The sequence below is a fragment of the Schistocerca americana genome, chromosome X (genome assembly GCF_021461395.2).
Source record: "Schistocerca americana isolate TAMUIC-IGC-003095 chromosome X, iqSchAmer2.1, whole genome shotgun sequence".
In the NCBI taxonomy this organism is placed as follows: Eukaryota; Metazoa; Arthropoda; class Insecta; order Orthoptera; family Acrididae; genus Schistocerca; species Schistocerca americana.
The window spans coordinates 753,819,177-753,882,613 of NC_060130.1; the positions used below are offsets into that span (position 1 = coordinate 753,819,177).

Consider the following 63,437-nt stretch of genomic DNA (forward strand, 5'->3'; position numbering starts at 1 on the left):
AAGGAACTCAGCTATTTTAAACTTGATACGTGCGTGAACGAGAACCTAACCCCATATTTTACACATAAAATGACTCTCGATGTACGCGAATTCGGTATGCGCGGCAATTCGACGGAACATAAATATCGCGTATGAGGAGATTTGTCTGTATCTTACCATCTCCTTCGCCGCAGGCGTACTTGCGTTTACTTACAAGGGAACCTCCCCATCGCACCCCCGTCAGATTTAGTTATAAGTTGGCACAGTGGATAGGCCTTGAAAAACTGAACACAGATCAATCGAGAAAACAGGAAGAAGTTGTGTGGAACTATGAAAAAAATAAGCAAAATATACAAACTGAGTAGTTCATGCGCAAGATAGGCAACATCAAGAAGGGTGTGAGTTTAGGAGCGCCGTGGTCCCGTGGTTAGCGTGAGCAACTGTTCAAGTCTTCCCTCGAGTGAAAAGTTTAATCTTTTATTTTCAGACAATTATCAAAGTTCAGGCACTCACACATAATCAACTTCGCTCTCCAAAATTCCACGACATGTTCAGATTTGCTTGGACATATGCAGGATTTCACGGTCTACATACGGAAAAATTTGAAAACGGTAAAAACATATGTTTTGACAGAGCACAGGGAAAACTGCGCGACTGTGAAACTGTTGCATTCATTTGTTGCAGTTTATGTGACAAACTCTTATGTTTTCATCACTTTTTTGGGAGTGATTATCACACCCACAAGAAAACCTAAATCGGGCAAGGTAGAATAATATTTTTACCCATTCGCCAAGTGTACAAGTTAGGTGGGTCGACAACATATTCCTGTCATGAGACGCACATGCCGTCACCAGTGTCGTATAGAATATAACAGACGTGTGCCGGCCGGAGTGGCCGTGCGGTTCTAGGCGCTACAGTCTGGAGCCGAGCGACCGCTACGGTCGCAGGTTCGAATCCTGCCTCGGGCATGGATGTGTGTGATGTTCTTAGGTTAGTTAAGTTTCATTAGTTCTAAGTTCTAGGCGACTGATGACCTCAGAAGTTAAGTCGCATAGTGCTCAGAGCCATTTGAACCATTTTTGAACAGATGTGTTTTCCTGTGAAGGAATCGGTTGACCTATGACCTTGCGATCAAATGTTTTCGGTTCTCACAGGAGAGACACGTCCTTTCGTCTACTAATCGCACGGTTTTGCGGTGCGGTCGCAAAACACAGACACTAAACATATTACAGTGAACAGAAACGTTAATGAACGAACGGACAGATTATAACTTTGCGAAAATAAAGAAAGTAAACTTTTCACTCGAGGGAAGACTTGAACCAAGGACCTCTCGTTTTGTAGCTGCTCACGCTAACCACGGGACCACGGCGCTCCTGAACTAGCGCTATCCTTGATGTTGCCTATCTTGCACATGGACTACTCAGTTTGTATATTTTGCTTATTTTTTTCATAGTTCCACACAACTTCTTCCTGTTTTCTTGATTGATCTGTGTCCAGTTTTTCAAGGCCTATCCACTGTGCCAACTTATAACTAAATCTGAGGGGGGTGCGATGGGGAGGTCCCCTTGTTAGTGCTCACTCAACATGCGCTTCCGGCATCCGGTTGTTTAAAACAAAACAAAAATTGTTGATAGTTCCGTCGTAATATCCGTCAGTTTGGGCACCGAATTTTTAAGCACCCAACATATGTCAATTGCAATTAGAGGGTTAAACTGACGAAGAGTCTAACAGATGTGAAATCAGTGAAATACAGCGTAGTGACACGTCAGAGAGTCACGGAAGAACTGCAGTGCTAAGTGTCTGTTGGAAGACTCGACGTTCGACAAGTCACGGACGGACATGTGGCTGTCACTGACACGTGAAAGCTACAATGAAGTGCAGGGCGGTGTATTCTTTGGCAGAAACGAGCGTCGCGGGGCGACGACCGGCGCGCACTGGCAGGTGGAACATGCGCCGCGGCACGAAGCGCAGAAATAGGCGCAAAGTTTCCTCGAGCCACCGCGAGCCAGCTGCTCTGACGCCGCGGAAATGAAAAATATAGGCCGGCCGACGCTCAAGGGAACTCACAGTCCTCCAGTATTATTTTGGCTCGCGCTTTCGTATTTTAGGAAACGGTGTTCGACGGTCAAGTTGCGTGGTCGCAGTATTTTGTCTGCCATCAGTGACCTCGAGCTGCGTCCACCACTTCCTACTGCTTGTGAATCGCTCGTCCTCTCTCAATGTTGACCGTACTACATTATTTCTATGGGTCTTAAAAATAATAATGTTCCACTTTTTACCCTCTACCGGGTCTGCGACGCAGTTTTCAGTTCGTTTTTGACAACACAACGTACGACGTCACGTCATAACCGCAAGGTATCTACAGAATTTTATTAGAAAATTCCTTGATGGTGGAGGTCTCACTTGAGCTTAATATAGTTTTTCAAGACTTTCTTCCCTTCAATATCGCTCTGAGGACGGATTCGAGAATCGGGCAACGCCAATATTTAATTAATTAACTGACTAAAATCTTCATTAATACCAGTTCATACCATGCAGCTAGACGGAAACAGTTCTTTAATTTCATTAGTATCGACAACAGACGATTTTGTCTACCTTTTTACTATCTGCGCTTTTTCTGACAGGAAACAGTTTTCATGTAAGGTAGCAAAAAGGCCTGCTTTCACAGACTACTCTGGGATTTTTTCGTGTGAATATTGATATGTTTCCGCGCAAAAGCAATAAACTTTGTCATTGAGAGTAAGAATACATTTGCCTCAGACAGAAATTTAATGCCGGCCACAGCAGTTCTAGGCGCTTCAGTCTGGAACCGCGCTGTTGTTACGGTCGCAGGTTCGAATCCTGCCTCGGGCATGGATGTCTGTGACGTCCTTAGGTTAGTTAGGTTTAAGTAGTTCTAAGTCTAGGGGGCTGATGACCTCAGATGTTAAGTCCCATAGTGCTTAGAGCCATTTGAACCTTTTTATTTAATTAAATAGTCTTCAATTTCATTTTAACGCGATCGATTTCCAAGCTTCTAGTCTCACCTGCAGATGTACCTGTTCACATTAAAAAATTACAATAAGCTAGTGTATACATAATACAATTACACTACTTACCGACCATGTGTTAACAACTTCCTTGATTTCTTCTGCTGGTGAAATTAACCAAAACCCTCATATCAAGTCACAACTGTGTATAAAATTACAGATCCATATAGTCATATGCAAGAGATATTTATACAAAGATTTTTTTTCCAACGAACGTATGTTAAATATCGTCTGATCGTGTTGGAAATTAGTTTATACCTTACTACAGTGAGAGTGTTTATGTCATAATGAAGTGTCGTAGCGCATTTCAACACCATAAATAAAGTCAGAATATTACGTTTAAACAGATTAACATCTTATTCTAAAATATAAAAGCTTTACCAACTCAATTTCTAAAATACCACGCTGAGTCCTACTGTTAAAGTGTTGCAGAAATCTGTCTAATAGCCCTGCGTTAACGCTGCGAGCATCTTATTTATAACATGATATTATTTCACATGGGAACACCAAATTCGTGAGATGTTCCACCACCGACATGGAAAATTTGATACTGTTCTGTTCTACATGAACTAGATGGTCTTAAGGTAAAATTAGGTGTGTTGTACACCCAGTGAGCACATAACAGGGTAAACAACAGTTACTGAAACCAATGTGGAACTCTGGAAATCGATCATGTTCAGATAAAATTGAAGATAATTTAACTGCAGTCTGAGGCTAATTAAGACTTACTCTTAATTTTTATCAAACGACTGCGTTCCCGCAGTTCCATCAACGATCGAAAGCTTAAACATTACACTTAATTTCTGGTACTTGAGACACGTCATACCCAGAAATGAAAAAAAGAGTTTCAGATTCATCAACGATCATTTTCGTGACAACTACGATGTGTTGTCAGACGTTGGCAGAGACCTCTCTTGCCAAAGATGGAAGCACCCCTGACAATTTTTTGATTGGTGCTACCGAAATTCTTGTGTTTGCAGACTGACTTGCACCCATCACCACTGGAGAACTTACAATGAAACAAGAATCGGAGAAAAGGAATTAGAAATTCAGCAGTTGGAAAACTATCGAACTACTCGCAGAGACTGATTCATAGATACTTTTGTGTTGATTATATTCTATAGTTTTCATAAAATTGTAGGAATTGCATTATGTAATACTTTAAGCTACTGTTCAATTTATTGTTTGTTGTGCGATCGATTTCGGCCAAAGACAATTTTCCAGTGCAGATTATTGTTAATAGCAAGAGTTCTGTGTGTGTGTGTGTGTGTGTGTGTGTGTGTGTGTGTGTGTGTATGTGTGTGTGTGTGTCAATACATAAACAGACTTCACTCACTGCACAGCAGACATGTTTTCAATGTCTCCTGGATATAAATATACACACCTCCGGGTAGCTGCGCGTGTTAACGCGACAGCTGCCGCGACGGGGAGGTATGTCGGTCGCGGGTCGAATCCGGCAGGCGTATTAACGACGATGGGCCATTGTGTCTGGATGTGGTTTTTAGGCGGTTTTCCACATGCCGCTACGTGAAAACCAGCCTAGTTCCCGTTTTCCGCTTCAGATGCTTCAGATACACGCTACGCAAACATTTGGAACTCTTTCTCACACAGGACTTACTATATACGCAGACAGATTTTGTACACTGCTCTGTCCTGGAGGGAGAATAGAACACTGACTTTATCTATCTAGTCTCCTTAAACACAAACTCAGCAGCAGCATCTATATATACGCTCAAAACAAGCTGGATTTTCGGTTAGGAAAGGTGATAGTTTTATATTGTTTCATCCATCATAAATAAAAAACTATATAAAATAAAATAAAAACGTACTGAACTTGTAGCTGGCTTTGTGTACGCTGGTAACTCGGTAACATGTCCGGTGATTCATATACTGTCGTGCAACATACTCAACGACGCATAATGCGACAAGCTAATACTTCAGTCCCACGTACCTCATACATAGAATAACACTGCGTAGCATTTATCCAAGCGATATCTTGACAGGTTACCAAATTCTGTGTATAAGAACTGGTTAGATATCCACTACAAACTATAGCGCTGGTACGAGCCAGGAGAAGCACTTAACCTCGCCTCACAACGCCACAATAATGTGACAAGCACCTTTTCTATTCCACAGGAAAGCCTGAAAACGAAAGTGATTCTAAAATATACATACATATGCGGCTTTTTCCGCGGCTGTCGTCGTCTTCCGCTGCTCGACTTCCACAGTTTCCTATCTATTTAATTTTCTTCTGAAGGTCTCCTGAGTTAATCTTGACCTTTAACATCTTCGCTCAGCTGGTGAAAAAAAATTGATAACAATACAAATTAAATTAAAGCTGCGGTATGATCATTCTAAATGGAGAAAAATACTAGCGGACTATTTAAACTTATTTAATGGGTCCTTGTTCCTCTATAGCCAGATAAACTCTGTGTCTCAGTGGGACGTATTAATAAATCTCATTTTTGGGATTTCATCTTGACAGCAAACAGATCGAATAACTGTGCAGTTATCTCACACAAAAGCATCTTTCATCGTATTTGCACCACATAGATTAATCCTATTGGTTACTAATTTCTTCTTGTGAAATAAATGTCATTGGTGCGAGAATGAAAAACGGCTGCATTGAGTGGCCGAAGATCAATGTTTCGTTCGCCCATGTAGCGCCTTGTTCGTTATCCGCGGTGACAAACTTTCTCGAGTTAATTATCTGTCTGCGCTGTAATTATCTTTTTCGTTTGTACCGATGCGCGGTAGGAGGAACTAACAACGCTGCAGCTTTGGGGAGAGTTTCTTCTTTCATGCTCTCAGATAACTCGGATGTTCCTGATTATCGGGAGGCGTGATTTATAAGTGATAATATTCAACGAAAAATCTTACCGTTCTCTCTAGAGAGGATCTGACTGATAGCAGCAGTAGGATCACGTTAACATAAAAATATAGAATTGAGGTCCTCAATTATTTTCAAGAAATTACTTCAAGAACGATTTCGGAGCTGTAAGATTAGACTCCACCAAACTCTCCATAAGCAATATATTATTCGTCACAGTTTAGTTGTTATCGTTTAGCTGATTATTTATTCGCGAATCATTGCATCGTGCAAATATATGGGTTGCTCGTACAAATATTAACAAGAAGAGCAACGAATATACGTGTCTCGCTAAATACACTGCGTTAAATAAAGTATTCCATATATTGAGAGGTGGTAGTATGGACCAAAACAAGAAAAAATATCAATTAAACAAGGCCTGTAAAATGCGTGCGTTAAGATCTACAAGCACTTGTTCATCTTCGCTACTGCGACAAACATCTCTTTTTCCTGCAACTTCTGCGCTATTACTAATGACCTAGAGAATGCAGTAAACAAATGACTAAACAAATGAGAACGCATTATTCTGCTACTGCGAAATAGTAGAGCTTGTAATGTAAACTGCTTCTTATTTTATACGAGCTGCACTTCTAAACCACCGCCAAAGGTAATGCCTGTCATTTTCCGTGTGGAACAATGTGCTTTCATTATGTTGGTAAACGCAAAGATAAAACCACAATCACAAACTTATCAAAACACATTCGGACTAATTTATGCACTATACTTACTCGCAACTGTGAATTCGGTTCACAGTAACAACACTAACAAATGTTTACCGCATAATATTTCCATGGACAATAGCATAGGAATGCGTTTTCATTTGTTTATTGAACTCTATAGGTCGTTCGTAAAGCGAAGAACTTGCAGTAGAAGAGCTGTTTCAGAGAAGTGAAGGTGAACAAATGCTCACAGCTCTTGATAACCCTGTGACGAAACGCGCCACTCTTCTTTGGATCTTCTCTATCTCCTCCGTCAACCCGATCTGGTACGGATTCCACACCGATGAGCAATACTCAAGTATAGGTCGAACGAGTGTTTTGTAAGCCACCTCCTTCGTTAATGGACTACATTTTCTAAGGACTCTTCCAATGAATCGCAACCTGGCACCCGCCTTACCAACAATTAATTTTATATGAACATTCCACTACATATCGTTCCGTACGCATACTCCCAGATATTTTACAGAAGTAATTGCTACCAGTGTTTGTTCCGCTATCATACAATCAAACAATAAAAGATCCTTCTTTCTATGTATTCGTAATACATTACATTTTTCTATGTTAATTGTCAGTGGCCACTTCCTGCACCAAGTACCTATCCGCTGCAGATGTTCCTGCATTTCGCTGCAATTTTCTAATGCTGCAACTTCTCTGTGTACTACAGCCGCATGGATGGCTCTGAGCACTATGCGACTTAACTTCTGAGGTCATCAGTCGCCTAGAACTTAGAACTAATTAAACCTAACCAACCTAAGGACATCACACACATCCATGCCCGAGGCAGGATTCGAACCTGCGACCGCAGCGGTCGCGCGGTTCCAGACTGTAGCGCCTAGAACCGCTCGGCCACTCCAGCCGGCCCTCCGTGAAACAGCTTTGGAAAAAAGTGTTTAGTATTTCAGCTTTACGCGTGTCATCCTCTGTTTCACTGCCATTATCATCCCAGAGTGTCTGGATATGCTGTTTTTATCCACTTGCTGATTTAACGTAAGAGCAGAACTTCCTAGGATTTTCTGTCAGGTCGGCATCACGATATCGTCGCAGAGGTAAAACATGACGACTCAGAACGACCGTGTCGTACAGTTGTGCCATCAGCGTTCTGTTAGTCAGTACTAGCCTTGACGTGAAGTCTTCCCCGGTGACTCCCCACAGGAGTAACATTGCTGTGCCTTTCGGGGAGGTTACGATGTGCATGGTCCACCATACGGCGATCTTCCCTTGTGGTGGTAAGGCGTGGTCGACTGGAAACTTGACAATTGTGCCTGCCCTCACGTTTCCACGCAGTCCAGCAGCGGGCCACTGTCCCATGCGGGTCTGCAGCTCGTGGTCGTGGGGTAGCGTTCTCGCTTCCCGCACCCTGGTTCCCGGGTTCGATTCCCGGCGGGGTCAGGGATTTTCTCTGCCTCGTGATGACTGGGTGTTGTGTGATGTCCTTAGGTTAGTTAGGTTTAAGTAGTTCTAAGTTCTAGGGGACTGATGACCATAGATGTTAAGTCCCATAGTGCTCAGAGCCATTTTTTTTTTTTGTCCCATTCGGAAGCCACACAAATCTGGATATTGCACGATTCGACCAGCCGACCAAATGGAGACCTAAAATGTGGCCACTTTCAGTCTCTGTCAGGTGTTGATAACTTTATCTCACACAAGTACGCAGCATCTCCGTGGCCTTCACCATGATCACTCAACATCTGTTGCCTCTTATATACGCTACCAAGCTTGGTAACTACACTAAACACGAACAACACTAAAACATTCTGGTGGTCATTCTACTTGCCACAGAGAATTGCAGCTCCAATCATTTAGATGCTCACCTACGTCGTGTATGTGTGTGAAGTTAACTGACATCCGACGATGTCTTCTGGGCGCTTCACTTTTTTCTCAGGCAGCGTAATTTAGGCACGAAAGATACAGCTTGCAAAACCCTCATCCAACCGATCCTTGAGTATTTCTAGTCACTCTCGTACTATTACCAAGAACAGTTAATGACGGGGATAGAGAAGAGCAGCACACATCGTCACGGGTTCGTTTTGTTACCGGGAGAGCGTCACGAAGATCCTTATTCAAGTCCAATGGTAGCCACTAAAGAGAGGCCTTTGGCACGTTACAAGAAGAGTCTCCTGCCACATGTGTCTGGCAGAATGACTTTGATTATTAAAATGGAGATATTTGAGATCATTATGACTGCTTGCTGGCAGTTGTTTCTTCCATCCACCATTTGCTGATGGAACAGAGAAGGGGAAAGTGATAAAGATCTCTCACACAAACTTGTGTCGAGGTACCTGCTAGCAGAGGTAGCCAAATGGAATACTGACAGAATAAGAAATTCTCGTCACTGGTATTTCACAGTAAAGAGAGGGAGGATAGTGGCGAACCGTTCCTCGAAGGCAGACTTTGCACCAAACTTCAAGTATTAACTTAAATTATCTCGTTAGTGTCCCACAGAGCGATGGTACCTTACAATCCTAATGGCAGTCCATCCGTCGGAGGGTGACGTTAAGCTTTGGTGGCCCCCCTGGTGCAAATCGAAAGACGTGCGATATGTGTGTATAAAGGGTTTCACCCTATACCTCCTCTCTCATCATTATCAACAACAACAAAAAATTTGACTCAACGCTCTACAAACGATTTTCATAGTCAGAGATTAAATACTATTCCACGTCGGACACTCAAATGGCGTCCAGTTTAGAGACGAGAACAAGGTAGTAAACCACACGAATAGCAAGAGTTTTGGATTTTATGATGAAGACGAATTTGCAATTTAATATCAAAGCAACACGTTTCGTAAGTTAGAAACACAGTTCAGAATTGTCTCAATAAGGTAAGAATCATGCTGCCTTCCTTTGTCTAAGCTGAGCGAAATAACCTGCTTAACAAATATTTCCAGTTCCAATATGGTTACGTATCGTCACTGATCTGCTGAGCGCGACGACTCCCCAACATTTCCAATATGATAGATCTCAGAAATGTCATATATCCGTTCATCTATCCGCGCGACAACACCATTAACGAAAATATGTCCAAAGGTAGTTACGTGGTTTCTCTATAAGAATGCGGGTGGATGTCGGAATCGTTTCCAACAGAACACTGTCGCTTCCATTTTCCAACTAAGCTGTTACTCGGTGCTTAATTAAGTCATCGTCGGCAAGTCGTTTCCTCCTGTTTTAAAAGAAGGCAGTCATTAGTTCGATTGTGCAGACATAAAATTCCTCTTATGAGCCAAATTGAAACGGAGAAAACCAGTGTATCGTCGAGCATTTGAGAAATTCAGCGATGGAATAGAATGGAAGTAAGCTATCGTGATTAACTGTAGGATAATTTGTAACGCAGTCGTTTGAGTCCATGGTGTCCATTTTCCAGGAAAATCAATGTCCAATCAAACTGTTTTTCTCATGTACAGGAACAGTAGAGCCACATTAAGTTCATTTGTGTATTACTGTGATGCACTTCCAACGGTAGAGCATTCTTGGGAAGAACGCAATCCCCGAAGTATGCTACTTGACTGTCATCGCTTCGCAGGTCAGAATAGACTGAACACCGAGCTGAGATGCTACATTGAGGCTGTCACTTCTAGCAATAACAGTAGTTTCTTAACTATTCTTATTTACCTCACGCGTTCATTTTCAATTTCTGTTAAATGAGAGAGTACAGGCAGAAGAGAGAAATTCAGCGTTCCGATAGAATGGAAGTAAGCTACCGTGATTAATTGTAGGATAATTTGTAATCAGTAAAACCCACTAAAGAATTCGTGAGAAATGTTTTGAAAAAAAGCTTGCAACTGGAGGAAGTAGGTACAGAAGTCTTATATGAACAAGTAAATTTTGTTCTGTTTCGAAATGAACAACATTACTATGGTTTTTGCAACTATGAGACTACATGGGCTCTTCAGAAGGCAGTCTATTGGTTGACAGCGACCAAAATAATAGCAGTTACGCGAAAATATTCTGAGCGTCTCACGTAATAAAAAACAATGGACCCATCTTGCCACATGGTTTTCTGAGAAGTCATTGTAGTGTCCCTTTCATTTTAAGTATTTAAAATTAACAGAGCTTTAATATTTTCTTCCATGTGTCAAAGATTCCACATGCTGCAGCACAAAGACACATTTTCATACTTTTCCACAACTGAATATATCCAGAATAACAGAATAACAGAAAATAATAACAGAAAATTTTATTCTTATTTACAAATATAAATGCTTTATACCTTTCCCTCAATCTTTACGTACTTGAATGTTCAAAAAGTGATATTTAGTGTTTAAATTCGAGATGGGATGTGGTGTTTGTAAAGTTTAAGTTTTCAGTTTACAATATTTATATATTAGAATATAAGAATTGTGATTAAGGACGTGTTTAGCTAGCGATACCAAGAACTGCAGGAAAAATACTAGTAGCACAAAACGTGTGTTTCTAATGTAAACAAAAATTTAATACAACGTCCTTATACGAAATGGCGATTTGCTTAGGTGTATAAAATGTAACAGAAAGAAGGTAGAAGTAGCCCAGTTCACCAGTTGAACTACACCTCACAAATGCTCATAACTCGTAATGCAGATTTCCAAGTATGTTACAGTCTATCACTGTTGCTGAGACGTGTGCCGGGAGATTTATAAAACTAACTTTAAGAACCTGCTAGCACAATAACCGGAGCAGTAACACGATGAAGACGTATGTGTGATAGTTCACCTTAAATCAATCTCACAGTTTTTGTGATTCCCATAAACCTCTTCACACGAATTTAGAATCCTTCTAATTTTGTCCCCAATCTCCATGCAAGAAATGTGCTAGGTTATTTAGCTGTAGTGACTTCACAGCGACTGAAAGTCAAGACCTAATGACAACGCAGTATTAGTGCTATGTGTTTGTAGAGAATTGAAACGATAAACGATTCTCTTGTACTTCTAGCGATAAAGAAATAATTGCTGCATTTGCGGTAAAAAGCTCACAGGACCATTTAACAGTATTCTTTTTGCTACTGTAACAAACCCCCCGGCCATAGATAATGCTCTTGAATTATATTGTGTCATGTTAGATGACTTAGTGGTCATGCATTGACATTTTATCTGTAGGAATTGGGGACTGATTAGAGCCATTCTGTAGGAATCATGATGTATCTGTCGGGGCATGGGCTGTGCACGGTTGTCGTTAAATCTTGTCAGATAAGGCCGAGAGCGAAGAGTGCCACGCTGCTTCACCTACGAGCTTTAACAGTTCTGTACAATTAAAGCTTTAATTTGTATTTAAAGGTCCCCTTTGGGTAGAGTGAAAATCAGAAGTGTTGCTCGTTGTACGGACGTATCTAACTGCGGAAAAATTTTACTCCTGTTCATTTACCTCAGCAATACCTTGTTCATATTCGTGAACATGGTGGAACTTTTTTGTTCGTATTATAGATACGCATCCACTAATATTCCGTATACTTAGTTCTCTCGTGTTGGATGTTGCAATCGTACCGAAATGTGTTTCCTTACAGCAGTTATTTATTCAGTATTTTAGGCCACAACGGCGAAGTCTCAAACATAAAACTGTTCCAACACTGTACAAGGAGTCACTATATTTATTCTTGCAGTTACTGTTCGCAGTTCTCTTTCCTAGATCCATAGTGTACTGAGAAGATCTTTGCAAGAAAAGAGGTATTCGCTTCTTATAGAATTCACGGACAGGACCATTAGCAGCAGCAAATATCGCTGTTACTGTTGTGCTGCTGTTCAGGATAGTCCTACGCTATTTTAACGCTACTTGTGCTATACCAAATTGTAAATATTTCTTGTACGCATTCTCAACTCTTGGAATTATTTTATGCTAATTGAGTCATTAGCCTAAGATGCTAATTGAGTCATTAGCCTAAGATTGACCACATTTCATACACACATTTTTTACATTATCATCATTTTACGAGTTTTTCTAAATCTCCAGAAACATGCGTATTTGTCTGAGAATACCTCTATCGTGTTGAAATGTAGCGTTTCTTAGATGCAAAATTTCGTTGAGTATCCTATTTATTTGCACCTACCATGATATTACGGAATCCTCTACCACTTTTATGAAAGCTTTTGTATGTTACTCTTCTAATACTGATGAAATTTTCATATTAAATACAGGCTGTAATGAAGGTACGAGGGTGTGTTGAAAAGTAGTGCCTCCGAATTTTTATGTGAAAGCTCTTAAGATTTTTAAAGTAAACAAACGTTATTAACATTCCGCATCTTTATTCTTCATGTCTACATGTTTGCAATCCTCTGCCGCTAGAGGGCTCCGAAATGTAGCGTGTAACATGGTGGTATGTAAGGTAACTATGTCGGTGCGTGAGCATGCTGTAATCGAATTTCTCCTTCAGCATGATAATGACGGACCACACACGAGTGCTATGACATCTAGAACAATCCGACGCCTTGGGTTCACTGTCTGTGATTATCCTCCATACAGTAACGACTTGGCCCCATATGATTTCCATCTGTTTCCAAAACATAAAGAACACCTTCGAGGACTAGGCTTTGAGAGTGATGAAGCGGTGCAAACAGAGGTGAGGTTGTGGCTCCATCAAAGATGTCAAACATTCTACGTGACGGTATCAGCAAACTGGACTCTCTTTAGAAGAAATATGTTCGTCGCCAGGGTGACTATGACGAGAAATAAATATGTAGACAAGAAATATAAAGACGTAGAATGTTAATAATGTTTGTTTTCATTAGGAAGCTTTGAACTTTTAACTAATAAATTCGGAGGCATTACTTTTCATGATGCCCTTGAACTGAACAAAGCAAGTCATTGGTACGATAAATGAAAGAAAAAAAAGAAAAAAAAACATTAAGCTACGCAGACGCTCTCTTGACGAAAGATCATTATGATCGCAGACTCGTTTAAGGAATTTATTTCCTTTATTAACAGAGAGTTTTCCTCTTATAGACAGTCAGTAAACCATCCGCAGTTGAAACTGTTTAGGATAATACACACTGACAGGTTTGGAAAGTGCTGCACCAACAAGCACCAGTCCGCTGTTTATCAAACGTTCTGGAGATGTTTATCACATAACAGGTATTAAAATATTACTCTTTCATTCGATTCGGAACTAATGTCCATCACCAACTTCAGAATTAGGTGTGAACCCACGGCACGAATACATTCTTGAATGCTGCTCTTATATACATGACAAACATAAACCTTGTACTTATTGTAGCATGGGAGCAGACAACCTCTGAATGTCATCTTGAGAAATTTCTCGCCATGCATGAAACGTATACAGTGTCCGTTCATGACGAGTGCTAGGTAAAGGCTGGTATGAAAGTATACTTCTTCTTACTGCATCCCACACATGTTCTACTAGTAACAAATCAGCGAACCAGGCAGGCCAGTCAGGTTTTTGCACATTCTTCAAGGCGTTTGTGACTCGGATTGCAGTGTGAGGTCTTGCGTTATCCTGCTGGAATATGCCATTTCGTACCATGTCATGAAGGGGATGACAACAGTGTACCATTCTTGCCACGTGATGGTGAGCATTCAGCAGCCCGTCATCAATTACTTAAACGGGTTCTATTATATCCGATAAGCCCCGTATCATAATTCCTGAAGCTGGAGAGGTATGCGTCTCGAGAATCTCTGTTTCCTATGGCCTTTGACCATGTCGTCTACGGATACGTTGACGTCGATCTGACCGTTACTCAGCGAGACTCATCGCTGAATGTCACAGACTGGTGTGCACTTTCCCAGTTGGCTCTGGCTTCATACCTTGCAAGTCTCTATTATCTGTGGTATGGTGTCAGCGGTAAACGGCGGATTACAACTGGAGATCTCAACCCGTGTTCCAGTAATCTGTCCCCGCTGGTTCATGGTGCCATCTTGCATCTAACATCTATTCGGACTCCAGCTGCTGTCATCTGTCTATTCCTCAAAGCCAGTCGAAAAATCCAATTATCTTCTCATGGTGTAATCCTTCTGTAACGACCTGTGCTTACTCTTCTTGCCACACAGTTGTCCATGTCGTCAGCATTCGTTCAAAAGTCAATGCACTAGAGCGATCTCTCAATAATGTATTTCCCTTGTCCCTCGTACTAGGTGGTTATAATTGAAGTGCAGCTACTCACAGATATCCACTGTGGGCTGTAATTATCGTATGGCAGCGAAACTTGGTAGATATTCTAACGCGTTAACGCGGAACCGATTTACGCAGAAAAAAATGGTTCCAATTTTGGCCACAACATGCAAATCTGGAGCTATAGATATAAAAAAGTCGTATCAAAATGTTTCCATATATGTAATGGATTAGGAGCGGGACGTGAGAAAGGCATAGTGTTGATTTCATTATTAACTGCTGCTTGCACAGTTTGTTCAATATGAGCACCGGAGACGCCAACGAAATTTAATACAGCGCCAGATTTGCACCTGGTGGCCAAAATTGGAACTAACTTCTTTACAATGTAAATCGGTTCCGCATTAACGATTAACATATCTATCAGTTTTCGCTGCCATACGATAATTACAGTCCATCCTGGACCTCCGCGTGTAGCTGCACTTTATTTATAGCCACCTGGTACAAATGATTTGACCTTTCTCAAATTCTGCATTATTTCGGTTAAGTTTCCCGTGCACGTCCTCTGGGCACGCTGCGTTGTAATCTGCACTTGAAAAGTTCTGTAGGAACAGCATTTTTCACTGCTGGAAATAAGTTCGCGTAAGGACGAAATAGCAGGAAACGTGTCCCACAGCCACGGAAATACTGGAGTATCAATTTGGTAGGGTTCAATCAGTATGTTCGTGATATATGTAATACTTCTGTGTACAAAACTTCTCATTCTGATGCTGCTTTCATCTTAAGTAAACGGTCTCATAATAACAATAGACGGAACATGGCTCTAGCGTGATGCAAAAAAAGTCTATTGTAGAAACTAAAACACCTTATATAAATCGTTAATTGACTGTTGACGGCCGGAGTGGCCGAGCGGTTCTAGGCACTTCAGTCTGGAACCGCGCGACCGCTACGGTCGCAGGTTCGAATCCTGCCTCGGGCATGGATGTGCGTGATGTCCTTAGGTTAGTTAGGTTTAAGTAGTTCTAAGTTCTAGGGGACTGATGACCCCAGAAGTTAAGTCCCATAGTGCTCAGAGCCATTTGAACCAATTGACTGTTCCATTGGTTCTCGGTAGAATATTTTACACATTGTGAATGAAAAAACATACGACACTGGTATAATATTCTACAGTACTTATTATTTTACGAACTAGTTTTCGGTTGTTACGTCATCGTCAGGTACAAAGATAAATATGTGTGGCTATGACATTTTTGTGGGAGCAAAGATTGTAAGTGCGGCGCATTTACAGAGCATCTCAGCTGATTTGCTTCTAGAGTAAAACGAGAAGAATTATTTCAGTAAAATGCGATGGAAAAATATTTAGCTTAAACAAAATCTGCCACATTAAATAATGAACTACATGAAAAATTACAACGTTTATTCTGAGAAGAAAAATAAATAGAGCAGTATACAGGTTGTTTCAAAACTCGACTGCAAAACTTCAGGAATAGATTCCTCATGTAACAAGAAGAAAAAACATCTAGTAAACATTGGCTCTAAAATGCTTATCTTAAGAGCTATGACCACTTCTTCGTTTTCGATACTGTGAAACAAAACTGTTTTACTGCAAGCTCTTCCCGTTCCATATTTTGATAGGTGGTAGTGTGGACCAAAACAAGGAAAAAATATTCAGTAAACGCGAGCTCTAAAGTGCATACCTTTAGAGCTATGGGCACTTGTTCATCTTCGCTATTGTGAAACACATCTCGTCTATAAGACAAGTGCTCATAGCACTTAAGGTCTGCATTTTCGAGCCTATGTTTACTACACGTTTTTTTCTTGTTTTGGTTCCTCCTGCCTCCTCCCACAATATGGAAAGCTAAGTGTCTCCAGTAGAAGAGATTTGTTTCACAGTATCGAAGATGAACGGGTTGTTGTATGAGGAATCCATACCTGCAATTATGTCGTCGAGTTTTGAAACCCCCTGTGTAGTAAACTATGGTGACATGTTCCAAGTGGGTGACTGAATAAGGTGGTCTAGTTCTTAACAGGTCCAATTCTACAAACAGGTAAAATATTACACTTATTTGTAATATTGGACTTATTAAGGACACGATTATTTTGTGCAGGTGCCTCCTCGGAACACGTCACCGATGTTTACTACACATTGTTAAACCTATTTCTCTATTAATAACAGCCGTAATTTGTCATGTAGGTCATTTTTAATGCGTTACGTATTTTATCAACGCTAAATAGTTTTACATCTCCTTTTACTGAAACAGTTCCTCTCGTTTTGTCCTAAATCAAACATTAACAACTGTTATCTTTGAAAAACAACTGAGATTCTCTACAGATGTATGAAGCATAAAAGCTTTGATTCCACAAAACTTTCACAGACACACATATTTATTTTTGTACCCGACGATGAGGCAACAGCCAAACACTGGTTTTTAAAATAATAGATATTGTAGAATATTACATCAGTGTCGGTTGTTTTTACATTCATAATATAAAACAGTTTCTGTAGACACTGCTGAACAGCTTCAAAGTGTTTAAACAACGGTATTATGAAAGCACGGAAATCTACTGTGATGTATACAGGGTGAGTTAGGAGAAAATGTGCATGCTCTCAGCGGTGATAGTGTTACTGATTCTGAACGAAAAACGTCATATGAACATATATCCTGTTCTTTAGTTTCCGTGGAAACTAATGAATACAAAGGGGGAAAGGACAAAAGCTGGGGCCGGCCGCGGTGGCCGAGCGGTTCTAGGCGCTTCAGTCCGGAACAGCGCGACTGCTACGGTCGCAGGTTCGAATCCCGCCTCGGGCACGGATGTGTGTGATGTTCTGTTCTGTTCTGTCTAAGTCCCATAGTGTTCAGAGCCATTTGAACCATTTGAACAAATGCGGGTGACAGTAAATGAAACGTTGTGGTCCAATGTTTTGTTTAACTGTATACATTTCATCACAAAATATGTTCAAAAAATCCACCATCAACTGCAAGGCATTCTGCAGCTCTTGTAGACAGCTGGTGTGTTGGGTGATCTTAGCTCATTCGTACGGTCCCCTACTTGGGCACGCGAGCCGCCCGGTGTTAAGTCCCATAGTACTCAGAGCCATTTGAACCAAACTTGGGCACGCGCATGTAAAATACGAGCGAGAAGTTCCTCCTTTGTGAAGTGTGGATTGAAATCGTCTGTAAAGACAACACAACTTAGCCTAACGTCGCTTTGGTTTTATTCATATGTGAGTGCCGATTAAGGATATGCGACTGACGCCTGTGATTCTGAAACTGTATGTCGGATGCGGTTAAGAAAAGGGCATAAGTTCATTCGCAGTTTTTGTTCAGAATTACCAATGCTATCACCCCTCACAGCAGGTACCTTTCCTGCTGATTCACCCTGTATTTGGGTCGAGCGATCATCATAAACTTGCTGTAGCGTTAATTCGTGGCTTGAAGATGGTAGCTTGATCGAAACTAGTTGTCTGTTTACATTACAACCGCCATTGGTGGTCTCATGATGCAGCTGTTTGAATGGTGTTGAAAACGTTGAGATTGATGTATTGTAAATGACTATAGACAGTTTGTCTCGGTTAAAGTATTGTCCCAGCCCATTTTGAACTTTTGTTCTATGTGTCTCATCCGGAAATCTTTGTTCCGCTTTGTTGTAGCGAGTGCGTGTCGAACGATCACTTCCACATGCCGAACCCCCTGAAACACAACGTCACCGGAATTGCACCTGAGTCTTGCAGTTTCAGCTTCCGAACTACGGTTTTACCCGTAGCTGTTACGGTTATAAGTAGAAGAACTGTCATTTCTGAAACGCCACTATTGTGAGTCCCCATTTCTGACCGAAGGGGAGTTGGCAATTCGGCTGTCGACATTCGGCCTAGACGAACCTCAAAGAGTAGTCGAGGGTTTCTTCCGCTTCTTGCACAATTGGTTTTTCCCGCTGGTCCGCGTATTTTGAGTTCGCGAAATGATGGTGGATGTGCGCGGCGCCGCGGCGCACGTGCGCCGCCTGCGGGGTGGGGGGCGTCCGTACTTAAGCGCGCCCGCGCGGCTGCCGCCGCAGATCCCTAGCAGCGAGCAACAGCAGCCGACGCGAACATGAGGCCCCCGCAGTTCGGAGCAGACATCACCAACCAGGCGGCAGTGATGCACTGCACCCGCATGGCCGGCAGGGCAATCATCCGCGTCGTGGGCAGATGCACCGAGGCGCAGGAGAACAACAATCTGGGTCAGTCTCTAGCCTTCTCTCTTTTGTTTACTATCGCTCGTTCCTGTCATACCGCTGTGCCTTTTGATGCCAGCCACTCTTTGCGTGGTCTACGGCGTAGTATCTAACCTGTGCAGCATGCTCTCCTTTGTTTAGCATCGGTTATTCATTTCACTCGTAATTCTGCTTCTTAATGCCACAGTCGCTCTCGCAGTTTAACTCGTTTACCAATGCACTCAGTAGTTAACACTAGCATGCATGGCAGAGGGCACTTCGTGACAATTTCATCGCCTACCATTGTTGCTGCAGTGCTGGTATCGATACTACTGCAAGTTTTCCTTCTTTCAATTAGCTGTTTCCGCATGTTTTCAAGCTGTTTGAAAGTTACCTACGTTCTTTTGTTTACCATCGCTCGTACCTGTCACTTTTACCGCTGTGCCTCTTGATGCCAGCCACTCTTTGCGTGATCTACTGCGTAGTATCTAACCTGTGGAGCATGCTCTCCTTTGTTTAGCATCGGTTATTCATTTCACTCGTAATTCTGCTTCATAATGCCACAGTCGCTCTCGCAGTTTAACTCGTTTACCAATGCACTCAGTAGTTAACACTAGCATGCATGGCAGAGGGCACTTCGTGACAATTTCATCGCCTACCATTGTTGCTGTAGTGCTGGTATCGATACTACTGCAAGTTTCCCTTCTTTCAATTAGCTGCTTCCGCATGTTTTCAAGCTGTTGGAAAGTTACCTACGTTTCAGTCTCTTGCCTTTTATTAATCATCATTTCAGAAACGGAAACATCGCATTTCCTTCTTGTCTTTCTTGTTTCCGAACAGATATGTCCCATTGCCTGGTAGATTTAGCAATTTCGTGTGCGATAGCAGCATCAGACAAGATTTCTGTCATTTTTGTAGCTGACAAATTAATACACCCAAAAAGAAAATAACGTTCGCTGTGTACCATTTGCAGTAACATATTTTGGTTCGATATGTTTAGTGGAACAACCAAATATATCCAATTACTAACCAGAAAATAAATATAAATTATTGATTTCTCGGTCTTAAGCTCACTGTAGTTAATTAAAGAGAATTTTACATCAGACGCGTTTCGCTTTTATTTACAAAGCATCTCCTGTGGTCATTAATGTTTCTGCGTCTTGTTCACATATTCTGTAAATTCTACATTGGAGCTATTTACACTTCACTTCACTTTTGGAAATAGAACTGCATTTGTATGCATACTCACTCAACACAGTATTAGTGTTTATGTTTGCTCATTTGTTTTTCGTATAGCTTCAGGAAAAAATGAAGAAACATAAACACTGTAATATTGTGCTGAGTCACAATGCATATTACTGCATTTCTATATTCACAAGTGAGGTGAAGTGTAAATAACGTCGATGCAGCGCAAGAGAAAGTGCAAAAGGGTAAATACTGGCAAGTTTATAATGTAACGAAGTTTCTTTCGACATCAGTCTCCGCTAACAAAGAGGGGAGAAGCAATGGTTCAAATGGCTCTGAGCACTATGGGACTTAACTTCTGAGGTCATCAGTCCCCTAGAACTTGGAACTACTTAAACCTAACTAACCTAAGGACATCACACACATCCATGCCCAAGGCAGGAATCGAACCTGCGACCGTAGCGGCCGCTCGGTTCGAGACTGTAGCGCCTAGATCCGCTCGGCCACCCCGGCCGGCGCAGAAGCAATGGTTTACAGGATATGTGAACAAAGGGCAGAAACTCCGACCACAGAAGATGCTTTGTAAATGAAAGCGAAACGCGTATGGTGTAAAATTCTCTTTAATTAATTGCAGTAAGCTTGAGACGGAGAAACCAATAAGATGACCATGCAAACAAACAGAAAAGAAATAGTTTGACATCTAACTAGTATAATTTTTAGTTGTTGTTTCTATAACGTCTATTTTTATTGTTCTTGTATTTATTTCGTTGGCATTGTAACAGCAACAAATTCCCTAGTTTTAGCTACGTGATTACAGAGTTTAAAAACTAACAGCATTACACTTCCTGTGCTAGTTTAACAGTGCGTAGTCATCATGCAAACGACTTCATCGTCTCTTTTTTTCTTTTAGATTAAAGACAGACATTTCTCTTTGTTGCCACTTTTACTCATCGGTAAGATTGTGCTATTACAAGAACGTCATGCACTATTTAATACAAGTTATAGTCTAATGCGCAACAATCTCAATGTCTATTCTACATGTAGGTCGGTTGCAGTAATTACGTCGAAAGTTCCGACCCAGCTTTGCGCAATATTAGTTCTCTCAAAATTCACTTTGAGAAGTGGGAGAAGAAAAGAAGGGTTAAGAGTTTAATGTCTCGTAGACTTGAACAGGAGGTGGGAGGAAACTGTTGCCAGATTCGGCCAAAGTGATTTAGGGAAACCAACGTCGGGATTGTCTACTGCGGAGTTGAGCCCAGTGTCTTCATCAACGAGGGAAATGCTCTGTTTGTTGTGAGCGTTCGATGTATTTTGTTTGGAGGAGCCCGTGCATTGTGTTCTCAGCTCACAGAGTTGCCAGTGGCTGCGAGGCCGCTTTGCCCTTCTCGCTGCAAATAGCAGTGCGGAACTTGACAGTTCGCCAAGCTCGCGGCCACGTGCGCACACAGCTGTTCCCGCACAAAGGGGCGACGCGACAGCTGTTTTCTGTCAAACCGGTGCTCCGCGCCAGATAACGCTCACCTTACGCTGCTGGCAATAGCGCCTTTGCTGGTGACGTACCGCCTCCGCGAACCGCTTCGCAAACAAAGCGACGCGAAGGTACAAGGTTGCGTCATGTTAGACCCGATACAAACAAACATACTCCAGCTTACATGTACACTATAATTCCAGATTCACAACAGTCAAGAGACAGTAGGTTGTACTAGTTCCGAATTTACATTTATGTTCCTTTAATAATTTCCCTGGTGGGATTTTTTGTTATTTCAAATAAAATGAACGGTATTACTATTTTCATACACTTCGCGGATTTGTTCACACAGAACTTCTCAAATCAATTTTCTTGCATTTAGATCTACATATGCGTACATACGCCACAAGCTACCGTATGGTGCATGGCGGAGGGTACTGTGTATCACTACTAGTTATTTACTTTCCAGTTCCACTCCCAAATAGAGAGAAATACAACTGTCTATGCCTCCGTACGAGACATGACTTGCCCTGTCTTATCTTCGCGGTCCTTACGCGAAATGTACGTTGGTAGCAGTAGAATCATTCTGTAGTCAGCCTCAAATGCCAGTTCTGTAAATTTTCTCAATGGTGTTTCGCGACGAGAACGTTGTCTTCCCGCAAGGGATTCTCACTTTCTTTCACGAAGCATCTCCGTGAAGCTCGCCTTGGTGATCGAACCTAACGGTAACAAGTCCAACAGCCTGCCTCTGAAATGCTTCGATGTCTTCGTTTAATCCCACCTGGTGGGGATCCCAAACAATCGAGCGGTACTCAAGAATGGGTCGCATCAGTGTTCTATATGCGATATACTTTACAAATGGACCACACTTCCCTAAAACTCTCCCAATAAACCGAAGTCGGCCAATCGCCTTCACCACTACAATCTTCCAATCGTTCAATTTCATGTCGCTTTGCAACGTTACGCCCAGATATGTAACTGACCTTATTGTGTCAAGTAACTCACTACTAATGCTGTATTCGAACATTACGGGATTGCTTTTCCTACTCATCTCCATTATCTTACATTTTTCTATATTTAGAGTTAGCTGCCATTCATCACACCAAGTAGAATTTTTGTATCAATGCCGACACTTTCCTATTCACCACGGCATCATCAGCAAACAGTCGCAAATTGCTGCCCACCCCATTCGTCCGGTCATTTATGTATACAGAGAACAAGAACGGTCGTATCACACTTCCCTGGGGCACTCCCTTGTCTCTGATGAACACTGACAGTCGAGGACAACGTCCTGGGTTCTATTATTTAAGAAATCTTCGAGTCACTTAATTCGTTAGTAGTCTGCAGCCTGCTTGTGTTCTTGTTCGACGAGTACCAGTATTCAGCGGTCCCAACAGAGACATGTCCTGCAGCAACTTATTCCCAAGGAATTGCAGTTTTCCTTCTCGTATTCGAACCAGCTACCACAGTGCGACAGCACTGGACCCCGGGATATCAGTTTAAAATCCTGGGACTGAAGGAATTTTTCTCAGAACCTGTCTGCAATGGGAGGACATGTGATGGCCTTCAGTTCTTGATCAACAAACCTAGCACCAGCGATCTGGGTTAAGCCCCAAGCTTTCTCGCGGTTCTCGTGGGGTGATGTAAATGACTGTTGATAGGGATCCGTTGGCTGGAACACTGAATTCGGCGGTCCCCTTGGTGTAGTTCAGAGGAAAATGCGCCTGGTTATAACCCTGTCCATTTTTTTAAATCGTCATCAGCAATACAAGCGTTTCTCTACAGTCTGCCACAGTCGTCGCATTCATCTACACCAGTTTCCTTTAACACAGTATGCTCACATTTTGTTTGTGTAATGCGCCAATCTGCGCGAAGTAAATATATATTTCCATTTGGCCGACTGCTTCCACCCACAGGTAGTTCTCAGAAGTTATAAAACTCTAATTATGGGAAATAGTGAGACTAAGCAGTAATTAAGACGCTGGAACCGTAACAGAGAATGCCGAAATTATCCTCTGAACAAGCCTGTGACCGAACCCATTCACAGTCTTTTTTCAAATGAGCTGGAATTCCGTTTCTATTAGACACGACGTCTGCGGAACATTGTACGCTAATCGTCCTCTTATCACTACGGTTCTTTATTTATATTCTTGCAGTAACAAGCGACTCTTTGTTTCTTACTTGTCCTTACGATTTCCTTTGTTCTGCACGTGTCTCAGCCCACATATCAGTGTATAGCCCACTCAAAACGACGTCTTAACTTCGTGGGCGAATTACGACGCAGCAGATTTGTTGTTGGAGATATCGTTCATAAACACGGTGAGTCTGATTCAGTAGCAAGCCTATCAGTCATTAACAACGCGCACTCAGACTCGTTCTCGCCTCCGGTCAGATGATGCGTGCCTTTCCACGTGCCGATGACGACGTTTTGGCACTTTCGCATATAATTAATAATGCTACGCAGTTTCTCCGCTAAGAACTGTACAGAAGCACGTGGAGTTGACAGACGCGCACAGCTCGTCAGAGACGGCGCGTATCTGCTCGCATATTGTCTGAGGTCTGGGACGCCAACGAGCACCTCTTTGTTGTCGAGCCGTCGCGACCAACACGCTTCGTAGCTTATATAAATCGCGGGAAGGCTAAATCTGGACGGTGCACTGGGATTCCTGCCAAGTATCTCCCGAGTACATGGGTGCTACGTCTGGGTCCTGTGTGCCCTCTTCTTGGACCACTCCGAGAGGTACAAAATGGCAGAACGCCAAATTCTCCTTTGTCTTTGAGAATGGAGCTCGTCTGCCTCCTCAAATACAATCTAGGCCAAGACAGGTGTCAAAAACACACTGCGGAATCGCGATGGGTCAATCACGCTATAGGTCGTGTTTGGGATACCATCAGCCTTCTTGTTCAAATAAATATATTCTATAATAATTTACTAGTATAAAGTGGGTCAAACAAATGCGTTTACTTTCGGGTATCAGTGGAACAAATGAAGATACAATCTGAGTTTGATGTTCTCTCAGTAATCTTCGAAACGAAGCTTATCTTTCCTTGTACAGAGGAAAAAACCTACTGAGTTTTTCAACTTTTGATAAAAGTTATGTGACGTAGATTGGTATGCATACAGAACACGACCTACTTTCCGGGTTGTGCGGCAGGTTTCTCATCATTCGAGGTATTTGCTTGCTGTCGGCGAATATGGAGCTTTGTTCCATGGTCACAACTGTCTTTAAGAGAGACTAACTCCAGCTTTGATACTTGTCGGTCTTGCTAAAGATAAAATGAAACGTTTTCGGCATTCTTATTATTTACTTTATTGTAAAATATGGATTACAATTACTTGACCCGATTTTCGTGAATCCCGAAACATTTTTTTTGAACTCTCGACAGTTTTAAATTCCCAAGGATAAATTTCTTGTTTAAATGTAAACTGCTGTGTTCCATCTGTACATGACAGTATTCGCTCATTTGAAAATTGGCCGACAAACCGAAATGCCCTCCCCGAATTTCGATGTGCGTAATGTAATGGCTTTTTCTGTCGTCTGCCCTGTAGCGTAATTAGAAGTGAAGTTCTTCAGCACTTGTTTTGAAAGATCTGATTGCAGTTTTATTTGGAGTACAACCACCAGAGTAGGAACACATCAGCACGGAGGATCCTTGTGACAAAATTCTATACTAAGCGTCTCTGAGCTAGTGAAGGTCTTGAAGCATGATGTCGACTAGATCTCAAAGCCTGCAGTCTGCACAAACTGAAAAGGAGACCACTTCCAAGTGTATCACGTCTGTATACGGGCAGCCGGAAACTCAAGTGAGGTCTTCAACAGAAACAATCGCCTGCTTTTAAGTATCACGCCCGTGCGTTCTAACGCTAACCTCACGTTTTCTGATTATCTTAATACAAGGAAAATGGAGGAAGTTTTTTTAAGGCCATTATCCTAACATAGAGCGCCTGTAGATACTGTATACATCATCTGTTACACTCTCGTCCCTCCCTCCCTCCCTCCCTCCTCTCTCTCTCTCTCTCTCTCTCTCTCTCTCTCTCTCTCTCTCTCTCTCTCTCGGCAGTCAATTAAAAACGTGACTAACGGAAAAAAGCATGTAAACTGTTTAATATTTCAAAAGTATTCGCTGTGACTGTTACTACATTTATCCCTTCGTGAGACAATGTGGCCACGATTTTACCCAGGTGTGCACCTCTTCTTCCGAAGTAAATCGACGGCCACGAATGTCTTTCTTCAGAGCACCAACAAATTGGAAATCGGATGGGAAATATCTGGACTAGATGGAGGATGTATAAAAGCTTCCAGCGAAACTGCTGCAGCAGGCCCACACGTTGCCCAGACTTTTTTTTTAACTATGCTACAAAAGTTTCGCTGAGAAGCCCTTACACATTCCCATACAATCCCGATATCTCCCCCTACGCCTTAAATTTTTTTATATTCCTGAAGAGAGAAATTCATGACAAAGGCATTCATGACAATCGATTTCCTTCGGATGAAGAGATGCACCGCTGGGTACAAAAATGGTTCCTTAGACTACAGCGAACACTTTTGCATGAAGGCATTGACCGTCTTGTCTCACAGTAGGATAAATGTGTTAACAGTTATGGCCATTACTTTTGAAATAATAATCAGTTTACTTACCTTTTTCCAGTCTAACTCGTTGTCATGTGATATCCATTTACAGCATAATCTGTCATCCTGCTATGATTAATTACATGTATCAGCAATTAAGTAATGCAAAACAAAGACGTAGGCTGGTAGAGCGCATATAAGCCAGAACGAATGCTCTCAGAAGTGTGTCATATTGATAACTTCTTTGTTCGGCATAGGGCAATAAAGACCCCTCAGCTCGATAACAGTAAGTCAGGTCAGCGAAGAGCGATAGAACTAGTCAATACCAAAAACAAAAGCTTAATGCTCTCCACGTTTACGTAACAGCGACGACTTGACGCTGTAGACACCTGAGAATAGAAACTTAGTCAGCTATCTTATCTCGAGAATGAAAGTTCGTCACCGATGCGCCTCCCGCGGAGTTTTTTTTTTCACGACGAGAAGCTTGTTAAGAAAGTGAAAGCCGAGAATGAAGCCAGGTGGCCAGGCTTCCGTCAGGCTGAGATCCTCCTGCGAGCAGTTTCGACCTGAATTACAGCATTCCACACTTTCTAAACACTGGTGTGTTCTGCTCTGCGTACGTAACCAAAAGCGTGATTACTCTCGCTTTCAGAACACATCTGCGTGGCTGTTACCGCACTTCCACGGCCGGTGGCTTCCCTCACGGAAGTGCTGCTCGAGTGCGGGAGCGCTGCCCAACTTCTTGCTATTCTCAGATGGGGAACTTAAAGCTACTGGCTACGGAAATAGCATTTTTAATTCGTAAAAATCTACAGTTTTATTCTGATCTACATAACATTTCACAATCTGACTTGAAACATATACAGGGTGTTACAAAAAGGTATGGCCAAACTTCCAGGAAACATTCCTCAAACACAAAGAAAGAAAATATGTTATGTGGACACGTGTCCGGAAACGGTTACTTTCCATGTTACAGCTCATTTTATTACTTCTCTTCAAATCACATTAATCATGGAATGGAAACACACAGAAACAGAACGTACCAGCGTGACTTCAAACACAGGAAATGTTCAAAATGTCCTCCGTTAGCGAGGATACATGCATCCACCCTCCATCGCATGGAATCCCTGATGCGCTGATGCAGCCCTGGAGAATGGCGTATTGTATCACAGCCGTCCACAATACGACCACGAAGAATCTCTACATTTGGTACCGGGGTTGCGTAGACAAGAGCTTTCAAACGCCCCCATAAATGAAAGTCAAGAGGGTTGAAGTCAGGAGAGCGTGGAGGCCATGGAATTGGTCCGCCTCTACCAATCCATCGGTCACCGAATCTGTTGTTGAGAAGCGTACGAACACATCGATTGAAATGTGCAGGAGCTCTATCGTGCACGAACCACATGTTGTGTCGTACTTGTAAAGGCACATGTTCTAACAGCACAGGTAGAGTATCCCGTATGAAATCATGATAACGTGCTCCATTGAGCGTAGGTGGAAGAACATGGGACCCAATCAAGACATCACCAACAATGCCTGCCCAAACGTTCACAGAAAACCTGTGTTGATGACGTGATTGCACAACTGCGTGCGGATTCTAGTCAGCCCACACATGTTGATTGTGAAAATTTACAATTTGATCGCGTTGGAATGAAACCTCATCCGTAAAGAGAACATTTGCACTGAAATGAGGATTGACACATTGTTGGATGAACCATTCGCAGAAGTGTACCCGTGGAGGCCAATCAGCTGCTTATAGTGCCTGCACACGCTGTACATGGTACGGAAACAACTGGTTCCCCCGTAGCACTCTCCATACAGTGACGTGGTCAACGTTACCTTGTATAGCAGCAACTTCTCTGACGCTGACATTAGGGTTATCGTCAACTGCACGAAGAATTGCCTCGTCCATTGCAGGTGTCCTCGTTGTTCTAGGTCTTCTCCAGTCGCGAGTCATAGGCTGGAATGTTCCGTGCTCCCTAAGACGCCGATCAATTGCTTCGAACATCTTCCTGTTGGGACACCTTCGTTCTGGAAATCTGTCTCGATACAAACGTACCGCGCCGCGGCTATTGCCCCGTGCTAATCCACACATCAAATGGCATCTGCCAACTCCGCATTTGTAAACATTGCACTGACTGCAAAACCACGTTCGTGATGAACACTAACCTGTTGATGCTACGTACTGATGTGCTTGATGCTAGTACTATAGAGCAATGAGTCGCATGTCAACACAAGCACTGAAGTCAACATTACCTTCCTTCAACTGGGCCAACTGGCGGTGAATCGAAGAAGAACAGTACATACTGACGAAACTAAAATTTGCTCTAACATGGAAATTAAGCCTTTCCAGACACATGTTCACATAACATCTTTTCTTTATTTGTGTGTGAGGAATGTTTCCTGAAAGTTTGGCCATACCTTTTTGTAACATCCTGTATGTTTGTAATACATAAAGGGGTAAGGTTGTTACCAAAAATTTCTAAAAGTTCTTGGCCGGTTTACTTCAGATTTCTATAGGACCCCCGAATGAACATTTGGGCGAACATGTCTATACATATATTTTAATATGAGACGTTGGTACCAAACACCTCGAAAAGAACTTGACTGATTTACTTCAAAGTTCTTGGCCGATTTATTTTAAATTTCTACATCGAAATGAAACAATGAAGAAAATTATTGAAAAATTAAATGCCTAACAAACGAAATATATCGTGGTAAACTGACTGTAATTCCTATCGCGACAATACACGTCTTGGAATCGTACCGTCAGACTTTCGTTAAATGAAAGTTCCGCAGCTAGCAATGTACAAACTGCTAAATTCGTATGTCTTTTTAAATAATTAGGGGTCTTTTCACCACTGCTAACTGAAGTTGTACTAAATATCAATAAACATGTGGAATACTCATTCATTAAGCATATTTCGTGTAGAAAATTAAGTGTATTGAAATCCGAAAAGTATGTATCTTACAGTTAGATTTTAGGTACTTTATGCATTACAAATATATTACTTTTTTGTAATATAAAAATAAGAATCAAAGCATAATCTATTATGTAACTGTTGTTATTAAACTTTTGGTTTGAAATTGGTGCGTATTTGCAAAAGTCGGAACCGGAAGCTTAGAACCTGATTTTTGTGAATGCCACAGGTGAAGACGTATTCATTCGTCGCTTACTGTTGACACCCAGTGATTCCAATATGCCTTTCGATTGAAAGCGATTGCAGTTTCCCATGCATCGTGCATTCGCTATGAGTATCAACAAGGCACAGCGCCAATCACTTTGTGTGGCAGATATTAAACATCCCAGACAACACCGGTCACTGCAACTAGTTATTCAATACTATATTTATCTCCATGTTTAGGTTTTATTTTTATCTTCGTTAAAATGAAAACTATGACAATCGGATATTTTTCTGGTATACCGGGTGAATTAGAACTCCACCGACAAACTGTCAGACGTTGTTCAGGGGTATCTTCTGAGTGTTTTGATATAACGGACCCACAGTCATCGGCGACTCGTTACACGATTGTTGCATTTCGTTTGGACGACAATGGATTGATCGCGATGGAGTTGTTCCACTACCATTTCGGTCACCGAGCCTCACACCAGTAGACTTTTTGTTCCGGGTGCACGTGAAAAGCCTGGTCGATACTCGCATGGTCCTGTTTGCTAGGATTATCGCAGCCGTGGAAGCAGTACGCCAAACTCCTGGAATTCTTGAGCGTCTAAGACAGTCGATGGTGCCTCGCTATTCACGGAGCACTGAGCACGGTGGTCGAAATTTTGAACAGTAACAATAAGGGGGACACTTCTGCATTTGTTACGTGCTATACCCTACACTTACAGAACAGACAGAACCCACTGTAATGAAAGTGTGCGCGTGTCGTTGAATGTATGTTGCATTACTGCGTGTTGCTTTTTGTACTCTTTGATTATTGCATACAGCAGGCATTTTCACTGTTGTGAAGGTATTTTCACAAAAACAAGGGTGACTGCGGCAACAAACCGAATACATCATAATTACGTTATTACTCTGTAACGAGGTGCCGGAGACAGTGGGTGCGTTATACCAAAATACTTAAGTCTTCCGGGACAACCTTTGAAAGGTTGTCAGAGGGGTTCTGGTTCAGCCAGTATAGTGATAAATTGAACCACAACGATTTACAACATCAAGCATGTTTTCATAAGATACCTTTTAATGTAGTATGCTAACGTCTTACCTATCGCCTTTCTATAGTAGAAACCATGTTTATTCCATTCAACCAAAATTCAGTGAGCAGTACGTTTGCTTAGTGTTCTTTGCACCACAGCCCAATGTCTGGTGCGTCGGTCTCTTCCGGAAACATTTGCTACTTACGCCTGTCTTCCAACAATTTTAATCTCAAGCGTTTGTATTTGGCACACTCCCTGAATTGAGGTATTTGCTGAACTCGTTCTTTTCTTTTCTTTTTTTCCTTCTTCTTCTACTTGATTTATATATTGTTATCAGTCTGAAGACGTCTCGAGTAGGCTCCTTCTAGTCAGTATCTCTGCCAGATCAGTTCGGGAAAATGAACAGTTACACGTATGTTTTTGAGTGCCTGCTAGGACAAAAGTAAGATGCGGAGGGTTGCTGTCTCAAGTTCTCCTGTCTCAGGCCACATGAGGTTAGCGGCGTTAAGTGGCAAGCATGCTAAACTACGAATAACGCATCTACATATTGCTCGGATGAGTGGATGTAAGAGTAAACTTACTGCTGAGCAGTTGCGGCTGTAAATGGCAAGCAGGTGAGACGGATTTTAGCGTTTGTCCTCAACAACTGAGTTCAAACCTCGAATTATTTGCTGCACGCGATTTGGGGATTTATTTAGATAGTCTTCAACACTAATGGTCCAAGAAATTTGAAACATATGAACTGCAAAATAAGTCGTGAACAAGTGACAGTGAAGGATTCCATATTGCAGAATGATTGGAAGTAATACACAAGTACAACAGGAGCGAAAACAAGGCAAGGTAAATTACTCTGACTTCAGTAAACAAGTGCAAATGTACAGAGTAATCTGTGAATTATGCCGTCACTAGATTATCCTGCTTCTATTTATAGATAGTGAAAAGCGCAAAACGTTAAGGCTCAAGAAATACATTGTAATTGTTGTTCACTACTTCCTTTGGTTACTGAGATAATGGCGAACCCAAAATACACGAATATAATGTTCGGAGTTTTCAGCAGCATACTCTTCAAAAATGCTCATACTTCTGGCTTACATCATGACCGATCAATTAACTTACTGAAATCTGAAACGCTCTTGAAATGTATGATAAAATCGAAAAATACTGAATTATCTTATACTAATTCAGTCTTCATAGATGAGTATGAATTCTATCTGTTATATTTTTTACAAACACGCACAGTTGTCAACGAATGTATCGTACTGAATTGCATCCTCAGCACGATTTATTGCCTAAGTAGTGTAAACCTAATCCTCTCAACTTTATAAGTAATCACTATTGCAAGAATTCACAGTTGTGTGAATAGTACCTGGAATTAAGAAAGAAACAGCCCTGTTTCTATGTGGCGTGGCGTATTTGGAAGCATAAACTATTGCGATAGACTAGGACCATTTAAAACAACAAAGTGTATCTGCATTTAAAGCACTCCGCAGTCAACCTAACCCCGACTCGTATGGTACATTTTAATAGTACCGAGCGTTCCTGATAAATTAAACGGGAGAGGGCTCAAACACAAATACGACCCCTTAGCTATCTCAAGAAATGCTCTAAGCATAAAATAAATAGTGCTCGGACAACGCAGACACTAAGAGCATTGCTTTTGGAAGTCAGGTTACATCTGGCACCAAGCTTCGCTAACGTGTACACTGCGGAGCAGTGTAAAATATACATTATTAAAATTCTTTACTGTCCAAAAATAAAAATCGGCCGTAGCACATGAAAATAATTTTGCGTTAGTAGATCGTTCATTCTCTGTCCCACACCGAGCGGCGGTACCGGCCAGTGTACGCGGCCTCGCGCGGCGCAGAACGATAGGTGAAGGAAACCAACAGAGTCCGGAAGCGTGCAACTCATTCCTGACCTCCAACAACCGGAGGAGACTCTGTTGCCACTTAAGGATAAAGCCTCCAACTCCTTATGAGGGGTGACCGGCTCAGGCCGTGCTAGGCGCAATGCTCTGACCCCCGAGATCGCGACATTTAATTTGAGAAATACTACAGTACTTTGATAGTCACTGCCCTGAATTACCTACTCTGTTGCGAAATTTCTCCGGCAGTAGCACCACATATCGTTCGGGATACTTACATTATTTTTCATAGGCTTGTAACAACACTCCAATCACTACCTAAGGTGAAGTTAACTTGGCCTAAGCATTATGCTAAATTCCATGTATAATTCACACAGAAGTGTCATGCATCAGTACCTCCAGCGGTGGCAACGCCTTTTTGTTTTTTACTGTAAATCGGTTGCTTTCCTACCATATGCTGGTAGCATATCGTCAAAGATAGGAAGGATGCTAAACAGATATAGCATTTGAAGTGTGTTCCGTCCGCCAGCCATTATTAGAGCACTCCTTGGCTCAGGATGATCTAGGGGTGAGGAAGTTTAGACTTTACAGAATCCTTTAACATTGTGGGAAAACATATACAGGGTGAGTCGAGGGAATGTTACATGATTTGAGGACTGACAGTATTAGTGATTATGAACAAAAAAACGTCATACGAACATATGTCCAGTTCTTAACATTTCCAAGGAAACTAATGAGAACAGTCGGAACAAGACAAATGCAACTGACAGTAAAATTAACATTATGATCTGATGTTTTGTTTAATTCCGTACACTTCCTCACAAAAGATGTTCAAAAAGTCCACCTTCAACTGCAATGCATATTCCTGTTCTTGAAGACAGCTGCTGTGTTGCTGATGTGAACTCATTCGTGTAAAATACGAGCGAGAAGTTCCTCCTTTGTATCCACGCTGCGCTTGTAGACTTCACTCTTCAGCTGATCCCACAAACAGTGATCTAATGGAGTAAGATCGGGTGACCTCGGTGGCCAAGAAATGACTCCACGGCGACACTTGCAGGCCTCGTCACCCCAACAGACGTAAATGAAGCGTGCATTGAAATGGCCAGTAAAGAAAACACTACGTAGCCTAATGTCGCCTTGGTCGCATTTGCATGTGAGTGCTGGTGAAGAAGAACATGCAACTGAGGCCCGTGATTTTCAAACAGCTGTGTGTCGGATACGGTTAAGAAAAGGCCATATGTTGATATGAAGTTTTTACCCTTTCTCCTGACTCACCCCTTATAGGCCAGATGATTTGCACCGTTCACAACAGAAGTACTCATCACCACAGCCACACAATTACTACAACCTGAGAAATCTGTAGCAACAGAGCACTGTCTACGCGAGGGACACAAAATGACGTATTATGAGACACAGACAGTTGCTCCTCCGTCTCACTGTTGTGGTATGACTCAAGGGAATCGGCTGAAATTAGTGTGGCAGATAATATTATAAAAGGAGACAAGGGCTAGCCTTTAAGTGAAATTTGGAATCCAGTTTTATATTTAAAAAAAATGGTATTTGAATCGGCTGACAGGCACATTGCTCCGTAGCAATTCATCGTTTCTGCCAGTTTTCACTGCTAGTGTTATGGGGCAGCAACGACGATTTTTTGTGCAGGCACTTTTGGATCTCCGTGACATATAAAATGGTCGCTGTTCCGCTGAGATTTGGCAAACAGCGTTCTCACCTGTAGATGGTGGGCAGATGGACCGCTGACATACGGTGACAAGATGAGTATATGATCCGGCTGCAGTCCCGACACTAATATTATCAGTTAATACGCCAGGAAAATTTGCGTAATCACACTCGTATTGCAACTGGAAGAAACATAGTTTGCATATCATCCTAACTGCACACAGTTATCTTTTTGGTTTAGGAACCACGGTTGAGTATAGTGACGAACATTCTTAATATTTAATTCATAAACTATTGGGATTGTTTTTTTTAAAACTGATACAATGAATGGTAACGACTTACCTTCTTGCGGGAGACCTCTCGCACAACAGAGTACTGTGATAAACCGTCTCGCAATGTTTGGAGTGAGACTTGTCGCGAAAGAAATGTGTCAAATGCCACGGTGGCGGTACCGCACAGTTTGACAGTCACAAAACGGTACCCGGACGTTGCCTTGGGGCTCAAATTTAGAAATTTACCAGCTATCTGATCATACATAGAAAGTTTCGGGTCCGCATAAGCGATCTTGGTTGCTACAATTTCTCACAAGATAACTAATTTACGCGTGCAATCTGTACTGCAGGGAGCGAAAGGCTATTTACAATTTGTACAGAAACCAGATGGCAGTTATAAGAGTCGAGGGGCATGAAAGGGAAGCAGTGGTTGGGAAGGGAGTGAGACAGGGTTGTAGCCTCTCCCCGATGTTGTTCAATCTGTATATTGAGCAAGCAGTAAAAAAAAACAAAAGAAAAATTCGGAGTAGGTTTTAAAATCCATGGAGAAGAAATAAAAACTTTGAGGTTCACCGATGACATTGTAATTCTGTCAGAGACAGCAAAGGACTTAGAAAAGCAGTTGAACGGAATGGACAGTGTCTTGAAAGGAGGATATAAGATGAACATCAACAAAAGCAAAACGAGGATCATGGAATGTAGTCGAATTAAGTCGGGTGGTGCTGAGGGAATTAATTAGGAAATGAGACACTTAAAGTAGTAAAGGAGTTTTGCTATTTGGGGAGCAAAATAACTGATGATGCTCGAAGTAGAGAGGATATAAAATGTAGACTGGCAATGGCAAGGAAAGCGTTTCTGAAGAAGAGAAATTTGTTAACATCCAGTATAGATTTAAGTGCCAGGAAGTCGTTTCTGAAAGTATTTGTATGGAGTGTAGCCATGTACGGAAGTGAAACATGGACGATAAATAGTTTGGACAAAAAGAGAATAGAAGCTTTCGAAATGTGGTGCTACAGAAGAATGCTGAAGAATAGATGGATAGATCACATAACTAATGAGGAGGTATTGAATAGAATTGGGGAGAAGAGGAGTTTGTGGCACAACTTTACTAGAAGAAGGGATCGGTTGGTAGGACATGTTCTGAGGCATCAAGGGATCACCAATTTAGTACTTGAGGGCAGAGTGGAGGGTAAAAATCCTAGAGGGAGACCAAGAGATGAATACACTAAGCAGATTCAGAAGGATGTAGGCTGCAGTACGTACTGGGAAATGAAGAAGCTTGCACAGAATAGAGTAGCATGGAGAGCTGCATCAAACCAGTCTCAGGACTGAAGACCACAACAACAACAATTTGTACTGCGTAATAATCACTTTTATGAAATATTAGGAATATACACGTTACATAGAGCGTATTACATACTGCTCGTATGACAGTTGAGTGCTCAGAGCTTAGCTCAGTTTACAATAAAAAGAAGTTGCGACCCATGCTCGTTAAAGGATGGTGGCACGAGTGGGAAGGGAACCCAATAGTAGTCTGCTACCTGCAAATGAATGGAAGGTGCTGGCCCGCGCTGCTGCTGCTGCCGGAAGGATTGGCGTCCTTGTTTACATACATGGCTCATACGGCGGCGGGCAACCTCCGCTCTTATAAGGCAAGCAGAGGTCAGCCGCCTTAGCGGTTCTCCTTCGGCCGCAGTGTCTCTCAGCTTCAGATTGTTCGACTTTCAGGCTTTGTGAAACCGCTCCGAGACTGCGTGTGTGATTTCGTTAGCCACATCAGTAGAAATTCTATAGTTCCATCTAATCGCGATGTAAAGAATGGCACGCCGCGCGCGTAAACACAAAAAGCGATTCGAGATTTCTTCGCAGACTGACGGAACGACGCGTAATGATATAGATAGAGGATGAGTGCTCCCACGGAAGAATGCTTCCAAACGTGAAAGTAGATCCTAGGAAGCGGGTTAGTTGCCGCATCGCGGGAAAGAAAGAACTTCGTTTGATTTCCCTTCCGCCCATCTCATCTTACATTATTTCCAGTTTCCACGTTCGTGAACAGAGACCTGATTCGCGCAGTAACGCCGATTCATATGAGCACCCAAAATCAAAATCAGAACTTAATCAGTAACGTCTACAAGTTGATCGCTTGCGTCAAAGAAATTTCGTATCCTACTCCATACAGATGATAAGTCGACGCATAACCAGGAATATCTTCCTTTGGCAAATTGTTATTTTCAGTCTGGAGCTATCCGCGTGCCGGTCGAACGCAGGACTGGCAAGACACGTAACATCAGGGCATTTAATCGTGACCACATCGTGAGTGCTCATGACTGCAGTCGAATAAAAGTGTGTTCTAGAAATTTCGTGAGCTTCAATGGTGAGATTTTTTAGGCGGGCATGGAAGGGGAATTCTTCCGGAGAACGCACGAGCTTGGTTTAACATCACATAAAAGCAGTCTAAAAAGAATAAATTCATCAATAAAAGTTCTTCGCGAACAGGATGTCGGGAGAAGAGCTATGTACAACCTTGTACGCATCTAGTTTTCTCTTACTTTAACACTTATTTACTTCTAAACCGACGAACAGTTGTGCTGCGGTAAGCAGCTCAGAAATTTGAACACAACCTAACTGAAACAGGTATACCACTTATTCGATTGACATCGGTGTCTCTCTTCGATAGACTCTTATCTTTTAAGCTACGCAGCTCTTTCATGAAGCTCACATGAGGTTTGAACAAAGAAGTGACGAGTCTCTATTCTCCTCATTTGGGAGCTACGTTCCTATGAGAATGTCGATTTCGTAAGCTGTCAAGGTCTGTAAGTATGAAATCTACATCCAGACTCCGCAAGCAGTCTTACAGCGCATGATGGAGGGTATTTTGTGTACCAGTCACTATCTCTTTCCTGTTCGAGTCGGAAGTGATGCACGAAAAATTGTTGGTTAAGCCTTCATATGAGCTCGAATTTTACCGTCATGATGTTTTCGCGAGGAGGGTGCAATATGTTGGTCGACTATTGAAGTAACGTACACTCTCTGAATTTTAACAGTAAAACACACCGTGATGCACAACTCTTCCCATGTGACTGCCACCGGAAATAGATGAGCATCTCTATGACGCTTTCGCGCTTACTAAATGAACCCGTGACGAAACGCGCTGCTCTTCTCCGAATTTTCTCTATTTTCTCTTATAAGTTCCACCTAGTAGAGGGTACCGCAGTGAGAAACAGTACTCGAGTATCGGTCGAAAGAGTGTTTTGTTACCTACTTCCTTTGCGGATGGACTAAACTTCGTGAGAATTCTTCCAATGAATCTCAGAATGGCATCTGGCTTTCCTGCTATTAGTTTGAAACGGTCGTTCCACCTACATTTTGTGACACAGTGACCCATTAATGTTGAAAAGCAACCATTCTGCTTGTTCTGGAGTAGCGTAGGAAGGAAGTGTGTACCAGATGGCGAAGTTTTTGAGTGTAACCGCGCTGAGTGGTCGCTGCTAACGAAAGTGACCTCCGCTGCCAGAAGGCTACGGCTCCCGGAAGCGAGACAAGCTTTCTCAGCGTCCACGGCTCTGCGCGCACCGCCACCGGCTCCACGGCTTCCGCTGCGCTCGCTTGCTGCCATACGTACACATTTGGGAAATAACCAATGTGGAGAAAGGTACCCATCGCGAAAATGCAAGTATTACTACCATTCTATAAAGTCACAGCATGTGATATACTTTCAGCTTTTTTATTACGTTGCTATCTACTTAACAGCGTATTTATTTAAGAATTAATTTTCCAGACGAATTTCACTGCATCAGGTAGGCCTGAAAGCGCGATCCGTTGTTCACGTTCGAATGCTAGCGGTGCGCTTTTGACCTGCTAAGCTGTCAACGCCAGATGGCCCACAGAAAACGCCAGAACCCAACACAATCCCCATCACACATGTTTGAGTATAAAGAAAAATTTTAATGATAGTTTACCGTACCACTACTGAAGAAAAAACGTAGTGCCTGAATTCAAAATTCACATCACTATTAGATCATTTTCGTCGTGAAATATTTCTCTTCTAAAATCTACTGCCCATCAGCTTATATGTGGAGACTTCAGCGAATTTCCGTCGTGTAGGAACAGAACCATTGGTAGAACGTTCCAAGTGTTGTTTACGAAGACTTGGTGACTGTGTTATAAAATAGTGTCATGTATTTGTGTCACTTTTAATTGTAGTGAAGCCTCTAATAAAAGTTACATGGCGTGCCATAATAACATGTAAAGAATTTTCTGAAGTCTCCTCGTATGTTTCCAGAATGGATTTTCACTCTTCAGAGTAGTGTACGCTGATTTGAAACTTCCTAGCAGATTCAAACTGGGTACTACACCGGGACACGAACCTGGTACCTTTCTAGGGTAAGTTTGTTTACCGACTGCGCTCTCCCGGCCCGACTCACTACACGCCCCCACAGCCACATGTCCGCCAGTACGTCTCTTATAGGTATACATCCTGAGACAGGAGAAGAAATATGGGGAAACTATTTGAGAAGTTAAAATGTTTAAATGTCCAATAACTCTATTAGTTGGGTCGGTGAGGAAGGATGTTAGAGATTTTTCTTTCTACTTTGGCAGAAAGATAGGCGACAGCTTACAGTACTAAATGAAGGCACCCTTTTTCACTTAGACCTCTCAATCATTTCATAACTCGTTTCAGCTTTTTTAAAGTCATTGTTGAGTGCTTAACTAGGACGAGGTTCCATACGCATGGAAATGGTAGCGTATTCATAACATGTGCATCCCTTCGTTTTGGTTTGCAAATTGAACTGTTGTAGTTAAACACTCGACAATGGTTTGAAACGTCGAAACTAGTTATAGAACGAAGAAAATGTCTAAATACGTATAGTCTAAGTTGGGGACATGCTGCCGTCATTTAATCAGTTTGTGGACGATGTGCCATTCTGAAGAAGAAGCTTGTTGTACCCATTCCGAAGAAGAACTCGCAGTACATCTCTTATCTAACTTCGTAGCATCGTCCTGTTTTACACTCGGAAATTTTTCGTATTGTCTTTAGGAATGAACGTTTAAGGTTTCACTGATGACGTTGCTTCTGCCATATTAAACTACATTCGTGCAAGAAAAATTCGTCGACACATACGATTTCATCGCCAGAATGTACAGACTTCGGACGACAATCGATGAAATTCAAATCTGTTTTCTTCGATCGAAATGGCCGACGTTCTCACATACGATATACGGGCAGTGAGAAACTGTTAGGTTTAATCCAAGAAAGAAGGAATTTCTGGCATCCTGACGATGAAAAATATCATAAGCGAGATATAGCTCGGAATCTATGGACTGATATCGCAGCTTCATTGGAAACCACAAGTAGGTAAAAACTTTATCGAAATTTTTAGGGGTAAATTATTACCCTCAAATAATTATTTTTTCATGTGAGAAGTGTGGTGTATCTTGAGCTTAAAGTTGCTCCAGTAGATCTTTTCTGGGTTGTGGTACGTAGGTAACCAGTTTAGCTGACTACGAATTGTTAGTGCTGCTTACTGGTGTGTCTGAGCGAGTAGGATGATGATTCTGTTATATGAAGTGGTTTTCAAATGTGGAGTACCGGCATGTGCTTCCACTTTTCAATGGTTTAGATGCTCAGAGTATTTTAATGTAAAAGTTATGCATGTCTGCCACAGATATACTGTATGACAGTCATTAAAAGTTATCTTACAGATGCCTGGTTTTCTGAATTTATTTGAAGTTGTACAGGGTGTTTGTACTCTTGTTTTTCAATGTTAACACGAATCGCGTCGAGAACGTAATATAACGTTTCTCTCTTCACCTCATACATCCGTAAAACTTGTCCGGTTATCCCAGTAACTGACGAAAGAGTGTGCGGTACTCGCCACGTTCTTTTCGCGACAGATATAACTCAATCACATGTATTCTGCCTCTTTTTAGTAGCAAAAGCCGAAGTGTAGCACACGCCTCCAGAGAGGTGTCGTGTCATCCACCCCCGTTAAGGATGTTAAAATAAATTCTAAACTACATGACTAATAGATTCTAACTTAACCTAACGTCCTTGACGCCGCCAAAGTCTAAGGAAGTGACAAGCAGTCGGTTGATGTAATCGGTCGGTCTCTGACGATGGCGTCTGGCGACCGTTGTAGGTGCCACCGTGAACGCAGCCTTAGGGAAGGAAAACTAGTTTGGTCGACAGACTGCACGCAAGTATCGTGTGTAGATTTCCGAAGCTCTCTGCAAGTAAGGACATAAGACACAGCTGGCAACAGGGTGGGGACGATAACGACGTTATCCTTCTTTGTGCTCCTCGAGATGGCTGCATTTTACGTCGACTCCTAGTTTTATCCCATAGGCATTTTTCAGTCGACAGTCGCCTATTAGTTTACAAACACAAAAGTGCACTGAACAAATATTCTCCACATTTATCTAGACGAGACCGGGACCAATGAGATACACCGGCACATTGCTTACGTCACAGCACGTGACATTACAGGTCCAACGAGTTGCAGTGCGCGTGTTCAGTGGGGATCAAGCTACTATTTGAGACCACTTTAATATATCGTAGCTGCACGTTTAAATAGACTCACGCTCTCGATAACATGTGCTAAAGGTAAAGAATTTATTGGGTACAATTTCATTGGCATACTGATTTCCCACCTGACCCTAGACTTAAATGAATGTCGGGCACGGCAACTAATGTGACGTCACAAGTCCGTTGCGGGACCCGTATTGCTCATGGGGCCCGGACGAGACTCTTGTGACACGGCTCGGGAAGGCCAACGGCAAATTTTCTGTTCCAGAGCGCAGCACGCAAGCTAGAGATTTAGGCACTGACTTCAATACACACTGGCCAAGGGTTGCATTCCTCTGTCTCGATTTCTGGATCTGAAATAAGAAACTTATAGAAGGAACCTCCGCTTTTTCAGCTATTAGAATTTTAAGCAAAGAGTGCTGGTATATTCGGACTACTTTTTTTTTACAATTCCTTGGCTTAGTAATAATGTTAATCTTCACTTTCTCAGATAAAATATCTCGTGAAATCTAAATTCAGGCTTCCATGTAGGAGTAAATGCTTTCCAAAATTTTGAGGGACAAATGAAACAGAGGGTTTTAATTTAGTGTAACAAATAGCGGTGAAAGAAGTTAGCAGTAGAGTAACGTAAGATGGGAACAGGTTGTTATGCTGTCGCAGGCCGATAAGTGACTTCTGAGCCAGCCTCGCAGCTCGCCTGTATACATAATCATATCCCTACTCTCGCTGATGGCAACAAAAAACCAAAATTATTTTCTTTACTAAATAAAAAGATTGCAAAACATTTCAAAAATAAAAAAGGTAATACATGCATGTTTTGCAGCAAAAACATACACAAGACTTGATAAACTAAAGAACAGTGGAAAAACACAAAAGTCTGTCTGATATTTGCACTCCAGTCAGTATATAATTAAAAGTAGTAACATAAAATAACAGCACCACGTTAGATATTTTCTGCTCTATCGACGAGGCGCTCTCATGGGTGAAGCGATATTTCCTGGCATACTTGTAACATAGTGTATTTTAGTCTGCTTTGTTTGGAAACTGTGCGTTATGCACCTTCGCTTCAAAGTTGCTCACAAATGTTCTGTAAAGTATAGGTCGGATGTTTGTAATGGTATTTAAAGCTGGTTGGGAATATTCGCTGCCAACCATTAGTTGTTAATTACAACCATAGGTTTTGGTTAATTGTCATACTGGAGTACGTAATGTGTTGGCATTACTAACTTTTATGTTACCCGATTTTTTATGTTTCTCATCTACAATGCCAGCGATAAATTTGATTTTACAGCACCTTATGATGAAATACACCCCAAAATCATTAGTGACGAACATATAGTTTTCATCTGAGAAGTAGTATAGTTCCCACCTTACTGTTCGTATTCTGCTCACTGGGTGCCACCAACCCCAAAAATTTTTATTTCGGTCTCATCGTATCATTTTATATTATTCTATAATTCTTCGGTCCGCAAATTTTTCCACTAACATTAAGCGTCAGAAGCGCTCACCTAAGGGGTTTTCTTCACCTCTTTCTCCCCCATCGGTATCCTCCTTCAGCCTATCCTCTTTTCGTTTCTTCTGTATTTAAGCTTTTAGATAATTTACTGAGCCATAGAATTGGTTTTCTGTGAGCCTCCTATTTCCCTGAAAGAAAGATGCCCAAGTATCATACTAAGACTAATTTTTGTCATAGTAGAGCGCTTTATCTTTCTGGATCCCCTCTCATTATCGGCTTCTTGACGGAGTGGATGTTATCCTAGCCATGCAACTTGCTTGCTGGTAAACACTGTGTTTTTCAACGATATATGGAATTGGTAACTGGGTGAATGAAGTGTTAAAATAAGAAAGGGATATAATTCGCCAATTTCGCGCCCGAGTTTGGTCAGTTTTCGTAACAGTAATCTTCTTCGTGCTTTAGTTTCATTTTTCATGCATCTCCCAGTAATGCAGAAAAAAAATTGTTATGTAATGCAAACCGAGAATAGTACATTAGACATTGATTAAATGCAAATATGTTCGTACCAATGACTCATTGTACAGTTTGTCTCAGCACTCTCTGTAGCTCGATTGAATGCAATACTCATGCTGCAAATCTTATCTATGACAGCGGCAGCCCGCTGAACCAGTGGAAGAAGCGAATGGCGAATACTGTTTGTAATATCTATTCTTTTAAACAACAGCGGAAGCTGCTGGAGGAATTCTTCATTGCGTTGCCCTAAATCTGCCTGTCAGCGGTGCAAGTAGTTGTACTCGTCTTTCAACAAACGCAAACGCTCGAAATTATAGTTCCAACAAACCCACAGATCTCTGTTCTACCCTTCCAAATTCAGGCACTTCAAAGACATTCTGTGTACAATGAGAGGCTTGTTTGCTGAAAACGTCCGCTGTAAAATGAAAGTGATCAAAAAGACAACATGAGATTCAATATTCTTTGAGTCAGGTTATGTCTCATAATAGATCTAAACTGGGGTCACGTACGTGTATTGTATGTTCTAACTTTGTTTCAAGAACTGTCATCCAGTGTTATAAATACATCAGGTAGCAAATTTGTTTAAAGATTCGTGGAATTAAGGTAAAAATAATTTTGTTTCTAAAATATGACTACGCTGCAACATGATGCTGCGATGAGAAATCGCAGTTGAAGCAGAACGATAGTTAAGTTAACTAAGATCGCGGGTTAGAGACAATTAAAACTATATCAACATGCCTTAGTTTCATAACAATATTTTGTGGCAAGTATGTACGATTCGATATCTTCTGCGATAGGACTTTGTAACAGATCATGCTCAAATAGAAAGCCAAAAGTAAGGGATAGCATGATGAACTTTTGTTTCGTTAAAAGCGTAGACAATCTGTACCCACAGAATCGCAATTTAATTTAAATATTTGTCCATCTATACAGATGGCACTCCAGTATGTTTCGTTCAGAAACAAACTGATGTAGAGCAACGTACAAAGACCGTGTGCTCATGTTGGAAGCCGATTACCTGGCATGATTTCTCTGAAGCGATTGTAGAGTATCATCAGTAGCGCATAATTGATTAAATACCATGGACAAAGAAATGCGCTAATATGTATCACTAAAGTGCGCTAGATGGGTGCTTACGTTATAAAAGGGGGGTGGAGGAGAGACAAAGATCGACTCTGTGGCGGTTGAGCCCACGTTAATTTCAAGAACACGCTATAGGAAGAAGAATGACTAAATTCATTAGAAAGAGATACTCGTATGAGAAAAAGGGATAACTTGCAGAAAACGAAGAAAGTAGAGAATAAAAACGGCGATGAGAGGAGAAGCACAAGGAAGAAGAAGAAATTACAGGTAATTTTAAGCAGACTTGTGAAACACGAGAGGCCTTTGATGCTGTCAAGGAAATAACTTAGAAGAGTGCACTAACAGATAAAAAACGAAATTGACAGAAAACTTGGTAATGAAAGGAATGCAAGAGGTGATACGAAACAGAAAAACAAAAGGGAGTCTAGAACAGAACGAAACACTTGGACCACACGAAAACACTCCAAACGCACTGCACCGCGAGGATATGCTGTAGCTAGTAGAAGTACAAACAAATTAATGAGTTACGTGAGACCAAATAACGCATGTATGATGCAGAATTGACAGAAAATGTCTACCAATGTTGCACTAATGTGCACAGTAACATACCTGCAGCTGTAACAAAACTTAAAAGTGAGTTGTATTTTTCTTAAAGTTACCAAACAACAAAGACATAGTATAATGTATAATGTTGGAGGATCTAATAGGTAACACCGGTACTTCTACATCTGCCAGAAAACATGGCTTTAAAGCCAGTGCGATCAGTTTAGTAAGTAGAAAAAAATTCGATCTAGAAACCGAAATCCACTTCTCTTGTAAGACAGGTGGCCTGATATCGATAGTCTGTCTAACTAAACAGTGCAGAAAATTATTTTTGTAGTTGGTACCGTAACTGAAGCCTTCTGCAATGGTGCAGTGGTACTGAAACAAATTCAAATACTTCAACCTAGTGGCTTATATTTCCAAATATATCCAAAATGATCATTATTTCTGGATATAGAATTTTATTGTTACTACAGGATCAATTGAATCGGAAATATCGGTGTTCAGATTCAATTACGGAAATGTTCTTCTCTTTTCTTTTCTTTCATGCCTAAAAAGAAATGCTTTTTAAGACTCTTATCTCATTTACAGACTTATCTAGGGCAGCCTCAGATAGCTATCTTGGGCTTTGCGAGAGACGAAGACGTAGGGTCAGGTTAAATAGTTCTCTCACGTGCGTGTACTGTCTAACAAATATTACGTTCAGACTTCTAGGGCACTTTCATGATATACGAATTCCTAACAATAGCGCCAGTTCTCATGGAAACTCACAACAGTTGGCAGCACTAGCTGCAGACCACGTGATGTCTTGATACGAGGCCAAGAGTTTCATTTGAGATGGCGAACGCCGTCGTTGAGGTAGTGCGCAGGTGCGATGAAGCTAAAGAGTCTCTCACACTAGGTAGGTGCACAGAAGAAATAAAGAGACTTACTCTCTGCTCGGTGTGGGTTTCATGTTTGTGCTTGTTAATAGCCGCAACTGCGACCTAACTCTCAGAAGAATACGCGAAGAAATACAAGGAAAATGCATTGAACATTCAATGTGTGTCAACGAGACTTGTGTTATTTTGGGAACAAAAGTTAACATCACGAACTTTTGTGTGTCTGCGGCCTGAGAAAATTATAGTTTCCAGTAAAATTAAAGTGAATTGGCAACTAGAACTGTACACTTTCGCAAATCGGCGCTTTTCGTTGTGTCTAACATATTGCAATAAATCTTAACACAGAAAGTGTTCTACTGTTTTTTCACTTTAATCATATTGATAATAATTTTCTGATTTTCAAATGGGCTGTGATACCATAGAGTCGTTATAACTGTTTTCAGTTGTAAAATGTGAGTCTTTCAATTGTTTCAGTAACACTTTGGTCGCTATAAGCATTGGAGATAGCCCTACGATATCTTAGATATATATAATAAAAAATACAGCAGATGTTCGCCCCTCTCTGCGGAATGCTCTTCAGTGGCTTCACACTTCCTTGTAGCTAGTACACTCTTCCAGCAACAAATTTAAAAGCAGTTTCGGTAATTCATAACTGCTAACTTACGTTCTACAGTACTGCTACCGTATGCAGTCACAAATAAAACGTAGAAGAAATTTCTCATCAGGAGAGTAAAACAGAATTTCTCAGATCATGGAACGATTAACCACAAAGCCCAGTAGTGTAACTCTTCACACTTGATGAACTCGTCATGTACTGAAACATTCATCTGTTCCATGTATCCAGTGTGTTTTTTGGATAGTTTGTCACGCAAGTGTGCTTTTCACTCAGTGTCTATCAAGCTATATTAAGAATTCCTTGTAATTATATTACTACTCTTTCCCTTTTTCGTGGCTGCAGCTGCATTTGTAATTATTTTTGCCGTAGCATTTTCTCACTTCAGTAAAATACGCACAGAAAATTGTTAAACGAAGTTATTACATCCACAGTAGTTGTTCCACCTTCTGCTTATAATTAACGTTGCTATTTCCTCTTTATGTCCTAATGTTCACCAATGCGAATAATGGATCAGCTGCAGATTTTCGATTTAGATGTGAAGACCAGATCTCTGATTGATCTTTTCACAAGAACGTTTCGCCTCAACAGTTCCGTGTAACCGATGGATAAGCATTTTTTTTTAAGTTGATGTCCTTTACAGTTTTTTCTTTTCGGAAAGACATCATCCAGCATTTAGTCAACCATCGGTCACTTCAGATCACGGCCGACAGTACTTAAATTTAAATATAATTTGGATTTGCTTGCACACACTCACTTTCTTGGCGATAAATAACCGTTTGGAAAACCGCAGAGTTGCATACGTGCCAAAACTTCTCGTTTCTTTCTATGAAATGAGTGGACGACGCTCTAAATTTCCATAAATATCAATAGACAGTTATTTAAATTATTTTCACTTATAACGTTGTGTTAGCGACGCAGTGTCATACAACATGTCATAACATTGTCAGAACATACTAACAGGAAAAATTAAAAACGACACATTTAACAACGAAATTCTAGAATCAAAAAATAACAAAAAAAAGAGGCTCTGTAGCTCCATTGTCAGACGTTAAGACCACGCGAAGCTGGACAGTCACCGTGTCATCCTCAGTTACGGTATTGTTCTCCCTGCTATTGTCAACTTTCCGATCGTTGAAACCTGTATTTCTTCAAGTAGCTTCTCAACTGGCCACACGAGGCTGAGTGCATTCTGTTCTTCTTCCCACTAAGGACAAATAATTGATAGTATCCGGAACTGAACCAAGATCCTCTGATGGCAAAATGACTCGCTGATTGCTCATTTATAATGGTGTACAATAATAATAATAATGAAAGACCACAAGAATTTGCTTCAGTTAACAAATTTTAACAAGAGACAGGAATAGGATACGGTATTAGTCTTGATAAATATTAGTAGGAACCATCTCGGCATTCGCCTAGAATGATTTGGGATCTTGAATAGCAGGACAGCACAAAAGAAGGCAGTAAACAAAATCACTGCCCGATTGATCAGCTCGGTCAATGCCTCTCCCTAATACAACCACCAACTCAGAGAGCTAGAAAAGGCACTGAAGGCTGGCGCAAATTAAGTTATAAACTCCTTCGAGCCATTCAGCCTACGGACGGGGAAGGTACTACGATTGTTCTATTCACGTCCCCTTCACGATATCTGTTTTAAATGTAGTTGTAAAACTGACGAGTACGGCATAGTCAGCCGGCTGATGTGACCGAGCTGTTCTAGGCGCTTCAGTCTGGAACCGCGCGACCGCTACGGTCGCAGGTTCGAATCCTGCCTCGGGCATGGACGTGTGTGATGTCCTTAGGTTAGTCAGGTTTAAGTAGTTTTAAGTTCTAGGGGACTGATGACCTCAGATGTTAAGTCCAATAGTGCTCAGAACCATTTGAATTTGAACGGCATAGTCTTGCGTTTATGTTGCTGGCGCGAGAGGGAGAAACTTAGTGCGACTATGTAAAAGGACGAGCGTGTATCGCCTCCCTGCTAATGATCGTATGCCGATTTCTGGCGAGAAAATTAGCTGAGTTGCAATCAGAAATTTCTTCCGTTCCTTGAAACAGTGTACGAGTACTATGGCACAACGTGGATGCGAGTTACAGGTCTGCGATATTGCTTTATCTTCTATCTTTATTAAGCCACCAACTGCTCAAAGACTCATTAACAATTCTGACAAACACTCTCAGCAGAACAATTTATGCATGCGGTAAGTATACTGCTCGCGCTCATACATTGAAAAGATGTGTTGAGTGTCTGTGTGCAGCTCTTCCGAATGCAGGAGCGTATTGAGTTTCCTGAGAATAACAGTAGTCTCCACATAGCTCCGTGTGGTTCTGATATCAGTCAAAGAGTCTGACGCAGGAGTCGAATCTGTTGCAGACCTCTCGGAGTGCCAGCTGATGCAGGTGCCCGATGCTGTGTACCACCTCATGAGGCACACGGCGCTCAAGGGCTGCAACCTGTCTAGCAACGTCATTACCAAGCTGCCGCCCAAATTCGCCGTCAAATTCTCGTTGATCACAGGTAAGCAGCCTTGGTCGCAACAAATCGGCCTATTTAACTCTCTTCTTGCGGGTGCTGTGTCCTCACTTGCTTTTCTTTTGTGTGTACCTCTTATTTACTGTGTGATGAGCACGCTGACTGTCTTTTTGTAAATTAAACACAAACTTGTTACTTATGGCTTAAAAAAATCACGTTTGTTATTTCTTTTGGTACCCTCTTTTACCCAGAGTCGGCGGTTATTTCAAAAGTTGGAGATTTACACTTTGCATCTTCGAAAAAGAAGGAAGGAAGGGAGAAAGTTTAGGGTTTAGACAACGAGGTCGTTAGAGACGGATCACAATCTAGGATTGTTTCAAGGATGGGGAAGGAAATCGGCCGTGGCCTTTCAAAGGAACCATCCTGGTTTTTGCCTGGAGCGATTTAGGGTACTCACGGAAAACCTAAATCAGGTTTCTCGGACGCGGATCTGAACCGTCGTCCCCCAAATACAAGTTCAGTGTGCTAAAAACTGCGACTCGTTGCCCGGTGTGCGTCTTCGAACTGTGAATGGGTACGTATGCAGGAGTACTAAACTGATTATATAATAATAAACTGACACAGCGTTCAACAACAGCTTGGCTTAAGGTAATATGAACTACAATAAATCCTTAAGTCCTACGTACCCGCCCAACTGTTAAATTCCCTTCACTTCAAGTAAGAATAAATTGTACTGCGCTGTTAAAATCTAACTCGGATACATTAATTAATTGCAAATTTTAGGTAATCATAATATACCTGTTACAATACACGAAACATCTGTGGCCATGGAGCTTGGCGATATTTTCTAACACTGAAAATCAAACGACCTTTGGAATAGGTGGAAACAGAAGTAAAATACATTTATTTCGAGAATCAAATGTGTGATGCAAAATTATTGTGAGATAAAAATAGCTCTTTCGCAGTATTATTTACAATTTAACGAATGTGTCATCAATTTATCGTTTGTGCTACATTTTAGGTAGTCCTTCCACAATAATCTGATAGTTCACGACACGTAAATTCCTACATCGAAAAGTGACAACTGCTCTCGTCATGCAGCGATACCCACTGAAACATAACAGGGCTCAAAAATTCTAAATAAAGAATTAGATTGTAGCGTTTAATTCCGTGTCTACGGATTGTGGGTACTGATTTAAAAATCACATCCGTAGTTTTCTCACTTCTTTATTCTGTTGTTTTAAATGTAGGTGGAACGTTTCACCTATACCGATAGCGAAACAAGTGACATTTACATTTGTATATGTCGTGCATTTCTGTCATCAATTTCTGCGCTCATGTGGGTGCCGAGGATTCACTTCTGTGGCAATATGGTGAGGAAATGGCATGATCGAGCAGTGCTGGCGAAAATCAAATTCAGTCTCGAGTCCCTGTCTAGTACACATTTTGAATCTTCATTTCAACGCATACCTTCATTGCAAAGTGAGAGTTTAATTGTATGAGCAGTTTTTGGAAGCTCATTATTTTTTTCTGGTGAACGTTTGAATTCATGAAAAAGGCTCGCAACTAATGATGAATAATATACTGTGCCAATTCGTAACAATAGCACTTTAAATCGTCATTTACAGTATATCTTTTGAAGATCTTGTTTTTGCTATTTTTGTCTTGCATGCTATACTTTCGTCTTCTCATTTGCAGAATATTTGTAATTAAAATCTCTTTGCTTGTTTTCCGCTAATTCTTACAAACCGTAATTGCCCACAACAACGGGAGAGGCAGTGATAATGTAGTTCACCTTACCGAGTAATCATTGCTCTTATTGTTTCTGTGTTCTGAGTGAGTTCATAACATATATCTGGTGTGAAACAGAACAAATGTTGAAATGCTGTTGTTATCACTAAACAAGTTAACTGCTGACATCTTCGTAAGGCCAATAACCTATCGGCCGGTCTTAGAGGCTTTGACACATCGGTGCATCTTTGCTTGTAATTCGTGTGTTTCCTCTGGCGACGATTTTGCTGCCAAGCTAAATGTTCCCGTTGGATGAGTGGCAGTGTAGCTAGTCTCGAAGTGTGTCACAAGTTGGGGTTGGTGTGATATTACCGAAGCGCTGTGAGTAGGGCTAAAGCACTGTAACCAGGTTAAGCGGAGCCCTGATTTAGCCGTCTAGTATTTGCGTATCCAGCGGCAGGTGGCGTTGTCTCGTATCTTAGGTGCTGGCGATATCGAGGTCACCGCGGATGCGGTAGCAGTCTGCATGTTTGTGTGTCGGAGTTTTGGGGCAAGATAAATGCGCACGTATTATCCCGGAAAAGGTGGAAGATAGAATGTAACTACATAAAGTGACAGAAATGTGATTCAGCCATTTTAAGTAAAGAACGGGACAGGAGTTCACAGGACACAGTTAGATCAAATTAATGCTTAGAAACTGCCGTCGAGCCTGGCCAGAATGATAAGGCTGGCCGTCTTGCGAACCATTATTTCGAAACAGATGACTTGAAAATTCACCAAATCCGAGAAAAGCGAGCAGGTACGCAGTGAAAAATCGTACACAAATCGACGTCAACAATGTTAGTCTCATGTAGTTTAGATGGCGCTACAGAATTCCACTGTATGAGAAACCGCATAGGAAAAAAATACCTGAATTCGGACACTGTAGAAATGAATAACGTATTCATACCATGGCTACAGGACTCAAATATGACCAACAGAAACTGACCTCTTTTGTGGCATGGAAGTCCACGAACAAATTTGCTACCTCACATGTTATTCTAGTCCAACAGATGTGTTGAACTAAACGCGTAAGCATTCACGTGGCTCGTTCCCCGGGCGATAGTTCTGTAGCAAGAGCGACAGTGTCTCGAGCGCAGCAGCATCAGCATTTGGCTACATGTAGCACGCGCTTCCTGCAGTGCCTCAACTGCGCAGTAGCCCCGTTTATTTTCGTCCCGTCTTTGTCGACGGAAGAGGCAGATGTTTAATAGGTTCTAATTTTAAAAGGCAGGTGCATTGCACCATACTAGAGCTAAACCAATCGAGGTTCTGTTCAGTGTTCTTATGCCAAAGGACGAAACATTATTTGTTTGCCTTACGAAAGCAATCTAAGGACGCTGTGCAGAACAGTTATATAAGTCTAGATCACACACAACTGCTGAGATAATTGCCCATTATCGATATACTCCCCAATTTCATCCAGTTATGCACTTTCAAATTTTTTTTACAAAAAACGGACATTATTTTTTACGTGAGAATAAAATTGTTGGTAGAATTATATTTGCACCAGTAATCTACAAAACTAAAACTGGTTAGTACGACTGAATTGCGTCACAGGATTGGAATATACTGCAAGCCTGTGACGTCATTTTATCAACATTCCAACAAAATCTAATATTATTTGTTTTGAAATTTCCAACAGATTATCCTCAATATACAAAAAAACATTTAACGTGTTTTCAAATATTTTCAGCTCCCACAATTAAACTTTCTTCAGTTTAAAAATCTTTCTTCCTCTCATTAGACGTGGTATACAACTTCTAGCTTTCGTTTTGACATTATAGCCAAGTAGGTAAGAAAAAATCTATAAAAGGAGGATACAGATGCAGTTAACCTAGAACATAAATGAGGAAAATGCAGCCTTTTTCTGATAGTTTTCGACTATAATTGACTTAGGCAATCAGTTGGGTACTGTACTGATATCGTCTTGCAGTGCCACCAACCCTCCAACACCAAATTGATTTGTACCTGTTGACAATAACGTTTCAATTTATTCAAATTTTTTATTTGTTCAGGAAAATTCACATCGATTGGTTTACAATTAAGCTTTTGTTGATCGGCCAGCTCCAAATGGGAACAAAGTAACTGCAAGAACTTGAAACGCTGTGTATGTTGGAAGAAGAGTAATGAATAAACTTTTTCAACAAAACACTTTTTAATAGAATTTGAAGGAAAATCAGCATTGGCCGTATTTTGTTGTTTTATTGTCAGCAAAATCGATTTTCGGTCACTTAGTGACAATCCTCAGTGCTGTAATATACAATTAAAATTGGTAGGCACTGGTATCAAACTATAACCACAGTCTTAGAGCGATCACACAAACTCGAAATACGGTCAATGCTGATTTTCCTTCCAATTCTATCCACTATTTGGTCGTCGTGCACACAACACGCCATGGAGTCGCCAATCAACACTTTCTAATCATTTTGTGTACGATTCGGCTCTCTGACACGCGTCAAATAATCAGAAGCCACATTTGCATCCAGCACAACTGAAATTACAGACTGTAATCCTTACTCTGCTGTATGAAACAGCCCCCTATGTGTATTTAACACAACTTGAAACATGCCCTAATAAGTCCTGTCAAACATAATATGGTATAAAAGGTTATAGATCCAGAAATAGATACCAGAGACACTGAGCACTATGGGACTCAACTGCTGTGGTCATAAGTCCAGAGGCACTGAGCCAAGGGATAAGGGACTATAGAGATTTGGAAATGAATAGCAAATAATATTGACCAAAGATATTACAAAAATATTTTTGTTCAACATTAAATAGGCTACCGAGCTGCACCTAACTTAAACATAATTTTGCCTGAATCATTTCCCTCTTGTGATATGTGGTCCAGATGTTATCAAAAAAGATGAGTGACAACAGCTCATCCTGTTGAAATGGATATCATTCCTGATGGATGCCTGATAACATATCACAGCAGTCATCATGCAACATTGTCTGGAATAGCTTGATCACAAATGAGATTGAATTTAGGGATATACAGAACTTCAACCTTTTTGGTTTGAACACCCATTCACCTCATTACTGCTGAGTTTGTTCATTGAAACTTATAGCACAGTAATATGTTATTTGTGGTTAAGTGAGCTAATGTCTAAAATATATACTAGAAATTACTGTTGTAGAAATATACAGTGTCAATGGCACATACTGCAGATACTACAGAATAATTAGCACCAGTGAACAACCTAGAGTCATTGACTCACTTTGAAAAGTAACATGAGTTACATATTTTAGAAAAAGTGGAGATGTACAAACTTGGCGCATTACTGATGTATTACACGTTCACTTTAATGTAGTAGATGAGGCTAGTTATTAGTTACTGAATGTGATGTACAAAGCAGTGGAGCTTTTTAGTAGACTTGTGTAAGTATATCTGTGATAACTTGATTACCTATTTATTAAGCAGCATGGTGACCAAAAATTATTGTTGGATTTAGGTACTTAACAAATAAATCATATGAACACTGATTGATGATGAAGATTTGCATAAGTCACAGAATTTTAGTCTCCCTTGTATTGTATTTTACTTTATTGTATGGAACTGGGGAGCTAGAAATGGCGGAGAGGCTTCGTCTCCACTGTAGCCCTCAGTGGTTCACAACCCCACAACAGGCTACAGCAGTCCACTCACGCCACTGCCATCCCACACTGAACCAAGGGTTCTTGTGTGGTTCGGTCCCCAGTGGACCCCCACAGGAACATTTCACACCACAAGAGTGTAACCCCAATGTTGCGTGGTAGAGCAATTAAGGTGTACACGTATGTGGAGAAAGTGTTTGTACAGCAATCACTGACATAATGTAACTGAGGTGGAATAAGGGGAACCAGCCCACATTCACAGAGGCAAATGGAAAACCACCTTAAAAACCGTCCACAGACTGGCCAGCACATCCAGCCTCAACACTAATCCACCGGGTGGATTCATGCTGGGGACCGGCACACCTTCCCGTCCAGAAAGCAATGCATTAGACTGCACGGCTAACTGGGTGGGCTTTAGTCTCCCTTACATGAAGATCAGCATAGAACCATTAAGAAACATGAAAATGAAAGCAGTTATGTAAAATTCAAGTGTTCTCTAGGAATAACTCTGCATGTTGATGTTACATTACAGTCAAATTTATTCCCTGTTACTCAGTAACTACAGTCTACTTTTCATAATTTATTCTCTTTATTCACCAGATTTGGCCTAGCCATTTTGTGTCTGTTGAAGTTTTGTAAAATGGAATACACCTTACACTAAGTACAGCATATGAACTTGTGCACAAAATCACAACCGAAGTATGCTTTGATGTTTGTCACATTTGAGTGGGAAAGCATTTTCAGTGTTGTGGATGTCTGATGACAAAATTGACTTAGTTTTGTAATCAGTATTTAGTAGGCTTATCTTCTGTCTGCTGCCACAGCTAGCATGTTTTCTCAATACTGTGATGAATATATTATTACTTAGAATATTGGTTTAGCTTTTAAATTTTCATAATTTTATGTCCATCTTATCATTACATACTGCCTTTGCAGATAATGTATTTTACATGCATCCTAATTTGATTTAAGATTGGTTATTTCAGTTTGTTTAATGACTGAAGCAATGATTGAACTACTGACAAATACAACTAAAAAACTAAGTATGCATTACAAGTAGTGTAGTGTCCAAAGAATTTAATTTTAATAAGTTATTATTATTTTGACAGATCTAAACTTGGCAAGGAATCAGATGAGCAGGCTTCCAGATGAGTTGGCAGACCTAAATGAGCTGATTCATTTGGATATTTCCCATAACTCATTCACAACGCTACCCCATGCTGTGTACAAAATGCCAAAGCTGGTGAAATTGAGTGCACACAACAACTACATTATTGGTAAGTTACACTCCATGCTGCAAAATAAAATCAGATTTTCCTTGGCACATCAGAATCATTTCTTGAATTTTATCATTGAAAATTCTTACACAGTACTGTACTTTTTAGTCACATTTTTAAAGTGTGAAACAATCAACATTTTAGTACAAATGGTGCGCTAAAATTGTGTTTAATTGTTGAGTTATTTTTCTAGTAGTATAGGGTGCATTCAGATACATTCTTTTTGATGTGTATAGCTGACAGCCTATCCTTACAAAATGCCAGGTGCAAGCTAGCCTATTCTCTCAATGCCACAATTACCAACTGCTTTTGTAAATATTAAAGCAATAATAATTTCATTGTGGTTTTTAATGCCCACATGATACTGATGCTGGTGCTACCAAGTAGTGTGTTACCAACTACAAAGTAACCCCCCCCCCCCCCCCCACCTCCACTGCCCATTTCAGTATTAAAATATAACTTATTTGTTTTACTTTAATGTTGCAGATGTAGAGGTAGAAAGGCTACAGGAGGCACCCAGTTTGCAGGAGGTAGACCTGCAGAATAACCCACTCAGTGCAAGAACGCATACAGCACTGGAGGCGGTCACCTCTCCTCACATACTAGTGAGTGTAAGGGAAGTGGAGGACTGGGAAGACCTCACTGTGTAATAATTCAAGAGTTGTTTTTAGATTCAATCTCAGTATGACTCATTTTAATTGAATATGTGATTGTTACCAGAGTGCTTTCCATTTGTATTGTACAGATTATTTTTACTCAATGTATCCTCTATTCACATTCTGCCAGCAGTATTAAGGAGTGAAAGAAAGAGGGCAACATTATGTAATTTGATCTGTACACCTGTGGTATTATTTTAATACAAGGTTTAGCCTGTTGATGTGTGAATATCTTTACACATATTCTTCAGTGTTTCTGAGAAACACTTCAATCACATGTTAAATGTTGTATATTTATTACTGACTGTACGTTTCTGTGTAACATTGTGAAGTAGTAACTAATTTTTTTATAATTAGTAGAAACACATGAAAAATAAACATGCTGTACTTTATTAGAAGATAATACCAAATACAGATCACATTGAGACTAGTGTTGATATGAGAGTAAAATTGTCATTTAATCTGAATTTGTTAATCTGAGATCCAACAGCACAGTTCATTTTTTGAACAATTTTTAATTCATTGTTGACAGTAGTGTAACTGCTGACTAGTTATTAGACAACAGGTCCACTACTGAAGAATTTAAATCAAAATTTAAAGTAGTATTGTCTTTTCAGCCTAGGAATTTGGCTGTGAAAATGACACTGTTACTATAGAAAAAAGATATTCAGAGGAGCCCGAGCACTATTAAATGCAGTGCATGCAATGTACAACTACAATTTTTTACCTTTTTTTTAAACTCAGCATTTGAGTGATCATTCATAGTTCAGGTATTTTGTTTAATGTGTCACGTGTGCCTTTCTAAGTCACCTGTCTTGGAGAAGCAATTATGTTCATCAAATGGCCAGGAATATTTAAGTACCTCATATCAAACAGATGGATCCTTAATTAATATAGACAGTAATTATATTATACAGGGTCAAATATGTCTCTACTGTGAAGTGCCCTATAATGACTTCGTATTTATAAACTTTGTACACTCAGTATATCTCCATCATGTATTGTGACAATGAACTATGTACAAAGTATTTACATATTAACTGAGTACATTTCTTTGCATACTCAGATGTAGCAACACACTGCTGGAACTTTTATCTTTACTGCAAGAAGCCCATTGCGTGAAACTTTTCACTTTTGTTTTCAAGGTGAAATTATATAGCTAATGACAAATCTCAAAACATAATTTTTCCACAGTTTGTATTGACAGCAGTAAAATTTACCTCACGAGCTGCCAACGGTCTCCATTATATTGAGTAGTATTGAATTAATTTGCATCCATAAATTCTGAATTAAATTTTTTCTGCCTGATAAAAATAAAATAAAAAATAAATACACGAAAAAGACAGGCAGCTGAACTCCCACTTTTTATCTGCTCATCAGCACTCATTATCCAAAAGGAATTAAATAGCAGCTCAATTACATAGTTCCTAGATGTGGAACTTTCTAATAATAATGAAAGAAAGTTACCCACATAAAGCAGGTGCTTTCACTAATAAAGTATCCCTTTAAATTGTTTGCACATGTATATTAATTCAGTGTGCAGTTTGAAGATATGCTCACTTTATTTGTCTACAGTCTGAGCAAGTGATGATTTATGAAATAAACAGAATAAACACATTTTTAATCATTGTCTATGATATTTTCAATACTGTTAATTGAGAGGCTTTTGAGGCATGACTGAAAAAAAATTACAATTTTTAAGATAAATTATGTAAACAACAAATCAGAAATATATTTCAGTGTCACTCTCAAACATAAACTAATTCAGAAGTCTGCAACAATACTGTACACAAGCAGTATGTGCTTAAAAAGCAGACTTTTGTTGTAGTCAATGCCTGTATGTAATTTAAATCAAACAATTGTATATTTACCAAGTAGAATCACCAGCCACAAACACTGTACTCTAATGAGTATGATCTCATGAATGTACCTGTAAAACTACTCAGCTTGGATTTTAAACTATGTATTTTACAACAGCATGGGAGAACCTGATAAAAATGTGTCAGTCAGTGACAAGATTAGTTTGAAGGTTAAAAACATTTATTTGATGTAAGTAGAAATAATTTTAACTGTGTTGTAGATTTGTGATGAGTCATTTTAACAGTATTTTATTTTTTTATGTCTATGAAATTAATGTGTATTCATCATATATGTATATATTTGTAATTTTGCATATTAAAGATAATTTTAAATATCACCTCGTAAATTTATTGTGTATGTATCCTCATTGGATCACTTTCATTTATTTTGAACTTTAGGAGTGATATCATGCATATAACGAAGAATTTTGTATTATTAAGTGAATTAAGTCACATAAGGATCATAAAGATAAGAGAAAGTAGGGCTCATGCAGAGGTGTATAGATAGTCATTTTTCTCTAGCTTTATTTGTGAGTGGAATAGGAAATGAAATGACTGGTAGTGGACATGGTACCCTCTGCCTTGCACCATAAAAAGGCTTGTGGGCTACATAATTATGTAGATAATTAATGTCATATGAGATAATAATGTCATACTCTGTTTACAAATTTTGATCACCATGGTGCTTCTGGTTTGTATTACTCAGCCAACATCCAATACATTTTACACATCAGACATTACCAGATATCTTGACTTGGAGATACATTCTTCATGCATATTATATTTTTGTACATCTGTGAATGACAGCATAGTATTCTTAATGGAAAATATACAAAAATTCCTTTGACAGCCAACACAAAATCTTGATAGTGCAGAAGTAATATTCTTTCATTATTTATTTGATCCATGTGATCTGACATTACATATTGTGCTAAAGATGTCAAAGGCATGTTAATGCATTGATGGGAAAAAAAATTGCAACACCAAGAAGGATTTGTGTGACATAAATGAAGGCTGGTAGGCATGTTTCTATATCTGAAAGATATCTATTCAAATTTCACGCCAGTCACATAAGAGTGACCCTAGTAGCACCACTATGAGGATGCGAATCAGGTTTGCTTTAAATGCATGTTGTAACAGTCATGAGCATTAGTTACCTTTCAGATTGGGTGTGGTGAGCTGATATTAGTCAATAATGCCTATAAGGCGATAAAGATGCCATTATCAACACCTAACTGAGTTTGAACAAGGTCGTTTAGTAGGACTATGAGGAGCTGGTTGTTTCTTTGGTGATATTGCAGAAAGACTTAGCAGAAATGTAGTCACTGTACATGATTTCTGGCAGCGGTTTTTGCAAGAGTGTATGGTCGCAAGAAGACAAGGCTCCCGATGGCCACTTGACACTGCCCGAGAGGGAAGACCATTTTGTTCGGCGTATAGCTGTGGCACGTCATACTGCATCTGCAGCAGCAATCTGAGCAGCAGTTGGCACTACAGTGGCACAATAGACTGTTAAAAATTGGTTACTTCAAGGACAAATCTGAGCCAAACGCCATGTAGTGTGCATTCCACTAACCGCAAACCACTGCCATTTGAAACTTCAGTGGCATCAAGCAAGAGCTCATTGGAGGGCGGGGTGGAGGTCTGTTGTGTTCTCTGATGAAAGCTGGTTCTGCCTCGGTGCCAGTGATGGCCATGTGTTGGTGACAAGGATGCCAGTTGAGGGCCTGCAAACAACCTGTTTGTGTGCTAGACACACTGGACTTACATCTGGAATGGTCTGGGTTGTGATTTCGTATGATAGCAGGAGCACTCTCATAGTTATCCCATGACCCTGACTGCAAATTTGTGTCAGTCTAGGTTATAATGATTCGACCTGTTGTGCTACCATTCATGAATGGCATTCCAGTGGGTGTTTGTGAACAGGATGATGTTTGCCCACATACTGCTGTTGTAACCCAACACTGGATCTGTCACCAATTGAGCAAATATGGGACATCATCGGACTACAACTCCAACATCATCCACAAACAGAATTAACTGTTCCTGTATTGACTGACCAAGTGCAACAGGCATGGAATTCCATCTCACAAACTGACATCCAGCACCTATACAACACAATACATGTACATTTGCATGGTTACATGAAACATTCTGGCAGTGAAACCAGTTATTAATGTAGCAGCATTTCATAGTTGCAAGGCTGATCTCACACTTCTGTTAACCTGTGACTTACCAATCTTAATCACTTAAATATGTTACCTAGACAAATGTATTCCCAAAATTTCATTATTCTGCACCAATTATTTTTTGGTGTTACAATTTTTTTTTTAAGTGTCAATACATTGGGTTGACTATAGTTTACAATAGACTGCAGCAAGTTTATACAAGATTTGTTTCACTCAGTAGTTCATGTGTTACACTTAATCATATGCAGCACATTTACTGATCTAGGTATTCTTGTATAGAGTAGAAGCACTGACACAGCAACTATGGCTTCATAGCTTTACAGTATTGTGTATTAACTTCAACAGACTTTATACTTGTCGGGAGCTTATAGAAAAGCTGAAGGCCCATGTGGACTACTCCCTTTTGCCAAAGTATATGTAGTGTGTTAGCATGTAACACACACAGGTTTGAATTTATTCTCGTGCAACGTTTATGAATTTCATTGTTTTCCTTAGTCTGCATTTGGTAGGCATTGTGCAATTTTTTAAAAGAATATGACAGTCTCGAGAATATACATGCAGGGTAGTGTTAGGAACTCCAGCTTCCTGAAGTGGGTTTCTAAGACTCCCTAGTTTTGCTTCCCTTGATGATCATGTCTCTCTTCAGGATTCTAAAAGTGCTAAGGGCAGCTGGAGAATTACACCAGAATATCACACCATATCTTAGGTGAGCCTGTATGTATGTATACATGCACTTTCTACTGTTTTCTGCACCCTATATGCTTCCAGCACACTCAAAGCATAGCAGTCAGTGTGTATTTTAGCCTTTACTTGATCAGTATGGTTATTCCATTTCAAATTATCTTGTAACTTCAGTCTCAGGAATTTGAATTTAGTGTTAGTTTCTATTGGTTGCTGATTTATTGTGACAAGTGGTTGTGAGGGGTTTGTGTTTTGTGTGGTGTAAGAACACTCGTTTCTTGATAGTCTGATACCATGCTGTTCCATTTTTATCAGCAATATTTTATGACTCAGTGTGTAAAATGCCTTTGATAGATCTAGAAATAAGCCTGTAGTGGGTTGTTTTGTATCCAAAAGATCTAGTATCATATTAATATAGTCATATACAGCAGTTTCTGTACATCTGTTGCTTCTAACTCATATTGAGATATACTCATCAAATGTTCAGTTAAGAATAATCCAAACACAAAATATCAGCCAGTAAAATAGAAAATCACACATGTACAGAGTCAATACTCATTAGTAGAATCACCAAAGATGATCATGTAAAAACCCTTGGAGGTTTAAAAAAAAATCTTATGCAGTTGGCATTGGTGTTATTCCAGCAACTGTCATCAAGAAATACAATTATTAAACCTCTAACTCACCTCTGTGAATATTCTTTCCAGGTAGTTGCTTTCCCAGAATCACTGCTTCATGCTTCATGCCCATAAGTTTTTTGTGCATAATTTTTTTAATTACTTTAGAGAAGCAGGACAAGACTGTGATGGGCTGATAATTTTTCCATGTTTTTTCACTTTTTTGGAAACAAGAATTACTTTTGAGATTTTCAGTGATTCTGGGGAATCAACTGCCTGGAAAGAATATTCACAGAGGTGAGTTAGTGGTTCAATAATTATGCATATTTCTGGATGACAGTTGCTGGAATAACATCAATGCCAATTGCATAAGATTTTTTTTTAAACGTGAAAGGGTTTATACAAAATCATATTTGGTGACTGTACTAACGAATATTGAGTCTGTGCATGTGTGATTTTCTAGTTTCCTGGCTGATATTTTGTACAGCAGTAAAGAATTTGCTGAAAGTGATCACTACAGCTACAGGATTTGTTACTTCACTGTTGTGTTTCATTTCTTGTTTTTGTGTATTGCCTTGTTTTCTGTCTCCTTTCTTAGGATACATGCATAATTTTTATAGTATTTGTGTAATTAAGGGGAATCATTACTTTATTTACACAGCTTTTGTGGTGTGTTCTATTTTTGAAGAAGGTTATTATAGCTGGTCTTATCCAATTCTTGTTTCTTTTACTGTTATTTAACCTTACTGTTTTTATGTGGAAACAGTGACCATTGTGTCAAGAAATATGTTACATTTTTTGTTGACATTGTTGACTGCATACATCTCTGACAACTTTTCTTTACTTAGACTGCCACTTTGTTTATTATCCTGGCTTAAATTCATTCATAATATTTAAGGTGGGATTTAATTTGAGATATCCTTGTTCACATCAGCATACAGTATGACAACTTGGTGGTCACATCACACAAACTGTCATATAAAATGTAACAAAACAAAAATATAAATTAACACACTCTATATCTCTGTGAGCTTATCACAGGAAAACTAATAGAGCATGAAACGAACAAACCAACACACAAATACCTTTATCATTGGTTCTGGAGTAGTGTTCACATGATTTGAAGTTTGACAGTGAAATTAACTTTGTTGTACTGCTGAAGAACCAGTGCTCTACAATGGAACATATTGATATACCACTGAGTTCATCTGTTAATAGAATGTTTAAGTCTTCAGTTTTGTGAGCAAAGATTAGGCAGTGCAACAGTAAATTTTTTACATTTCTATTGAGTTTACTGGAGAGGTTTGAAGGAATATTCACTCTTTAATTGTACACTTTAATAAATCTCTTGGATCAATAATATTTTGTTTTAGAAACTTGGAGGCCATGCTCAATTCTGATTAATTTTTTAAAATTACTGTTCTGGTATATTGAAATTGTCCTCTCTCTTCTTTCTGTAACTTTCACATTTTATTCCTATTTTTTGCAGCTAATAATATTTACATTTCATCTTCCATTTTGTGCTTGTACATATTGGTCTTGTAATGTATATATACAACCATACTCTACAAACCACTGTGAAGTGCATAGCTGAGGGTATCTCCCACTGTATTATTTATTAGGGCTTCATCCCATTCCATTCACATATGAAGCATGAAATAAATGTTTAACATGCTGACTGCCATATGCCCACCAGTGGCCACAGCAGATCTGCACACCTGGACTGACGGTGGAACATTCATGATTAAGCATGTGTCAGGCAACATATGAAATGCTTCTGTACATGCTGTAATTACTTAAATCTTGTCCTCAGATTCCCTATGGGAGCAATATGTATGGGGTTTTACTATATTCCTAGTCATCACTTACAGTCAGTTCTTGAAAGTTTCTAAGTAGTCTTTCATGGGACAATTTGCATCTGTCTTTAAGTGTGTGCCAGCTCACTTTCTTCAGCATCTCTGTGACACTCTCCCATGGGTCAAACAAACCTAATTTCTTTGTATGTTCAATAATCCCCATCAGCCCTATTTGGTAAAGTTCCATACACATGAACAACATTCTATTAGGGGTGACATGAGTGATTCGTAAGCTATCTGCTTTGAAGACTGATTGCATTTTCCTAGTATTCTATCAATAAACCAAAGTCTGCCGCACTTTACCTAGACAGTCTATTTGAGTGTTTCATTTCATACACCTTCAAAGCCTTACACTCAGATGTTTGTATGTGTTGATAAATTCCATCTGTGACTATCTGATAATGTAGTAGTAGTACACTACATTTTATCTTTTTGTATTTTGAACATTTAAAGCAAGTTGTCAATCTTCGCACAACTTTGGAATGTTAACCAGATCCGAGTTAATGTTTATGCAGCTTTTTTCAGATGGTACTTCATTATTGATGACTAAATCATCTGCAAAAACTCTGAGGGTACTATTAACATTGTCTGCACGGACAGCAATATCAACCTAACAAGAAGGTTCCCAACACCCTTCCCTGGGGCACAACATCTGTTGATGACTAATGACTTTTCATGCAACATAGCTTGCTGCACATTCCCTACCAAAAAATCCCAAATCCAGTCATAAATCTACCTTGATACTCCATACAATCATACTTCTGATAATAAGCATATATGTGGTACTCATTATGTAACTGAATCTATCTGTTTTGGTATAAGCCTTTGGTACCTGTGCTGTT

General features: G+C 40.5%; 1 protein-coding gene across 1 annotated transcript; it reads left to right on the plus strand.

Annotated features, from left to right (window-relative positions):
- Positions 1-18,684: 18,684 nt before the first annotated feature.
- On the plus strand, positions 18,685-57,590 carry LOC124555057 (leucine-rich repeat-containing protein 20-like). Its single transcript, XM_047128832.1, has 4 exons — positions 18,685-18,839; positions 47,992-48,135; positions 54,570-54,737; positions 55,224-57,590. Exons 1-4 carry the CDS (start codon positions 18,710-18,712, stop codon positions 55,385-55,387), a joined length of 606 nt encoding a protein of 201 aa, XP_046984788.1. The 5' UTR covers positions 18,685-18,709; the 3' UTR covers positions 55,388-57,590.
- Positions 57,591-63,437: the final 5,847 nt, after the last annotated feature.

Bases quoted from the DNA above. Each gene is read 5' to 3' on its own strand.
- LOC124555057 (XM_047128832.1), top strand. From the start codon at position 18,710: ATGAGGCCCCCGCAGTTCGGAGCAGACATCACCAACCAGGCGGCAGTG. The intron at 48,136-54,569 runs GTAAGCAGCCTT...TTATTTTGACAG, and splicing joins CAAATTCTCGTTGATCACAG to ATCTAAACTTGGCAAGGAAT. The intron at 54,738-55,223 runs GTAAGTTACACT...TTAATGTTGCAG, and splicing joins ACACAACAACTACATTATTG to ATGTAGAGGTAGAAAGGCTA.